General features: G+C 37.0%; 5 protein-coding genes across 6 annotated transcripts; 2 read left to right on the top strand and 3 right to left on the bottom strand.

Annotated features, from left to right (window-relative positions):
• The first annotated feature begins 5,494 nt into the window (after positions 1-5,494).
• LOC126669383 (uncharacterized) lies at positions 5,495-6,787 on the top strand. The gene has a single exon (XM_050362836.1). It carries the CDS (start codon positions 5,495-5,497, stop codon positions 6,785-6,787), a length of 1,293 nt encoding a protein of 430 aa, XP_050218793.1.
• A 545-nt stretch (positions 6,788-7,332) lies between these two features.
• Positions 7,333-9,765, bottom strand: LOC126676964 (THO complex subunit 3-like). Of its 2 annotated transcripts, none has more exons than XM_050371351.2 (11): positions 9,576-9,765; positions 9,413-9,508; positions 9,171-9,300; positions 8,972-9,063; positions 8,788-8,856; positions 8,459-8,516; positions 8,244-8,343; positions 8,062-8,148; positions 7,849-7,927; positions 7,597-7,729; positions 7,333-7,517 (listed from the first exon to the last, which is right to left on the bottom strand). In XM_050371351.2, the coding sequence occupies exons 1-11, from the start codon at positions 9,639-9,641 to the stop codon at positions 7,483-7,485; spliced, it is 945 nt and encodes a 314-aa protein (XP_050227308.1). In that variant the 5' UTR covers positions 9,642-9,765; the 3' UTR covers positions 7,333-7,482. The 2 variants fall into 2 exon arrangements, with proteins under 2 accessions (XP_050227308.1, XP_055962289.1); XM_056106314.1 differs by having other exon boundaries at positions 9,413-9,482; positions 9,576-9,651.
• Positions 9,766-22,478: 12,713 nt separating this feature from the next.
• On the bottom strand, positions 22,479-26,225 carry LOC126669364 (uncharacterized). The gene is made up of 4 exons (XM_050362820.1): positions 25,558-26,225; positions 25,036-25,275; positions 24,609-24,819; positions 22,479-24,470 (listed from the first exon to the last, which is right to left on the bottom strand). Exons 1-4 carry the CDS (start codon positions 26,223-26,225, stop codon positions 22,479-22,481), a joined length of 3,111 nt encoding a protein of 1,036 aa, XP_050218777.1.
• An 8,924-nt stretch (positions 26,226-35,149) lies between these two features.
• On the bottom strand, positions 35,150-38,935 carry LOC126666319 (THO complex subunit 3). The gene is made up of 11 exons (XM_050359336.2): positions 38,784-38,935; positions 38,618-38,713; positions 38,227-38,356; positions 37,274-37,365; positions 37,036-37,104; positions 36,730-36,787; positions 36,514-36,613; positions 36,121-36,207; positions 35,662-35,740; positions 35,421-35,553; positions 35,150-35,329 (listed from the first exon to the last, which is right to left on the bottom strand). Exons 1-11 carry the CDS (start codon positions 38,847-38,849, stop codon positions 35,295-35,297), a joined length of 945 nt encoding a protein of 314 aa, XP_050215293.1. The 5' UTR covers positions 38,850-38,935; the 3' UTR covers positions 35,150-35,294.
• Positions 38,936-64,019: 25,084 nt separating this feature from the next.
• LOC126669356 (zinc finger BED domain-containing protein RICESLEEPER 2-like) lies at positions 64,020-65,468 on the top strand. The gene is made up of 2 exons (XM_056104440.1): positions 64,020-65,318; positions 65,397-65,468. Exons 1-2 carry the CDS (start codon positions 64,020-64,022, stop codon positions 65,466-65,468), a joined length of 1,371 nt encoding a protein of 456 aa, XP_055960415.1.
• Positions 65,469-72,089: the final 6,621 nt, after the last annotated feature.

Genomic DNA, 72,089 nt, shown 5'->3' with positions numbered 1-72,089 from the left:
TCGGTGGCCCCTCCATCAATCCACTGGGAGCAGTCACCTTGGAAGTAATAATCGGCCCAGAAAGAGGAATCAACAAGAAAGTCATGTCACTATTCAACATAGTAGACATGGAATTAACATACAACGCCATCCTAGGAAGACCTTTCCTCCATGATTCGGCGGCGGTGACTAGCACAAGAGCATTGGCAATGAAAATACCAACCGAGAAAGGAGTAGTGACGCTGAGAGGAGACCAGGGAATAGCCAAGAAATGCTATGACGAGTCCGTAGTGGATCTTCAAGAGAACAAGACCGAGAAGAAGGAAGAATAGGAAAGGAAAATGACCCATCGCCGGTAACGATTTTATGTCTTACCCGATGGCGTCAAATCTATCTTTAATGTTTTGTATGCAGTCTTTTTATCAATAAAAGTTCAATTTCCCTACTATATGATTAGCCAGACGAATCAATAAAGAAATAAAAATCAAGAACAGTCACGAATGATTAAATCAAAGATGAAAAAATGAGTTAAAGATCAAACTCAGAAAAGGCAAAATCACCAAACAAGGCGAATCAACACAAAAGGCTGATAGCCAAGAAAAATGAGTTAAAATTAACTCAAGAAAGGCAAAATCACCAAACAAGGCGAATCGCCACAAAAGGCGGGTAGCCAAGAAAAATGAGTTTAAAATAACTCAGAAAAGGCAAATCGCCAAAAAGGAGTTTAGATTAACTCAAAATAAAAACAAAAAAATAAAGAGTTTAGATTAACTCGAAATAAAAACAAAAATAAAGAGTTTAGATTAAATCTATAAAATCAAAAACGCCGAGAGGCAAGACAAGTACATAAATCAAAAACTGATATAAAGCAAGAGCACACTTGTAAAGAAGCACGAAGAAAATATATTCATAGATCGCGAATTACAAAAGAACAAAATTCGTACATTATGAAATACAATCAAAAGAAAAACTACTTGACACGGTCCTTAGATATCTTGTCAAGAAGGTCACGAGCGATGTCCTGGGGATCCAACCCATTAACTCCAGAAAGATTGATATTAGGGTTCTGCTCCAGAAGTTTCCTCCCAATCGCAAGGCGATACTCGCTAATCAAAGCAGAATAAAAAGCCTTCGTATCAAGTAAACGGATGTGAAGATTTTCAACCTCTGATCTTAGTTTATCCCTCTCCCCACCAACAAGGGTATTGATTCGAATAAGCTCCTCAATCTCTTGAGTCAAGTCATTGGTTTTCTTCTCGATCACTTTGACTTGGCGATCGTTAATCGCATCTTGCGCCTTAAACTGCGCCAAAAGGGAATCATGCTCTTCCAAAGATGCCTTCAACTTTGCCCTCTCAGACTCGGAAGTCGCCAAAAGAGAAGATAGACGCTCGACCTCCTCCTCAGCACACTGACGGCGGTCATTCAATACCAAAACAGATTGAAGAGCCTACAACACCAAAAATAGATCAGTAAGGAAATAACAAAATCAACAAACATTATATCCAAGAAAGAAAACACTCACAGAGAAACCATGAAAACAAACCAGATCGGAGAGCTCCTGCCCCGGCCTAAAACAAAACCATGTGACATCATCAGGAATCGCCAAAGTTCGGATATATTCCGCCAACACTCTAGGATTCAGCAAACTAGCAGGATCATGACCTTCGACCCATTGCACCAAATTTGGGGCAGAAGAAGAGCTTCCAGGAAGACTCTCTCTCGATGGAGAATCATCGCCAACTCGACGTCTCTTTCTAGACGGAGAATCCATGTTTCGACCCAAGGAAATCTCTTCCGAATCAACAACAACCAGCCCACCTGAATTCACATCCCCAACTCCCCCCGAGACAGTAAATGATGCTAGAGGGGGAGGTAGGGATGGGACCGCCTCATCACATACCGGATCAACCAAGTCATCATCATCTACAACAATAGCCCCATCGCCCGCAGGCAACGCTATCTCGGCAGGAACAATAGGAGCCTCAGCAGGGATTATATCCACATCGACACCGCCAGGAATAATGTTGGCAATGTGAGCTTCAGGACCGCCCATCGGAACGTCCAAATCTACTTGAAATCCGGAAAGGAAATCGTCAGAAGAAGAAGACATCCTACAAAAGAAACATCAAAAGAACTTAAGCAAATTAATATACCTTGAAGAAAGGAGTAGCAAAGATCCGCCAGGCCTCTAGGAGGATCCTCCAAAGAAAACCATCGATGCCGAAGATGACTATTAACCAAGACATCTAAGACAGGACGCTGAAGAGCACCATAGAATGATATATCGAAAGCAAGTGTTGACTCAGATAAACTTAAAGGAGACGGACAACTCCGGACTTGATGAGAAGAAAAATCGTCCGAAAAATGAAGAAAAGCAAAGTTATGATAAACAATAAAGAAACGTCTTCGCCAGCGACTGGTTAGGCAAGGAAGATAAATACGAGATCGCCCTTCTCTACCAAGGGCGAAAACGAAACAACCACCGCATTTCCTAAAGTCTACGAAATAATACAACACGTTAAGAGAAGGGGCATAACCCCGAAGCCTACACGCCTCCGAAAAGGCGAGCACTACTTTAATCGTACCGGGATAAAGTTGTCCCAGAGCAACCTTTAAATCCCTGCACACTTCTACTAAAAACGAATCTAAGGGAAACCTAAGACCAGCAGCAAACTGCTCTTCAAAAAGAACCGCCCTACAAGATGAACCCGGAGAATCAGAGGCAGCCATATCGGCACCAGGTAATATTACCCTATAATCAGAAGGAAAGCTATACTTAAAATAGATATCTAAGACTTCACTCCTACGAAGCTTTGATCTGGTAAAAGCCATAGTAGCGCATGCATCTTCCACTCGACTAAGAGGCATCCTAGAACAGGAAATCACAAATATAAATACAAAATGAAGATCAAACAGGAAATATATTGAAGAACACATTGAAGAACACCAAGAACAGAAAAGGAGTTTCCAGAACAACGATCATGAAAAACATATACAAGCAGAAAAGCCACCTCAACATCCAAATAACGAAAAGGAACATACCTGAAAATCTGGAGAAAATAAGTTACGAAGAACAAAATCATCAGACAAAAAACGAAGAGGAAATAGTTGCAGAAATAAGAATAAATTCGAAAAACAAGTGAGAGGGAAATGAAGAAATGCAAAGAGATTAAATATGAATAGTTTTGAATAATCATTAATCACTAAATGTTGACACGTGGCAACAAAGAATCTTACTAGAGAAGAAACGTCACCCACAAACATATGAAACGACTCGCCCGGAATACAAAACGACTCGCCCGTAATATAAAAAGACTCAGCTCCTAAAGAGCTAAAATCTACTAAGGCATGAATACCAATTACTTCAGCTCACTTGCGGAGGGGGGGGGGGGGGGGGGCTAATGATGGATACCGAATCCTACAGTAAATAGAATGGAGCCGAGTCACAGAAGATTTGCTCTCAGGTGATACCGGACTCCCCCTGAAGGTCTGAAGATATGAAGGAGACGCCGAATCCCCTGAGATTCGGTGATATGCCAACTGATACCGAATCCATTGAGATTCGGTGATATGCCAATAAAGACCGAATCCCACATGATCCGCCCAAAGCGCGTTAGGTCCGGGATTCGGGTAATCGACCAAGAATGGAAGTATTGTCCTATTCGGACACAAACACCATATATGGAAGGATAAGCTCTACCTTAGGAAGATAAGACTATTTAGGAAGACGTTCCTAAATAGGACTCTTATCAGATTAAGGTAGATCTCGACAAATCAGGAGAATCCCTACTATGTTGCCGAATCCCTACAAAGTAGGATTCACTTGCCTACTATGACTCTACAAGGTATATTCGACTACTATAAAAGGACCACGAGGTATGCCTAGAATCACAATTACATTCAGATACACAAAACGCTGCTCAAAACTCTAAACTGACTTTAGCATCGGAGAGTTAATCGGACAACCACCGTCCGGTTAGCTTCTATCTTGTTTTACAGGTCTTACTCACCGGCTCAGAAGGCAGACTCCATCACTTATTACTTATTATTTATTTTAATTTTAATTTATTTATTAAAAATAAATGGGGTTAATAGATGCCGGGATATCCAAGTTTTTGCTATATTTCACTTTGATTACTGAATTTTGATTTTTTATTTTATTTTGGTCACTAAACTTTATTTTTTTTCAATTTAGTCACTAAACGCTTCAATTTTATTACCAAACTTTTGATTTTTTTCAATTTCATTATTAAATTTTATTTTATTTTCAATTTGGTCTCGAAAATCAATTGCCACATTGTTGAAACAATATTAAAGTTTAGTTATAAAAAAAATCAAAAATTAAACTGAAATATAGCGATAATTTGAATATGTCCAATGTGTATTATCCAAATAAATGATTTTTAAATTGAACTGCTCATTGAAAATTAATAAATTGGTAAATATTTACTGTTAATAATCTATAATCTATACTATATATAAAAGCACCGATGGGGGGGACAGCCAAATTTACTGAATAGTCCTTTTCAGTTTATTAATAAATAAAGGTTTAATAGTCATTAACTAATTAGTTATTTAATTAATCACTATTATAATTAAAGTCCTAATTAGAATAGGTAGCTAAATTATCTCCACTTTAGTTTTTAGTATGTAAAAAATAACTAAATTATCTCCAAATTAGGTAGCTAAATTATTTCCTCTATTTTTAAAGCAACTAGTTTCGCATTACGTGCTATGCACGTGTCTCGTAACGTAACTCGTTAATGAACATATTAGTAAATTTATTATGATTATATCAATTTTTTATTTATAATTAATATTATATTAGTTAAGAATTTATGTAAAAGTAAATATAATATCGGTTTTTAAATTTTTTTGCATACTGAATTTATTCTTCTTTTGATTTTATAATAACCATAATTAAATAATTAACTTAATTTTATTAATAATATCTTTAAAAATAATAAGATAAATATTTAAATAATAATATATTGACCAAATACAATATTTTAATTTTGTAGTTCAATCAAATTAAAAGATAGGTATTTCTACTAATTTGGAGACAATTTAGTTACTAAAAACTAAATTGAAGATAATTTAACTACCTATTCTAATTAGGACTTTAATTACAATAGTGATTAATTAAATAACTAATTAGTTAATGACTATAAAACCTTTATTTAATAGTAAACTGAAAAGGATTATTCAGTATTGCTTGTGCCCCCTCAATCCGTACTTTTATATATAGTATAGATACGGTTGCTTCTTTTTAATGAATCAAATAAAGAAATTCCCCAACAATAAAGAATTTTCTAAACTTAATAAAGTAAAATAAAATTTAAAGAGAACATTTTTTAATGTACAACTTTGCCTATCCTATTTTCATACGGAGTTGGGTTGATGTAGAGTACTTTTCCATTTAGGAATTGGAGTGGAGATGCCATATAAATATTGTCTATTCCCTGCTCTAGGTCTCAAATATCTTTCTCTCTAATAACCAAAACAAACCGAGATGAAGCAACGAAGCCCTGGGCGAATGGGTAGCTGCAGAAGTCATCGGAAAGGCGTCTGGCTGATTGATGAAGACGGCGACCGGATTTTCAAAACCAAACCCAAATCACTTGACGATTGTTTGCTTCAAATATCTAATCAAAACGCCAAATCCGGCAAAGAAGAACCCTTGTTCTCTATTTTTGAAGCACTCACTACGGCGGTTCAGACCGATTTTGCCAAGAAAAACTCGGCCACATTATTATACCATTGCCTTTTATTTATCAAGAAGGGGAAAAAGGGTTCCGTAAATGAATCCGTATTGGCTGCGAAAATCATTGCTTTATTGGCTGTCATTGTCGAAGATGAAGACAATGCTCATGAGATTTTTCAAGATTCAGTTTCGGTACTCCCTCAATTTCTTGATAATTTTGATGTTGTTTCAGAGATTTTGAATTGTTTAGCTGTTACCGCTGTTTTCGGAAGTTATGATACTAATGAGACACAGCAAGTTATGCAAATCATATGGAAATTTGTTCAAGTTAAGAAACATTCAGCTGCTGCAATCTCTGCTTGGTGTTTTCTTCTTTCCACTATAGAAATTTGGGATATTCATCATAAAGATTGGCAATCTGCTATTCCTTTCTTGTCGAATCTACTTGAGGATGATGATGATGAATCTGTTTATGCAGCTGCTGCTGAAGCATTGGCTTTGATATTCGAGATCAATTGTCTCGAGAAATTCGCGGTTGAAGCCAAGGACAAGGATCCTGATACCATCAAACAAATTCTGATGAGTAAAAAGGCAAGTCGCTGGGAGGTGGTAGTAAACGAAGAGGGCGAAACAGAAGAAGAAGAAAGCAATGAAGGAATGGAAGTTCTGGAGTACTTTGAGAGCGGTGAATTCTCAAAAACGCATACGAAAATTGGTAAAGATAAGATATTAATCTCAACTTGGTGTCGGAAAATACAGCTGAATTTCATCAGAGGGGTTCTCGGAGAAGACGGGTTTGTTAAGCATATGAGACAGAATGTGAATGTGCAAGCAATCTTTGAGTTCACACCAAAAGTTAAGGCGAAAAATGCAATAGCATCACCCGAAAGAGAAGAGGTTACCATGAGCATATTTCTTCCGAAAGTCGAAAGGAAGGAGGAGGATGCTTTTGGATTACCGTTTGTGACAAGGGAACAAAAAATTTGGAAGCGAGTGAATAGCAAAGCACCGTCTTTCTTGAACAAGGCTAAGACTTGCTTGATGAACAAGAGGAGAATGGTATCTGAAGGCCACAAATATCAGTTTTTCAATGATGATTGATTTATGATGCTACACCAGTCTACAGTTTATGATGTTTTTCTTAGGATTTCTTTTTTATATTCAATGTTTTTTTAGGATTTTGTTTTTATATTCAATGTTTTTGTTATCTTTTGTTTGGATATGAATTGTCTTTGATTTTATATCTTTTAACTACAAGATTTTGTTATAATGCCTCAGTGACTAGTATATTAAACTAACCTCGTTTCACATTCACTGTTTAGTTGTTCAATTGCTAGTTCTTCGTAGTAGATTCATATGATGATTTGCACCAACTATTCCTCCACTTCATTCTTTGTTTTCTTGTAATGATATCTTCAATTTTAATTTTTTGCACCAAAGATTTATGCCATTAGTTTTGCTGATGTGATGAGATATGGTGTTAAGTTGATTAAAAAAATATCTTTATTATCCATATAGATTCAGCTCATTGTCAAATCATCTAAATTAACAGAAATAAAGGCAAACTATCTGCAGAGTTGTTTGGTGAAAAAAAAAAAGACAGATGATGGTCATACAAATCTATATTCACAACGAATGGGAGAAAATAATGCTAAAAAATGCACATATTGCCAACAAGATCAAATATAACAAATGCATAATTGATGTTGAACAAATAATGTAAGGCCAACTACACGGAATGAGACTCTAATACTAATGTTACAGCCAAAATGCCTCTCTGAGTCGTCTGCTATCATCTAGGAACTTTGAAAACCATATATTCTAAAATTACCTGCAAAAAAGGGCGGAATACTGACATTATAAGGAATCTATTAAATTGCGGAAGATACGGTAAGAGATTGCTGGGGTACCTTCATCAACAAGATATCTGTTCCTGTCATCCCCAGAATATGCAAGTAAATTGTACTTAGGATTCCATTCCACGCTGTTCATTGCAGCTCGACAGGGGATCTCATACACTGAGCGGCCAGTCTGAACATTGGACTGTCTCATAGAGCATAAAGATCATTAGTGACTCTAGATTATGTATAAACAGTCAGGAAACAAAAAACGCGTCCTTAAACAAAACTATAAGTCTGAAAAGTGAAATTCCGTGCACATACTATATCGATGAACATTTCTCGACTGGCAGAAGCAATATAATCTCCTGTGTAGTTGAAGCTGACAGTCCTGACAGGCAATCTTAAAGAATATAGAAAAGTATTGTGATGTTGTCAGTTGATCAGAGTCATCGAGTTAAGGAAAATATAGAGGCATCCAAGTTGAATGAATCATTAAAGACATTCATTAACAGCTCAAAAATTGTAGAAACTCACCCAAGTTTTGTAAATGTTCGCATGCAAAGCATCTCTGAAATATCCCAAAGGCTAACTACGGAATCAGCACTTCCAACAGCAAAATATCTGTCATCAAAAGAAATGGTTTAGTGGTTCCTTCATATGATCACAAGCTATATAAGTGTTAACTGCCTACAGAATTTAAATGCTTTGCAGCTGACCTTCCTTTTGGATCTACTGCAATGCAATGACAACCAGCCGTATGAGCCATGACTCTGTCAATTGGTTGAAGCGATGGGTATGCTAGCACCTCAACGGTACCTGAGCAGAGGGAACGTACATGACAGATTTATAAATGAAAACAAACGGTGTTACTAAATGCGATATGTTACAGAAACAAAAGGAAAACAGTTATCTATGCACAACGCTATTCTACCATTCCCGCATGTCAAGAGGATTATGTCTCCTGTCAAAGTCCAAGCAAATTCATTTACCTGCAAAAGAAAGCACCGATAACAAAATGTCTGAACAACAAAAACAAAGCAAACAATCATAGACCACAAGTGCTAATTTGGTTTATATGTCAAGTCCACATTTTCTAAAGAATGGTTTCTAAAGATCAAGGTAGAAGTTAGATAAAAGCCAAAAGCATTTCATATGTACTACAAGCATTTTTATCCACGGCACATATTGGTCAAAGCCTCATAGTCTCTTATATACAACGCAATGAGAAACACAAGCTGTTACGTCGAATTCATGACTTACCTCATAACTAAATTTGCGCCTATGCATTGGCTTAAATTTGCGAACATCCAGTATCGTTAGCTCATCATCCTACAACAAATTAAACGACAGCTTACAACCAAAGGATCCCACAGAAAAAGTGTAATAACATATCAATATGTGATTGAGAAGGAGCAAACAGAATTGTTGGTAATATTGAGCATACCCTGTTCCCAACAGCTAGGTGAGTTCCATCAGGCCTGTAGGTGATGTTTATATTCTCCCCACTAAGCTCTGTCTGCAGACAACATTTTCCACCTCCAGAAAACAAAAGCACACTAATTTATCCTGTTTTTCTTTCTGTTCCGAAACTTGAAACAGAATATAATCCTAGATTTTTAAATTTAGGTTTGATAAGGACTCACTACGAGCATCCCAAAGACGAACAGTGTGGTCAGTTGATGCAGTTGCTAGGAGATCAGCATGTAAAGGATCCCAACAAAGCTGGTCCACATTATCAGTATGACCCTTCAATTCGATGTGTTTCATTTTAGCCTGAGATACACATTTCCTTGGTAATGAGCCATACAACTTCCCAAACACAAATTATTAAGGCAAAATTTAACAATACAAGTAAACCAACCAAAAAACAAAGGGAAGCACATACATGAGCGTGCGGCTCGATGTGCCAAACACGAGCAGTCAGATCAGTAGAAGCAGTTGCAAGCTTTGTGCCACTGCAATTCCAAGCCACCGAATGCACCTGTTATTAACATAATTAACAAATGCAAAAGGGTTTAGAGTAATGATTCAATGGAATTCAAACAAACCTTCTTTTTGTGGCCTTGGTACTCTCTGCTATGAACATTTTTAAATGCGATTTTTGGTTCATCCATGGTGGTTGGGTTTTAGCCGTGCAGAATGGAGGATGAAGCAATGGCGGTAAGTTTTTGCACTTCGCCACTCAAAAGGGCCTTTATTTTAAGTTGGGAAAAGGGCAAATATCCCCTATGGTTATTTAAAGCGTGCCTTTTTTTTCAAGTTATATTTGCAAATAGGTTGGGAAAAAAAATATTTGCAAATAGGCCTAATTACTTAAAAACCACTCACCTTTTAACTTTTTTTCATTTATATCATAATTTAGAAAAAATTTCAATTGTACCCTATTTTTGATTTTTATGTTTCGTTTGTACCCCAAAAATAAATTTTTTGATAATTTAATTAATTTAAAGATGAAAATATTAAAAACAAGATATATAAATGATTCACATTAACGTTTAATTAGAATATAAATTAAAAATGAAGGCTTTAAACTCTTTTTAAAAAAAAATAGGTCAATTCAACTCATTAGGGTAGAGATGAAACATAAAAATTAAAAATAAGGTACAATTGAAATTTTTTCTAAATCATGGTATAAATGAAAAAAAAGTTATAAAGTGGGTGATTTTTAAGTAATTAGGCCTTGCAAATATAGAGCAACATATGATATCTTTAAAAGAAATTGATTATATTTATTTATTTTCCCGATGGAATTGATTTTATTTGGCCTTATATTCTTAATAGATCTCTCTGAGTTGACGTGTCACCACTAATTTTTCTATTTTTTCATCTATGTGTTTTTGAAGATTACTATTCATCTGAACTATCTCATTTCTTAGCAAGATTTTGTTTTTGGTTTTTTTTAATCATTTATGTATTTATTTTTTATATAAATTGTGCCATATTTTTATATAAGCTATTTGTTATTCTACTTTACTAAGCATAAATTTTATATAGCTTAATATATTTTTAATTACTAACTCCGTGCAATGGTTCTTTCAAAAAAAACTTCATATAATAGCAAATGTTAACGGTTAGACGCGTTTTCTTTATCATTTTCTTCTTGTTATATAAACGATGACCACATCAAGAATATTGCATAATCAATAACTGAAATTTTATAAGATTTGAGTATATTGATCCTAGTTTGATACATATTAAACTATAATGTGACACAAATTATAATAATGATTCGATTATATACACCACCATACCAATTATATAAATAAAAAAGTTTAGATAAATTAAATAAATTAAATTTATAAATTTATTTCAAAAGCAATAATTTATTAGATGTACATTAAAAAAATGAGAAGAGTTATGTTTGTAAATTAAATTTGATTTATTTTTAATTTGAATTTCTTGTTTGTTGATCTTGTGTTGCTTATTGGATGCTTTTTCGTTGCTCGTTGGTTGCAGTTAGGGGTGTAAACGAATTTGGCTACTCGTGAGTTACTCGAGATCGACTCGAAAAAAGCTCGAGATCGGCTCGAAAAATTTGAGTCGAGCTCGATCTCGAGCTCGAGTACCAATTACTAAGACTCGTGAGGCTCGTGAGTCTAAACGGGCCTAAACGAGTTTGTTATAAAATAATAATAATAATTTTATTATCATTATATTAAATTTTTACACCTCTAAATTTAGATATGCATCATAAAAATTGGTTAAATTGCATAATATATAGTGAAAAATAATTAAAATACATCAAATCTGATTTTTTTAATTATTTTTTTACTTTTTATTAAATTCAACTCGAACTCGAGCTCGAGCTCGAGTAGGTCGAATGTTGTTCGAGCTCGAGCTCGAGCTTCAAAATTAAAGCCCAGTCGAGCTCGAGCTCGAGCTCGAGCATATAAAACACTCTCGAGCTCGAGCTCGACCTTGGCCTAACTCGGGCTCGGCTCGGCCCGTTTACACCCCTAGTTGCAGTTTGGTTGCTTATTGGTTACTTTTAATTGCTGGTTGGTCGCTTATGTATGATATATTATTTACTATATTTTATTGGTTGCTATTCCCAACTAATATCATAATATTTGAATGATAAATGATCCTTCTAACTTCTCTACACCTAATATACTAATTTAAAATTAAACAAGGCAGATAATTATATAATATCAATTTAAAAGTCATGTATGCGCTCACCATTCTCTTAAGAAAAATTATACAACACGACCGTTGCGCCATGTCATTCATGCAACAAACCTATAGTGTGTTAGTCATATGGAATATTGAATGATAAAAAAAATAATTAAAAAATTCCCTATCGAAATGCTTATTGGTTTGTTGTAAAAAATGACGTGGCGCAACAGTTGAGTGAGATAAACACTCATCTTTTAGTTATTATTAATGGAGTCTGTCTTCTGATCCGGTGGATTAACCTGCAAAACAGGTTAGAAGCTAACCGGACGTTGGTTGTCCGATTAACTCTCCGATGCTAAAATCAGTATTGAGCTTTGAGTAGCGTTTTGAGTATATGAATGTAATTATGTCTTTAGGCATACCTCAAACTCTTTATATAGTAGTTGAATGTATACCCTATGGATTTAGAATACGAAAATGAATCCTATTTAGTAGGGTTTGACCCTGATTAGGAGTGTGATTCCTTATTCAGACATGAGTCCTATTTAGGAACGTCTTCCTAAATAGTCTCGTCTTTCTAAGTTAGAAGTTATCTTCCTAAGTTGGAGTTTGTCGAGAAAAGCACGTCAGAAAGTCGTTTTGAGATTTAGCAAGTCGGTTTGACGTATGAGTTAAAGTGGACCTTTAACCCACTAAATGATGACACGTGTCAAAGCCTAGTGGATTTAAGATTCCACTTAAGTTAAGTCATCATCTCATTACATTAAGATAGAAATAAAGAAAATTAAGAAAAAAAAGGGAAACCCTCATCCTCTCCCTCTCTTAGCCGAACTCAACATCAACCTCACACATAGGGATTGATCACCTCTTCTTTTTGGAGGCAAAACTTTCACAAGATCAAGGTAAACATCTTAGGCTCATCAATTTGAAGTTTTCTTGGATGATTATTGAGTTATGTGGATATGAATTATTAGGTTTTAAGTTTGATTTTTATCATTTGTGTAGCTATGGTGTAATTGATGATTGTAATGGATTGAGGGGTGAGTTGTGAGTGTTGTTTGGTGTTAATTTGATGTGTAGGTTGTCCCTAGCTCCGGTGAGGTTTCGCCCGGCTGGAATCTTGCTCTGGCAAGCAAGATATTCTGCCATAAATGCCAGAATTGCTGCAACGGTGGAGCAAAATTCTGCACTGAAGCAGAATTTTGCCATCGGCAAAATACTGCCGTGAGCATAGCTCAGCTCTGCTCACGGCTGGACTGCAATGGCAGTCCATAGGGGCTGCTTTGACAGCCCCTCATCATAGAGGAAGACGATGACTCGATCACGAATAATTATTTTGACGGTTTGACGATTGGATTTAGGATTGAATGCGATAGTGTGACGTTTTGCGATAGAATGCTACATTCATTAAACGCAAATTGATTATGAGTTAAAAAGTGAACTTGGAGTATAGGATCAATGAGATTAAGAAACAATGAATGAATATATAGCGTTAGTTTATTTGATATGGAAAATCAAATAACAATAAGAATGGAATATGCGTTAGAAAGTTCGATGAACTGAAAAAAAGCGTGTTAAAACGCTAAAAGCGAGATTAATTACTAAGTCAATTATTTGACAAGCAAATCAAATAAATGTGTTGCAATTTAGGTTTGTGTGATAAACCTAAAAGCGTTTAAGCGATAAATAGTATATCGACGAATTTATATGGCACGTATCGCTTTTACACGCGAAAATTGGATGAGTCGCGTATACGTTTAATTCTCGAGTCTAAAGTGTATAGTTTAAATTAGATCCTTACTCGAGGTTTATTATTACGTGTTATACATCCATAAAGGCAGCCTAATATCGGGCAAGAAGTTCAGGGAACTTGACGGGTATCGAGACCTAAGGTTTTGGAAAATAGCAAGCAGTGAGTTTATTGTGAATGTTTACATTTGCAGTATTTAAAGTGAATGTCTTTTACGCAAATTGTTTATACAATTGCATAACATCATTTTAAATAAAATGCCTTGTTTGAAATGCATACATCATGGGTTTGAAACCTGTATGAATCCGATGAAACAAGCTTTCCTATTGAGCGACAATAGAAATTGTGTGATCACCAATTAAGTTCAGAGGTTCTACAAGCGTCAGAAAACAACAAAGGTCTTCTCGAGAACACGACAGACAGGTTTGAACTCGGTGGATGTATCTCGGAACCTATGTTCAGGGAGTTAAACTCGATAGAATTATCCCGGTACTCGCCTCATTTATTGGATATAAGATAGTACTAGTTAACTGGTTTAATTACCCCGGGATTGTACTATACAGTTATAGTTAAACTCGGTAGAATTATCCCTGGACTAAAACCACAAGGAATAAGTATTAGAAACATGTTCAAGACAGCAGTGGTTATGGGTTATGACAATACAAGCTAAGTTTAAAGGTTTTCAATCGGAATGTTATACGTGGATGCATATAAATGATTGATTATAGCATTATTTGAATGTTTTATGCAATATTCATTTATAAACTTATAAACTCACTTAGTTTTAACTGACCCCGTTAATATAATCAATTTTCAGGTAAATAGTCTTTTTGGGAAGTAACGAACTTATACCCTTGTTCTAAAGTCCGTGTTTTGGGAAGTATGTACAGAGGAAATTCCTGTCAGTAGTGCTGCAGTTAGTTAAAGTCCTAGTCTGTATATATACCTCGTGTTAAACGGTTTTAAAAAGTTATGGTTCTACTCTGATATAATTAGAACTGTATGGTTTTGAAAAACTACGCTTAAACCGTTTTTGCTACGAAACAGGGCTATGCTAGATATGAGATATTGCGACGTAAGACCCTGATTTTTGTAAATCGTTTTCAGAGCTTAAGTGAAAGTTTGTAATGGCAACGCTTTAAATAGTTTGTTACGAAAGTGTTTTTATATTTATGTGCGTAATTTATAGTGATTGCTTGCAAATTTTTTATTGCATTTTTAGGTTTGTTATGGGTTTCGGAACTAACATTTCCATTCCCTAGCGACGGTCTTGGCCCGAGAGTTCGGGTCGCGACTATGGAAAGTTTTGGGCGTGGGAAATGAAACCATGCAACATGTGTAACGGTTAAAGCATGAAGATTTATTAGATAACGTGGAAAACTAAGAGACAAGAGGTCATAAGATTCATCCTAAGGTTTGAGAGGCAACCTCTAGATAGCACATTGACAGTAGAAGCCCTGAACAAAATTTCAAAAACACCGCCCAACGATATTAAACGCTAAAAAACATTTATATTCTCTTATTTTCACACTTTTAAACACATTTACGAGTTTGAATTCATCAATCTACTTTCAATTTTCAATTCTCAATTTTTTTTGCCTAATTTGGAGTAGTTGTTAGGCTTTTTTAATGTCATAAAAAAATTCACCAATTTTACACATTTTGTCATTTTAACACACCGTTTAAACATTACCATTTTCATACACCAACTACCAGTTTTTTTTCAAATTAATAAACTGAGTGAAAATCTCTGAGTTGACAATCAGATAGTGACATGTCAGAACGAACCAGGTAGTGACACGTTAGTGAATTTCACCGGATATTTAAACGGCGTATCAATTTGAAAAAAGTTGGCTATTGGTGTATGAAAATGACGGGTTTTATACAGCGTAACTAAAATGACAAGCATGTAAAGTTGATGAATTTTTATAACATTATCCCTAAGATTTAAATCGTTAAAAAACAGTCACTAAGTTATGAATTATTTAATGATATGTCACTCGAGGCAAAACGCACTAAACTTTTTGTGTTTAATCCTATGTGGAATGTCATTATTACAAAAAGGTGTACAATTCAATATTCTTTTTTTAATAAAAGGGTATAACACGATACCCGTTTTGTAATTTATGATAAAATTAATGACATTCTTTTAAGACGGTTAGTGACTATTTTTAACAATTTGAATTTTAATGCTTTTTCTGTAATCTTGAAATATCTCGGTGACCCAAAGAGTTTAATATTCTAATTTATAATTTATTTATAGAATAATTTGACATATTTAGTTATTTAAATGAAAAAAATTTACTAATGAGACTAAAAATTTACTAATGAGACAAATTTACTAAAAAAATTTCCATATTAGCTGCGAAAATCATTACTTTATTGGCTGTGATTGTTGAAGATGCCTCAAGTTCTTGAAACTAATTTGAATAATTTTGATGTTAATTGAAAGATTTTGAATTGTTCAGCTGTTACCGCTGTTTTCGGTAGTTATGATACTAATGAGACGCAACGAGTTATGCAAATCATATGAAAATTTCTTGAAGCAAATAAACATTCCGCAAGTGATTTGGCTGCTTCAATCTGTGCTTGGTTGTTTCTTCTTTCCACTATAGAAATTTGGGATATTCATCATAAATATTGGCAATCTACTGTTCCTTTCTTGATGAATCTACTTGAGGATGATGATGTATCTGTTTATGCAACTGTTGTTGAAGCATTGTCTTTGATATTCGAGATCAATTGTCTTGAGAAATTCGCAGCTGAAGCCAAGGACAAAGATCTTGATACCATCAAACAAATTCTGATGAGTAGAAACGCAAGTAGCTTGGAGGTTCTAATAAACGAAGAGGGCAAAACAAAAAAAGAAAACAATGAAGGAATGGAAGTTTTGGAGTACTTTGAGAGCGGTGTATTCTCAAAACGCATGTGAAAATTGGTAAAGATAAGATATTAATCTCGACTTGGTGTCGGAAAATATAGCTGGATTTCATCAAAGGTGTTCTTGGAGAAGACAGGTTTGTTAAACATATGAGACAGAATGTGAATATGCAAGCGATCTTTCAGTTCACACCAAAAGTGAAGGCTAAAAATGCGATATTATCACCGGAAATAGAAGAGGTTAGCATGAGCATCTTTCTTCCTAAAGTTGAAAGGAAGGATGATGATGCTTTTGGATTACCCTTTATGAGCAAGGAGCAGAAAATTTGGACGAAAGTGAATGGAAAAGGTCATTCTTTCTTGAACAAGGCTAAGCTTGCTTGATGAACAAGAGGAGAATGGTATCTCAAGGCCATAAATATCAGTTTTTAATGATGATTGATTTATGATGCTACACTAGTTTAGCAGTTTAATGATGTTTTTTTAGGATTTTGTTTTTTAATTCAATGTTTTTATTTGGGTATTGGGTTGTTTTGGATTTTATTTAACTATTTTTTATGGAAATAATATATTGAAATGCACATATCGCCAACAAGATCAAATGTAACAAATAGTAGAACAAATAATGTAATGCCAACTACACAGAATGAGACTGTAATACTAATGTTATAGCCAAAATGCCTCTCTGAGCCGTCTGTTATCATCTTCTTCAATTTTATGAAAATTTTCTTGTCATTTTCTTGGCGACCAGAAAATTTTCCGGTCATCATTCGATCAGAGAAGATGACCGAAAAAATTTCCGTCGGTGGTCGGGTGGCGGTGGTTGGGTCGTTGGTAGATGGGTTGATCGAATGGTTTGCGTTAGACTGATTTTGGTTGTATTATGTTTTTCATTTTTAAATTAATTTTAGGTGTATTTTGGATGTTTTAATTTTTTAGGATTTCTTGATGACGTGTCAGCTGATGTGGAGCCGTCATATTTGTTTTTTTTAAGAATATCAGTTGACCAAAAAAGACAGCGCCATGGGTATTTTCGTTCTCAAGGGGTTTAGCGATCGCCGCCATAAAAATCAGGGGGTTTACTGATTGTTTTTAAACATTAAGGGGTTTGTTTGTAAGGTAACCCAAAAGTCAGGGGTCGTGGCGGATTATTAGCTTAATTAGCCTATCCAATCCTCGATGTTTAACAGCTAGGGGCGGGCTAAAAAACCAGTTAACGCGATTAGCCAAACCAAAACCGCAAAACCGAACTAGAAAATGTGGGTAACCGGTCTAAGAATTTAGGTTTAGGTTTTATTTTTTATTTTTTATAGTTAATGATTTAGGTTTAGATTTTAGAATTTTAAAAACCACGGTTAACCGGTGAACCGATTTATACATAATGTGTATTTTAAAATATTTATATATACATATACATACGTTTTTTTTTATGAATACATACATACATTTTATAATTCAAATAAAATATATTTTATAATCTACACACTTAATTGAACTGCCATATGCATTATGCAACTTACTTGTAGAGACTAATCATATTTTTTCAACATTTTTATGAGAAGCGGGCCAATTCTTTAACGAATGATGTGCATAGTTCTTCCAAACATACTGTTCGCCTGGAAATATTCCGGACTCGAATCTTTGAATTTATAATCGGGATCGGTTTGAGGTTTGATACTTTAACGAACCTATGCAGATATTCACAGGGCTTGTTTGGTTAAAAACACTTAACCACGTGATCTAAAAGATAATAATCTGGGAGTCACGGACTCAGGCGAGATTAATACCGAAAACTACTCCTAAATTAAAACAATCCGGAGATTGCGGGATAAAAAGCACTGGGCTTGGTTTTTGATTGATTGATTTGTTGATACAAAAATAATGAAGCTCTGAGCTATTTATAGCTCCTCATAACCAAGACTCCTAATTCAATTAGGACTAAAATTCTAAAAAATAAAACACTCCTAATGAGTTACAAATTCCTAATAAGAAGAAAAAGCAATAATTAAAAGACTTTTCGTTGGGCCCGAATCCCTTGTAAGCCCACATGAAGCTCCTATCCAATAATTATTTGGGCCGGTGTAAACAATGCCCCCAACAAGCTTGAAACATTTATTTTTGGGCTTGTTCTTTACTTAACCTTCCCTTTGATACTTCCAGGCCCATCCCTGAGGCCCAAATCATTGCAGAGAAATTCTAAAGGGGTGCGCATCTATTGACCCTTCGGTACCCCCTTCATGCCACGTTGTCTCCAGCTGTCATCCACGATGTCACATCTTGGCCCCACGACCTTTCGGCTTCCTCAGATTTTGTCATTTAACAAAAATACCGTCTCATTTCATCACTCACCTACTCTCTCTGCATTCATCAAGCTTTCTCTCTCCTCAGCCACCTCGAGTAATTCACCAAGTCTCTTCTGGTAAGTTTTCGCCCTAGCTTCTTTCGTCTCTGATTCGCCTCTTTTAATCATTCGCCCAATCTAAGAAGTTTTCATTTACAGTTATCATGGCTGCCCCCAACGATACCATCGCCTCCCAAGTGACCGATAAGATTACTGAGATCCGTGCTGCAGCTCCAAATACCGACTTTCAGGTAATAATAAAAACTAATGACAATCAAGAATGCGTCGGTCCAATTCTTGTCTCGCTCAGCCATCTGTGCGACATTGCTACCCCGTTCCATGAAGAAGTACCACCTCGCTTTTCACTCCCCCATCAATCGTCTATCTGGGTAAACACCATGTTCCGAAACTGGCCGACCGAACACAAGGGATACCAAGAATGGGTCACCAGACTAAAACCCCACTTCGGCCAACTATGGAAGGACATAGGTCTTTACGACATGATCAACCTCTGCAAAGCAAGCAGGCCGATAGCGAAGCACTACATTATGGGTGCCTCTCTCTTTTGGTCGACCGCCGTTCATTGCTTCTGTTTCAAGTTCGGCATGATGACAGTCACTCTATTGGACATGGCGGCCATTCTCAACGTTCCAATCATCGGCGAGCGTATATCGCCCAATCTTGACGCTGAGCTGCCCCCATTCAAACTGACAAAGGCTCAACGAAGCTACGGCCCCTTCATAAAACTGTTCATGGGCGAAGAACATTACAAGCCCGAGGTGAAGGAACACATTGCCTTCCTCGCCTTCTTCATAGCCAAGTTCGTCCTCTGTACCTCCTCCTTCAGAGTGACCACAGACTGCTTCACCCTGGCCGCTGCTCTTGCTGAAGGGCGAAAATGCAACATTGGGGAGTTCATGCTTGCCCATCTGTACCGAAGCCTGAATGAAATCGCCCCTCACGGCGAAAAGAGAACCTTTCAATGCCCAAGTGGGCCCCTGTGGGTGTTGCAATTGTGGCTGGCCCTATACTTCCCTGAGCTCTTCGAAGTCGGCCCTCAGATCAAAGCCGAACTTTGCGGCTACCAATTAATCGCCGCTGGTACTCGCCTGCCTCACGTGTTGGACGTGTTGGAAGTTTTTACCAACTCTGTCAGGGCTTCGGCGTTGTTCTGCCCACTCCTCAACTTGAAGTATCTCCCTTCATGGTTCTTCGTCGCCTGGGATTGTGAAGATACAGATGAAGCTAAGGCCGATCCATGGGTGAAACTAGGGGGACAATACTGGGGCAGTTCTCTAAAGTCACGAAACTTTATCGCCGGTTTGGAATATAATCGTAGCAGCATTGAAGCCTATTGCCCCAATTATGTCGCCCGCCAATTCGGCTACTGTCAAGGAATTCCCTGTCCTTTGTTGATCTCCGTCAACAACCGCGGGACCTATAAACCATCAATCGAAGATTACCCTGACCTTCAGTTTATTCTTCGCCTTAACCGTGCTTATCTTCCCCCAATTTCTGAAATTTCTCGCCCTTCTCTTTCCCCTTCCTGTACCTTAGAATATGAAAGCTGGTGGGCTTCAGTTATCGAGTCTTTCTTCGACCTCTCGCCCAAAGAAATACTAAGTCTTCATAATTTTCAATTACCTCCTTTATCTCGAAACCCTACTCATGCCGATCTGTTTCTTTTGCAGGCACCAAAACGCCCCCAATTCGAAGGTAATCTCTTTCACCTCTATGAAATAGCTAAATTCGAACGCTTTTACAAATTTAAATACGACCCCCTAGATCGCCCTGGTATGAACCTTAGGATGCAGCGCCATAGGCGAATGACTAGGCAGAAATATGATGAAAAAATGAAAAAGGTCTGGAAAGAACATTATGAAGTCAAATATCCCTATGATTTTTACCTTGCCCATATTCGCCCAAAATTTAAATATAAGAGCCCACCAGTACCTAAAGTTAACATGTCTACACCCAACCCTATAAAACTTCCAAAGAAAAGGGTAAAAAAACGAAAACCCGAAATAACAAGTGGAGGTGTAACATATACCGGCATCAGATGCCCATCTGATGCTGAGGCGATAAATGAACTTGTCCGAACTGGTTATGATAGAATACCAGGTAAACAGGTCTTTTTATTCGAATTCCCCTATCGGTTTCGGCCATTATTTGCGTTCTAATTTAATTTTCTTTCAGTTGGCGTGCCTCGATGGAACAAAGGGGACGTCTTTGACACTGATGGCGAGGGGGAAGTTGAAGCGAAGAAGGCGAGACAAAAACGCCCGGCGAAAAAGCCATCCAAGAAAGAGCCGAAGGCAAAGAGGGCGAAGAAAGACACAACGGGGTCTCGTATGTTTGACCCTGTTCCTAAGGAAGCCCCGTCTCAACCCAGCGCCCACTCTTCTTCCAGGGGCGACACAGAGACGGCCGATGATCAGACCGGAGATGAAGGTCGTTCAATTCAACGGTCTATATCCCAAAAGGCCCCTTCAGACGCCACCCCTTCTGAGACAACCCCTACAGTATCTCAGATGCTGGCTTTCTCACCGCGGCCGACGCTGCTATCGCCGCTGAGTTCGTCTCTGGCCAATTTACCGGCGCGCCTTGATGCCCAAAAGACCAAGGTAGCCCTTATCGATTACTTGTCTTTATGATAGTAAATCCGCAGCTGATATTTTATTGTGGCAAAACTTGGCAGATCCCTGATGACACACCCGCTGATCAGGACGATGTGGCAGCTAAGGCAGCGGCGTTCCTGGATTCTGATAGTGACGAAGAGGATTCGCCCCTCCCAGAAAGTGAGATGCGCGAAGTGACCAGCAGTTCCACCGAGAACTGGGGCGATCATCTGGACGTCATTGCAGAACTGAAGTCCCAAGGCACCACTCTTTTCAAATCGCCCAAGGATCTCGAGCGGCTTCAAAAGTCGGCAACTGCCTTGGCCGATGCTCCTTCAGAAGTTCTCAGTGAGAAAGCTCGAGGTGCAATGGTCAAGCTCTCTGCGTCGCTCCCAGCTTTCCGGGCGATCTATGCTGAATCGACCACTATACAATCCAACTATGATGAGCTGATCGCCCAGGAGAATGCTGCCAAGGAAAAGCTGGAAGGGTTGAAGGTGAACGTGAAATCGGCTGTCTCAACCCTTAAATCTCGCCGCGATAACGCCAAGGATTTGAAGGCCAAAGTCGCCGCCTTAAAGCTGGAGCTGGAAAACGAGGAGAAAGCCATTGCCGAGCTCGAAGTGTTGATGGACAAGGACCTTCTTGAAGGTGTTGGTGTAAAGAAGAATCGAAGCGAGCTGAAGCAGGGCCTTGCCAACCTGAAGCCTAAGGTAGCTGAAGCTCGTACCCAATTCAACACCCTTCGCAGCGAGCTGGGCGACATATTCAGCCATTTTTGAAGTTTTATAAGTTCGGAACAATTTATATCGTTTATTTCTGTAATAGTTTTGAATTTTAATACTATTTGATCGGCCTTGTGGCCGTATCTTGTTACAATTTGACAATGTTCCGGTTTGGTATTTTAATCGGCCAGGTAGCCGAAAGTTTCACTTTCTGTTTGCATTTTAATCGGCCTGTGGGCCGTATCTTGCTTTTGCTGCAATTTCAAAGTTTATTCGGCCACAGAGCCGAAAGTTTTACCCTATATTCGCATCTTGTTTGATTATTTTCATTTTATCGGCATATAGTTGGTCCGATTCGAAATAATGTTTATAAAAAATAATTACATGTTGAGAAAAACGGAGAACCCGTTGAAAAAACTCAATCAGTGCGAATACGCCGAATTCCTAAGTGGTATGATCAAATAATCGGCGATTAATAATAATTGTAACATTTCGGGATGCTTGCAAGTTTACAAACAGCACTACTCTTCGTCGGCTCCAAATAACCGACGGTCTACGCCCTCCCAACAGCTAGGAACGTATTTTTTTAGGAACTGACCGTTGATCGCCCTGTCGTGTTCTTCCCCATCAATGTCTGCCAACAAATAAGCACCGCCTGTTAACTTGTTGACCACGACAAAGGGTCCTTCCCAGTTCGGGCTCCATTTGCCAAGCCGAGTGTCTTTGTGGCCGATAGGCAAGACTGCTTTCCATACTATATCGCCTATGGTAAAAACTTTCCGTTTTACCCGCTTGTTGTAAGCTCTCTCGACCCTTCTTTTCTGGGCTTCTAAGTGATCCAACGCCGTCAGACGTTCTTCGTCAAGGTCCAGAGAGTCTATCACCATTTTGTCAAAGTAGTCTTCCTTGGATAACTCGCATTGGTATCTGCGGCGAGTAGACGTGACGGTCAGCTCCATTGGCAACATCGCATCGTAACCATAGACTAATCTGAACGGCGAAGTCCCAGTAGCCGACTTCTGACTGGTTCTGTTCGCCCAAACAGCTTCTGATAAAAGCACATGCCATTGCCTTGGGTTTTCTTCGATCATCTTTTGAACAATGAGCTTGATGGCTTTGTTCGTGGCTTCGGCTTGTCCGTTGGCCTGGGCATAGTATGGTGTTGAGTGCAACATCTTTATCTTCATTTGGGAGGCCCACCAACTTATATCGCTTCCTGTGAACATCGTCCCTTGATCTGTGGTTATGGACTCGGGCAAGCCGTGTCGGTGGACGATGTATTCTTTGAAGAACTTGATCACCGCTTCTTGTGTCGGTGACTTCAAAGGTTTAGCTTCGACCCACTTGGTGAAGTAGCAAGTGGCGATAATCACAAAGGCATGACCATCAGATGAGCCGGGGTATACTTTTCCTATCAAGTCGACCGCCCATCCTCTGAATGGCCAAGGTTTGATGATGGAGTGCAGGTCTTCGGCCGGGACGTGTTGTATTGGGCCGAATTTCTGACAGGCTTCGCAACCTTTAGCATATCTTATGCAGTCTTGTTCCATTTTCGGCCAATAAAAGCCGTATTTATGGATAAGCCACCTCATTCTGGGGCCCGCCTGGTGGGCGCCTGCTATACCTTCGTGTACCTCGGCCATAGCAAGCATCGCCTCTTTTGGACCGATGCATCTGAAGAGTAGCCCTTCAAAGCCCTTCTTATATAATTCGCCGGCTAAGACCACGTAACTAAGGGCTAAAGTCCTCAACCTCCTATTCGTGGCGTCTGGTTTTTCGAACCACTTCAGGAGCTCGTCCCTCCAATCTTGGGTGACGTCCAGCTGGTAAACCGAGAATTGTCTTTCGTCGATTGTGATGCCCCCGGTGTGGAGGTTCGGTGTTTCCCTCTCTATAGCGTCGAACTCTTGGTTTACCTTGTAACCACTACCGTGCTGAGCTAGGTCGTTTGCAACGCCGTTATCGGCCCTCTCTGTGTATTCTATCCTTGTATCCTGAAAGCCTTCGATCAGGTGTTTCGCCTTGTTGCAATACCTCACCAACAGCTCGGACTCGCATTTGAATTCTCCTGTCACTTGTTTAATGACTAGCAAAGAATCTCCTTTTACACTAATCGCCTTCGCCCCTAGCTCGGCTAAGATCTCGAAACCGAATATGAGGGCCTCATATTCCGCTTGATTGTTGGTACATTCAAATTGGAGTCTGAATGACAACTGGTAGGATGCCCCCAAGGGCGTAACGATGTGTACTCCCGCGCCTGCCCCCTGGCTTGTCCTGGATCCGTCGAACCACATCTTCCACACGGCGATGTCGAAGGTCGTGATGTCTACTCGACCAGGTGTCTCTTCCATGAGGGTAATGCCAGGGTGATCGGCCAAGAAGTCTGCCAACACTTGTCCTTTTACTGCTCTTTGAGGAACGTACACCAGTGTAAACTCGGACATTGCAATCGCCCATTTTCCAATCCGATTCCTTTGGTATGGCTTTGATAAGATATACTTGATGATATCGGTCTGGGATAATACATACACAACGACCGGCAACATATAGTATCGCAACTTGCAGCATGTGAAGTACAGGCATAGACACATTTTTTCTATGTCGGTATAGCGAATCTCTGTGTCCGTCAATCCTCGGCTTAAGTAGTAGACTGCTCTTTCGACCCCATCGTCCTCTTGGGCGAGCATACATCCTAGGGACTCGTGTGCAGCCGATAGGTATAGCAACAATGGCTTGTTCGGCTTTGGAGGGGTCATAACGGGAGGTTTTGCCAAGTAACCTTTCAAATCGTCGAAAACCCGCTGTTGCTCGTCCGTCCATATCCACTCGTCGGTCTCTTTTCCTCTTAGCAAAACACTCCAGCTGCGAAGTCGGCCCGCTGTGTTTGCTATGAATCTTCTTAGGAAATTGATTTGACCGATGAGTCTCTGGAGCTGCTTCTTGGTTTTGGGTGGTTCAGCATTGATAATCGCCTTGGCTTTGTTCTTGTCTATTTCTACTCCCCGCTGGTGAACCAAGAAACCCAAGAAGTTTCCAGCCGAAACGCCGAACGCGCATTTCAGAGGATTCATTTTTAACCCATTACGTCGTATACGCTCGAAACCTTTCCGGAGATCGGCCAAATGAACTTCGCCGGTATTTGACTTGATTACGACATCGTCGATATAGACCTCAAGGCATTCAAGGCCTCTGAACATCTTGTTCATCGCCCTCTGATATGTTGCCCCTGCGTTTTTTAAACCAAAAGGCATCACGACCCATTCGTAGGCTCCGATCGGCCCGGGGCATCTAAAAGCCGTTTTGGAGATATCTTCCTTGCTGAGTGGAGTCGCCAAAAGATGTTCGCGTGAAAATATTTCCAAGCTCGAATCTTTGAATTTATAGATGGGTACTGTGTGGATCGATGCTTTAACCGGTTCGGTCCGAAAAGTTGAACAGGGTTTGATTTATCTAAATTAAAACATTAATCTGGAGGTTAAGAAACCCATGCGAGATTAATATTTGAACTACTCCTACTCCTAAATTAACCAACCGCGGGGGTTGGGGATAGAAAAGCGCAGGGCTTTGAAGTTTGTGTTTGATTGATAATTTGAGTTGTACCCGGAGTGTGCATCGAGGAAACTGAGTATCGTGTGTCCTGCTGCCCTGTCTATCAGCATATCGGCCACAGGCATCGGGTACTCGTCCTTAGGTGTAGCAAGGTTGAGGTTCCGAAAGTCTACGCATACTCGTAGCTTCCCGTTTTTCTTCATCACTGGCACGATATTAGAGAGCCATTCGGTGTATTGGGCTTCCCGAATGAACTTGGCATCTTCCAGCCGCTTAATCTCATCTTGTATGAGAGTATCCACTTCCCTGGACATTCGCCGGGGAGGTTGCCGAAATGGCCGAAACCCACTCTTTAATGGAAGCTTATGTTCGGCGATAGCAGGATCAAGGCCCGGCATTTCCTCGTACGACCAGGCAAAACAGTCGCGGAACTCAATGAGTAAGGCGATCAGTTGCTCTCTGAATCCCTCGTCCAATCCTGCGTTGATATATATAGGCTTAGGCGATTTCTCTGTCCCTAGATTGATTTCAAGGAGGTCGTCCTGTACTTGGGCAGGGTCGTCTTCTAACTTCCCGGTTGCCAATCGTATGTCCCCGATCCGCAGCGATCCTGTTGGATCTTGCTCCTGGTCCTCATAGATGCATTCAGCCGATGTAATATCATACAGCGAGGTTAACTGTCTAATTTTCTCCCTCAATTCTTTATGCCGTGCTATCATTTTGAATCTTTGAGGATGGTGGATCGGCCTTTGCCCCCGAGGGTCACGGATACCGGCCGATCCGAGTTAACAAGTAAGCGAGGAACGCTCGTCTCTCCTTTCGAACTAAGGGATTGTATGTTGCGCACCTCTTCATCGTATAAACGTGCTTCGAGTACGTTATGGTCCTCGCCGAAGGGGTTGGGGTCACCCTGCACAACTTCGGCCTCGCCGTCATTTCGCCATATGAAGAGCATTTGATGCATAGTTGACGGTATACACATGTTGGAGTGTATCCAATCACGGCCGAGCAAAACGTTGTAGTTGCTCCGGGCGTTGACCACGAAAAACCCTTCTTCGGTTTCTACTCGCCCTACCTTAATTCTGAGAGTAATGTACCCCTCGGCCGGCGTCTCGCCCCCTGCGAAGTCAGTCATGTAAACATCGGTCGGGTCAAGCTGATCCCGCGTTATGCCCAATTTTTTGAGCATTTTCGCCGGTAGTATGTTGACGCCCGCCCCGTTATCGATGAGGACTCTGTTAATCGATACCCCATTCAAATCGGCCTTGATATATAACGGCCGAATATGCCTAGTCATCCTTGTTGGAGGTTTGCTGAGAGACACTACCGCGGTATTGTCGGCGCTATCTCCTTCCGGTACGATTACATCGCCTTCCAACGTTGCCTTTTGCCCCGGTTTACTTCTGTAGGAGTTGGGGAGCGTGACCACTTTTACTCCGTATTCGTCCCTTACCACCGGGACCCAGGCTTTCAACATGCCTTTCTTGTGCGAAACGACGACCTCGCGGTCTTTGGGCAATCTTGCTTTAAGCTGGCCATCGTGGTGCGACACCAGTACGTCCTTGTAGGACGATCGGCCGCTGGAATCTTCGTCATCCTTGTGAACTACTGCCGCAGCAGACACATCGGCCGCTTGTTTTTCGCTCTTCGGCATCCATACCTTCCTTGTCTTGGCATTTCGCCTATCAGGTGACTTGGCGTCCGCATCGGCCTGGTTCCTTGCCCCCAGTCTCTCAGTTATTGGCCTGCCTCCGTGCTGCTCTCTGGGAGCTGACTCTGCCCCGTGATTCGCCCGCGACTCTTGTCGCAGCCTTTGCATTCGCCTCTTCTGGGTTTTCGTCATACGAGGGGTCTCCTCCGTTGGCCGAAATATCCTCTTGAATACACTAGTGGCAGGCTTCCGTTGTGGCTCATGCCTCTGCCATTGTTCCGTGGGCGATTTCGGTTTAAAGGTCTTGGGATGCTTCCTCGTGTTATCGCTTCCCCTGACCTTGAAACACGTACTGCATGATGGGCACGTCATATCTGCAGTAGGCGAGTTATACCGCTTCCTCTTCTGTTGTTGAGGTGGCCTCTTTTCTCCTCGCCACTCAGAACCGTCTGTCTCTACCCTCGGCTTGGGTCTTCTTGGATTCCACTTACTCCGTATCTGCCCTTGCTCTAGGTAGCTATCGAAGTGAGGCCGAACGGTGTTAATGGATACGCATTTTACATCGGCCTCTTTCTTCGTTGGGAAGAGAAGTTTCCCTTCGTTAATTGCCTTCTGGATCACATTTCTGAAATTTACGCAATTGTTCGTACTGTGCCTCCAGGAATTGTGGTACTTGCAGTAATCTTTACCGACCAGCTCCTCCGTCGGTGGAATCGTATGACCTTCGCTTAGGGCGATCTGCCCGTCCTTCAACAGGGCATCGAATATGTCGTCGGCCTTAGTCAGGTCGAATGAATACTCTTTTTGTACCACCGCGGTCTTATTCCTTTTAACAAAGCCAGGCTTTCGCAAGGCCGAACATTCCAGGGGTTTTGTTCCCAAAAATTCGGCCATGTTGACTTCATCCTCGGAACCACTATCCTCGCTATCGGACACCAAGGCCACGTCAAGCTGGTCTTTGTAATAGGTCCCTTTAGATGCGCCTCTCCTCTGTTCTTTTTCCTGGAGGAGTCTTTCGTAGCTCGTCACCCTGTTCGTTAGCTCGAACAAGTCACGAAACCTGTGGCCCTCGAAGTGTTCCCTCATGGCGAAACTCATCCCTCTTACCACCATAGGTACGCAATCGGCCTCTGACATTTTGGTGGAGCACCTAGTCCTGAGATTTCTAAATCGGCCGATGTACTTCTCTGCCGACTCACTCGGTAGCTGTGAGATTCGGGCGAGGTCAGCTAGGGTGACATCAGGTGGTGCTCTGTAAAACTCTTCATGGAAGAGGATTTCGAGATCCTTCCATGTGTCCACCGAATTGGGTGACAATCTAGAGTACCACGTGAACGCCATTTTCGTCAAAGAACTGGCGAAAAGCCGAAGCTTCCAGAAATCGTGAGCGGCTGCTTCGCCGCATTGGGCTGAAAACCTGGCGACATGTTCAACCGTCGATTGGCCCTTCTCCTCGCCCGAAAACAAGCTGAACTCTGGCACTTTATACCCCCTTGGGAAAGGATATAACTTGTCGATCCAGTCTGGATACGGTTTCATGTACGATGGGCGAGGCATAGGTCGAAGGTCCACCCCGAGCCTTTCTAGCATGTCCACGAGTTGCCCTTGATTGTATATACTTGGATCGCCTCCCTCGGAGTACGATCGCTCGCCCGTGTTGGGCTCCTGGGTGTTGGCTCCAGTAGCTTCCCCCTGTGGTCTAGCCTCGCCTTGTGGGTTGGACGAGCTTGCTCCCGGATGATCGGCCCTTCCTGAGAACTCGGCCTCGTTCCTTGTTAAGAGCTTAACGGAACCATATGTATACCCCATCTTGTTGGGTTGTTGTTCGGCCGAACCACCTGGTTGACCAAAACGGCTCGGTGTTTGGTTCTGTTCGGCCCTTCTGTGCCCTTGATCGGCCGCGGATTGCCCAGAGAATAATCGCCCTAGGTTCTCCATTGCCTTGTTGAGGCCATCTAAGTTCCCTTGGATCTGCCTCTGGACCGACGTTTGGTCGGCCATGATGTTCCTCATTACTTCGGACATCTGATGCATAGCACCGTCGAACATTTGCTTGTTCTCTTGTGCTATTTCGCCCCTCATGGCCGAGAAGTCGGCCTGTGATAAAGAAGGGCGAGAAGGAGGAAGCTGGCGTGAGTAGTCCATCATGTCATCGGTCGCGTCGTCGACCTTGTCCTTAGGTAGGCTCCCCTCGGCGTCCGTTGTATTCGGCGCCTTGCTTGATTGGTTCACCTGTTTGTCCTTGGCCATGGTTTCTGCTTTATCCGAATCTGATTCGTCTACTATGTCACCTTCCTTCCGTTGTTGTCGGCGTATAGACCGAGCGTGCCTGGAATCGTCTTTAAAGTCCGTTTTTGTGCTAACCATAAACTGGTCCCCAGTGGAGTCGCCAAAAGATGTTCGCCTGGAAATATTCCGGACTCGAATCTTTGAATTTATAATCGGGATCGGTTTGAGGTTTGATACTTTAACGAACCTATGCAGATATTCACAGGGCTTGTTTGGTTAAAAACACTTAACCACGTGATCTAAAAGATAATAATCTGGGAGTCACGGACTCAGGCGAGATTAATACCGAAAACTACTCCTAAATTAAAACAATCCGGAGATTGCGGGATAAAAAGCACTGGGCTTGGTTTTTGATTGATTGATTTGTTGATACAAAAATAATGAAGCTCTGAGCTATTTATAGCTCCTCATAACCAAGACTCCTAATTCAATTAGGACTAAAATTCTAAAAGATAAAACACTCCTAATGAGTTACAAATTCCTAATAAGAAGAAAAAGCAATAATTAAAAGACTTTTCGTTGGGCCCGAATCCCTTGTAAGCCCACATGAAGCTCCTATCCAATAATTATTTGGGCCGGTGTAAACACATACAAACTAACATTGTCGTTGTCTGATCGAACTCAACTGGGTTTGAAAAGACATACGTCTGGTATGTTCGTCTTTTCGATCCCAACTGGGTTCGAACATATGAATATAGATAATTGTAAAATTATAACCGGCGGAGGCGGAAAACGTGGTAAAGACGGCGGAGAAAAGGAGAAGAGATGAAGAGGAAAGACACAAAATAGAACAAAAAGTAAAAAAAAGTCTCTAAAATTTTATTTAAATAATAAAATAATATTGAACATTAAAAATATAAATGACATGGACATTCCACGTAGGCAGGAGTAACGACACAGAGAGTTTCATTAACACTGTTAGTCGGAAGGGCTTGGATGAGCTGATTTTTAAATGCCAGGGGCTTAATTGAGATTGAAAATTCATAGAGGACCTACTTGCTCCTGCCCTAAAATATAGGTGTCACGACCAGTTTCATTAACACTGTTAGACGTGGATCCATATAAATGATTGATTATAGCATTGTTTGAATGTTTTATGCAATAATCATTTGTAAACTTATAAACTCACTTAGTTTTAACTGACCCTGTTAATATAACCATTTTTCAGGTAAATAGTCTTTTTGGAAAGTAACAAATTTCTATCCTTGTTCCGAAGTCTGTGTTTTGGGAAGTATGTACAAAGGAAATTCCTGTTAGTAGTGCTGCAGTTAGCTAAGGTAAACGGTTTTAAAAAACCATGGTTTTACTCTGATATAATCAGAACTGTATGGTTTTGAAAAACTGCGCTTAAACCGTTTTTTCTAAGAAACAAGGCTATGCTAGATATGAGATATTGCGACGTAAGACCCTGATTTCTGTAAATCTTTTTCAGAGTTTAAGTGAAAGTTTGTGATTACAACGCTTTAAATAGTTTGTTACGAAAGCATTTATATATTTATGTGTGTAGTTTATAGTGATTGCTTGCGTAATTTTTTTATTGCATTTAGTCTTGTTACGGGTTTCGAAACTACCATTCTCATTTTCTAGCGCCAGTCTTGGCCCGAAATTTTGGGTCGCGACTATGGGAAGTTTTAGGCGTGGGAAATGAAACCATGCAACATGTGTAACAGTTAAAGCATGAAGATTTACTACATAACGTGGAAAACTAAGAGACAAAAGGTCGGGAGCTTCATCCTAAGATTTGAGAGGCAACCTCTAAATAGCACATTAACAATAGAAGCCCTGAACAAAATTCCAAAAACACCCCCAATGATATTAAACGCTCAAAAACATTTATATTCTCCTATTTTCACATTTTTAAACACATTTACGAGTTTGAATTCAACAATTTACTTTCAATTTTCAATTTTCAATTTTCAATTTTTTTGCCATAATTTGGAGTAGTTGTTAGGGTTAATGTCATAAAAGTTCACCAACTTTACACGTTTTGTCATTTTAATCACACCATATAAAAATCATCATTTTCATACACCAACTACCATTTTTTTTCAAATTGATAAACCGAGTGAAAATCGCTGAGTTGACAACCAAATAGTGACATGTCAGCACAAACCAGATAGTAACACGTTAGTGAATTTCGCCGGATATCTAAACGGCATATCAATTTAAAAAAATTTGGCTATTAGTGTATGAAAATGACGGGTTTTAAGCAGCGTGACTAAAATGACAAACATGTAAAGTTGTTAAATTTATATAACATTATCTCTAAAATTTAAATCGTTAAAAAACAGTCACTAAGTTATCAAATTATTTAATGATGTTAATCGAGGCAAAACACACTAAATTTTTTGTGTTTTATCCTCTGTGGAATGCCATAATTACAAAAAGGTTCATAATTCAGTATTCTTTTTTAATAACAGGATATAACGTAGTATCCGTTTTGTAATTAACGATAAAATTAATGACATTCTTTTAAGACGGTTAGTGATTATTTTTTAACAATTTGAATCTTAATGCCTTTTCTGTAATCTTGGAATATCTCTATGACCCAAAGTGTTTAATATTCTAGTTTATAATTTATTTACAGAATAGTTTGACATATTTAGTTATTTAAATGAAAAAAATGTACTCTGAGTTTAAACTGTTTATTTAAATAAGAAACAATTAATCAAATATTTTTTCAATTTCAAATAATTACTCCCTCCGGTCCATAATATTTGTCGCATTTGACCATTTCACATAGATTAAGAAAATAATAAATATGTCTTGATTTGTGTATAGTTTTACTAAATTATCCATATTAATTACCACTTGTTTTATGTTTGACTAGTTTTTTTAATCTTACAAAGTATTTATTACTAGGGATAATTTTGGAAAAATAGCAATAAATGCTTTTTTGAAACTCTAATGTGACAAATATTATGGACCAAAAACAATTCTCAAATGCGACAAATATTATGGACCGGAGGGAGTATTTACAAAGCAAATTGAGAAAATTACACATTAATTAAGAAAGCGGTATATGTTTTCCCAATTACCAACACTTCCTAATCTTTTCTCTTATACCAAGTTACTTTTACATAAATTAGCTGACGTGTTAAAGTTATTTCATTTTCTACCCATTTGCTTTTATATCTCTCAAAGACTTTCCGGCGAACCAATTGTTGCTAATATCCAGCTCATACATAAACTTCAGTTCTTGACCTTAAACAGCACCATACCATCTCTATAGTGTACGCTATCGCTCTCCTCTATCGCCAAACTTATATCTGTAGTAAAGAACCCAGCTTGGCCGGCAAAGAGAAGGGGGAAAGGAGTTGATGGCGCGGCGGAGAGTGGAGTACGAGAAGCGGTGAGGTGGTTTGGTGCCTGATGGGACGTTGCGGTTGCTGGTGATTTTACGGAAGCAGACGCAAAAACAAGGAGGAAGGAAAAGACGGATTTGCTGCAATTTTTGCAACGATTTGTTGTTAAAATGTTTAGATTTTTGCTGCATTTTTTGGATTTTGTTTATGGTGTCGGCTGATGGATTATTATGGGTAAAGGTTAAAGCTTGTGGGTCTACAGTGACTCGCTCTTCTTTGTCATTACATTTCTTTTGCCTCAAGGATTGTGTTTTTTCAATCTATCGGTTTATTGCGTTGATCTAGTAAGTTGGTTGTTTCTTCTATTTTTTCTGGAATCCACTTTAGTTCCTTATGGCACTTAGAAACAATGGCTGGGCTTATCAGAGTTGATGAAGTTAACGCTAGAATATGCATGCACAAATGTTAGATCTATTGCATGGTTGCATTTCTTATGGCACAATGAAGTTTAAATAATTGAGCAATTAAAAAGTGTGTGATTCCATGTATTGATTATTGGGATAACATTATACATTTAGTAGATGTTAAATCATGGGCATGCATATAATGTGAATACAGAAGTTAAGTCTATATTGGCTGTTTGGCTTGCTTGAGATTGAATTTAATTGAATAAAATGTTGGTCCTCGAGAGCATTTTTTGTAAAGTATGGCATTTGCAGAGGCAGTTACATAGTAGATACATAGATGATACATGTTTAAATTTTTTGGATTATTTTAACGAAATAAATTTAAAACTGACCGATACATTATCGATAAATCGTAATACATTACCGATATATTATAAATACACCATCGATACATCATGGATATAGAGCAGACAAATTAATAATAAAATTTTAATACATTACCGATGTATCATCTATATCTTCAATACACTGAAAATACATGGCCGATACATCGTAAATACATTATAAATATAAACAATAAATTGAGCTGAAAGCAAAACCTCATACAACATGAAAAAAAAGGACGGAGCAAACTTTCAAATACTTAATAGGAAGACACGTTTTAGATACATATAACGAATACATATTAGAAGCAATTTTTATATATAATTTATATAATTTTTATATGTTGGATACATCAACGATACATTGTATATACACCACTAATACATTGTAGATAAATCGCCAATGCATTATAAATACATATCATCGTAGATACATATTTTTATCCTTTTTTTATTATTTTAACGAAATAATTTTTTTGAATACACCATTGATTATAATTTTTAAAATCCATCTCCAACTCAGAATGATTATTTTGAACAAAATAAATTTCAAAATGAATGATACATTATAGATACATTGTAATACATCGCTGATATGTATTAAAAAAATTATTGTTTATGAATATATTACATTGTTATTGTTTCAGTTTGTTCATGTATATATCACATATATACATATTGGACACATCATAGATACGCCAATGATATATCGTAAATACATGTTCTTATCTTTTTTTAATTATTTTAACGAAATAAATATTATTATACATCATTGATTATAATAATTTCTAGAATCGGTCTCCAACTCACAATTTTCAATAAAATAAATATTAAATGTATCATCTATATTTTGCAATACACTATAGATATATGGCCAATACATCATAAATATATGGATGTAAATAATATATTGAGCTAAAAAGTGAAAACTCGTGCAACATGAAAAAAAAATCGGGACAAGCATCAAATATTTAATAGAAAGATACGTTTTTCAAATACATATGTCGAATACATATTAGAAACAATATATATATATATATATATATATATATATATATATATATATATATATATATATATATATATATATATATATATATATAATATACTATTTTGTAATATAATTTGTGCGTTTTTAAAACATGTGATACATATAATTTTTAATTTAAAATATATTATATGTAGCTGTGATACAGTCCAGATACATAACAGATACATATATGATACATGTTGATATTAAATTGACATGATGACACGTGCTGACATGTGACAGCCACGTGTGTCAGACGCGTTTCTGACGCGCGTCAGACGCATTTCAGACGCGCGTCAGACGCGTTTTTGACCAAAAAATCACACGTTTTTGACCTTTTCTTTTGGCTTTGAGTGTGACACGTGTCTCCTATTTAGTGGTTTGGTTAGAATATGTAAACTTTTACCTTTTTTTGGTATCAATGTAAATTATTAGATTGGTGTGTATTTTGGTTATTTTCTATTTAAATATGTATATTTTTGTGGTTTTCTCAAGCAAATTTTGCATGTGAATATTTTTATTTTGAATATGATATAATATTAATTTTGCAATACGCTTAATATATAATTAATTATATATATTTTTAAAATAATTATATTATGGTAAAAAAAATTAAATAAAAATATATAAATATTTTGACAGATTATTCAAGGCCAACCCCGCAAAAGGAGACCTGATTTCTAATGTTACAACAACAATGCCTCTGCGGTCATCTATTACAATTCAGGAACTCTCAAATCCATATATCCGAAAAATACCTGCACCAAAAAGCAGAATATAAACAATATATGGAAACCATAAGATGTTCTTATTTTGCTTAGAAAGTACAGTGAAAGATTGCGATACTACCTTCGTCAACTAGATATTTATTCTTGTCATCCCCAGCATATGCAAGTAAATTGTACTTGGGATTCCACTCCACGCTGTTCATTGCAGCTCTACAAGGAATTTGATGCACTGAGCGGCCACTCTGAACATTGGACTGTCTCACACAGCATAACAATGATCATCAGAAACTACATTAGAGGCAAAAAATCTGTCGAGAAACAAATACTCAAAAACTGAAAAGATAAGTCTTATGAGCATATACAATATCGATGAACATGTCTTCACTGGCAGAAGCAATATAATCTCCTGTGTAGTTGAAACCGATTGTCCTGACAGGCCATCTGAGAGAACAAGCAAAAACAAGTCAGCTATGAGGTGAAGAAAATAAATGGGTATCCAATCAGAAGAAATCATCAGATTGCGATTTACAACATAAAATATTCATCAACTGCTAGGTCTTGTTATCCGCAAAAATGGATATGGATATTATTATTTTTATAGAACATTTTAAATTGCAATTCAAATGAAAGGAAATGTCTATAATTTTAATGAAAATAATATATATTCATATTATGTCTAGAAAAATGAGTAAAGTTTATTTAATTATCTTCAAAAATTAAAATAAAAAGAAAACCTTTAGATAGGATTCAGTTTGTATTTGGAATTGGATCCCAATTCCTTATAAATGCAAACATGTTACTAGAGAAATGCATAAACTTACTCAAGTTTTGTAAATGTTCGCACGCAAAGCATCTCCGAGATATCCCAAAGGCTGACTAAAGAATCAGCACTTCCAACAGCAAAATATCTGTCATGGGAATAGATTAGCTAACAGTCCCATAATAAAATCACAAGCTATGTAAGCTTTGATAACACTATGCAGCAGCAGCTGTTATATGTTAATTGCCTACAATAATTTGCTATGTGGCACGGAAACTTATTGAGTCCAACGTTTCGGCGTTCAATTTTTGTTTTCAGAAATGCTTCTGAAACTCAAAAGTTTATATTTATAATCTATTCTTGTAAAAGTATTATTTCAGCGTTTCTTGTTTAAACATTTCCTATTTCTACGATTCCATACAACATAGGCAATTTGAAAAGTTTTGCGGCTTACCTTCCTTTAGGATCTATAGCAATGCAATAACAACCGGCCGTATGAGCCATGACTGTATCAAGTGGTTGAAGAGATGGGTATGCTAGCACTTCAACAGTGCCTGACCAGAAGGAATGTACATGACAGATTTAAAATTAAAGATATGGTATTGCTAATGCAAAACATCATAGTATAGAGAAAAGGAAAAACAGTTTTCCATATGCAACACTATTCTACCATTCCCAGTGGTCAAGAGAAACATGTCTCCTGTCATATTCCATGCAATCTCATTTACCTGCACAAGAAAGCACCCAGTAAAAAGTCTAAGGTAAAATGAAGTCAGCACACATTACATACAAGTCCTATTTTGGTTTATATATCAAGTCCATGTCTTTTTAAGAATGGTCTCTATGATGACGTTACATAAAAGCCAAAAGCATTTTATGTGTACTACAAAAAAAATTGTCTGTGGCCCACACTAATCAAAGCCTCATACACAATCTGATGAGAAAAGAAAGCTGTTGGTTTGAATTCTCGACTTACCTCATAATTGAACTTGCGCTTATGTATTGGCTTAAATTTGCGAACATCCAGTATGGTTAGTTCGTCATCCTACATTAAATTAAAGAACAGATATAGCTTAGAATGCTGCAAAGATTGCTTACAACCAAACAATCCCATAGAAAATTTGTGATTGCACATATTCATAACTAAATATTGTAAACAAATTTCATTATGATAGATAGAGAGAAAAGAAAACTTTTCTAAATAAGGAGCATACCCTGTTCCCAATAGCTACGTGAGTGCCATCAGGTCTGTATGTGATGTTTATATTCTCCCCGCTAAGCTCTGTCTGCTGGGAACATTTTCCACCTGCAGAAAACAAAAGCAAGCTAACTTTAATTTTTTTATGACAGTAGTGTACAAAGATATAAAGACAGAAGGAGTCCAAAGAATGTTAAGCCTTAAAGTCTAAGAGCTATGGTGATACTACTTGCAGTTATCATACATTTTGGTTCTTAATCTTGTACATCAAGATGCATAGAATATTGGTAATGTCCAACTATTTCAATAGGATACACAAGTATTGTGGGTCTAAATAATGATCTAATTGGTAACAACAAGTTTCTCATATATTATGTAGAGTTAGAGTCCCGTGAAGATTTAGAATTACTACAACAACATAAATGCTTGCAATAATACTTTTAATGTAGTCAGCAAAAAAAACTAAGACAATTTTTAAATTTTGAGTATCTTGTTAATTGTTTGATGCACACAGGGGAGCTTATGCATGATGCTCAAGTATCTTTAAGTATTTTAATAGCAAACTTCAAATTTCCTCAAGATCATTTACTTCAAACCATAATGAAGATGCCATCAACTAACACCGGTGTTTTAGAAAAAGTGTCCACAAAACTCAGAGCAATGTCACCTTCTAGCTGTCACAGTGCTAAATGTGCCTTGAAATAGCCCAACTATGTTATTCCTTGTTTTAATTTGCTTCTCGTGAATTCCTGTTTGCATAACTTCATGGTCGTAGAAATCCAACCTATCTAGCATCTAAGTAGTTATCAAAACCAGTCCTACGCCAAAGTTTTATAGTGTTCTATACCATAAACGGAAGGTTTTATAGTGTTGATTAGGTTTTATAGTGTTGCTAAACTAAAAACACAAAACAAAAATTGAAACTTAGATTTCACTAAGAGATGATGATTGAAGATAAGATGTACTTACTACGAGCATCCCAGAGACGAACAGTCTTGTCACCTGATGCAGTTGCTATTAGATCAGCATGTTTAGGATCCCAACAAAGCTGGTCCACACTATCAGAATGACCCTTCAATTCGATGTCTTTAATTTTACCCTGAAACACATATTTCCTTGGCGATGAACAACAGAACTCCCGAGTCAAAATTAATAGTAAAAAATGTGATGACGGAATTTAAACCGATAGAGAAGCAGAAACCAGCAGTACACTCAGCAAAATGATGAAAAACAACACTGCAAAATATTTGCATTTGGAAAAGGCGAAATAGAATTTCATATTGACCTAGATAAATATATACCACAATCAATTTGAAATGATAAAGAACAATCTTTATGCAGAGATGAGATTAAAACGTACATGACCGTGAGGCTCAATGTGCCAGACACGGGCAGTTTGATCAACAGAACCGGAAGCAAGCTTGGTGCCAGTACAATTCCAAGCCACTGAATGGACCTGTTATATTTACAAAGTGAATCAAAATTGGGTAAACAAATATTATAAAATCTGTAAAGAAATGGAATACCTTCTTCTTGTGACCTTGGTACTCTCTGCTATGAAGATTCTTAAATGGTATCAGAGTTTCCTCCATTTTCACCAATCTACGCTCAAACCTTATTCTATGGCTGCCTGCCTTATTCAGTGGCTGCACAAAAAGGGCCGCCCAAATCTCCTCACTCTTTTAACCTTCTTTAACTACGCTCCATTAATGACTTAAGTAGCAATTTGCCCCCTCAACTTGTAAACAATGAGTAAATTAACACATAAATTAATTTTGTGGGCAAATTAGTCATGAACTTACATATTATGGCAATTAGCCCCATTTTGAAAAAATAGCTTAAACTTTGCTGGGGCAAATTGCCAATTGAGTGATAAATAACTTACAAATTTAGGGGGCAAATTGTCAAAATGGGGCTAATTGCCCATAATATGCAAATTCATGATTAAATTGCCCACAAGTTAATTTACAAAGTTAATTTGTGTATTAATTGCCCATTACTTATAAATTGAATGGGCAAATTGCTACTTAAGTCCTCCCTTAATCATTTAATACTATTTTTCTTTCCTTTCTATTTTCTATCTTTCCTATTTATTCTGTTTAGCTTCTTACAATTTTTAATTGAGCAAAGGGTTAACACGCCCCCTGAACTTGTGACACGGGGTCATCTAACCCAATTTATACTTTTTTTGAGCAACTAACCCCAAAACTCTTCATTTTTAAATCAAATAACCCAATAGTTTATATTTTTATATTAAAAAAATGAATTTAGTATTTAATTACATTTTTGCATCTCTCACCTCCGATTGGTATTTTACGCATTTTAAAAATACAATTATGGGGTTATTTTACCCAAAAATGAAGAGTATGTTGCTAAAAAAAGTATAAATTGGATTAGATGACCCCGTGTCACAAGTTCAAGGGGCGCGTTGACCCTTTGTTCATTTTTAATTTGTTCGCATTTAGTGTTTTTACTTTATTTTTTAAAAGCAGTAGAAAGATTTAAAAGCATGTCTAATAGTATACTCTAATTTAGAGAGCATATTATCAAAAATAAAAAGCATCTTATATATAAAGAATTTTTTTTTTAATTTTAAGTCAATGAACTCTCTAAAATAAATAAAAGGTACATTGAAAAAATACTCAACTAGAAGAAGAAGAAACTGAAAAAATACTTTAAAAAACTGAAAACTGAACAAATACTTTAACAACTGAAAAATAATAAAAGAGAGAAGAATGCATAAATGGTCTATTTTTATATGTAATTGATGGCACAAAAAAGTCACCAAAAGGAGACACTTGTCTCAAATCCGGAAAAGCTAACAGCAGATGATTGACACGTGACAAAAAGAAAAATATGAAAATCCTAACAAGCAAACGAAACCCCACGCCGGAGTATGAATTAACTCGCCCCAAATAAAGCTAAAATTTACCAAAGCATAAATACCAAAACTTTAGCTCACTTGCACGGGGGGAGGGGGGGGGGGGCTAATGATTGATACCGAATCTTATCATAATTGCAGTGGATCTGAGTCGCACGAGATGCACCCTCCAAAAGAATATCAGCTCTCACGCAAAGGGTAAGTACGAAACATCGGTAACTGAATCCATCAGATTCGCCTTGACCGAATATCCAAGGAGGAATCATCCGAATTCCCAGGATAAGCCAGAATTCCCGAACACTCGGAGAAAGCGCGTCGCCTGAGGGATTCGCCCAAAAACCAGATCTACGGGATATCTTGCCTATTTGGACACAAACTCCTACTTAGGAAGATAAGCTTATTCATAAGACTTCCACTCGAATAAAGAATCTCTTTCCTATTCAATCTCGAACCCTACTGTGAGCGGAGCGGGGTTCGGGGGCCGCTCGCCCAAGCCTTATGGCTGACTTCTCGATCTAGAAATGGTTTGAAAAATGGAATCACCACCTAGTTCAACTACGAAATGCCTTTTAACCGACTAGATAATCTTACTCGCCTCCAGTAAGATTATCGTGCATCGGACCAAATACTAGGGTTCGTGGACCTCCCCGAAACTCTTGTGCTTGACTTATCTGTTACCGGCTTTATTTACTGGACATACACTACCAGAAAACAGGTGTTTAGCGATGAATTTTTCCGTCGCTAAACATTTGAAATCCGTCCATCGGTATTTTTTGGGTCGCTAATTATAATAGCGAGTCCAAACAGCAGTTGTCGCCAAATTACCGACGAATTGTTCCATCGGTAATTTGGCGACATTCGGTCGGCAAATTGGTTGGGCCAGCCGACCAATTGCTGACCACTTAATGACGGACTAGTCCGTCGGTAAATTAGCGACGGACTTGTCCGTCGTTAAAGCCGTCGTAAATACTTGCAATTGGTGACGGAAAATTCCTTCGCCAATTGCAAGATATTGTCGTTTCCTAGGCCTTTAGTAACGGAAAAATTCGTCGCTAAAGTGATAAAAGTGGTCGCTAATTTGTCTGATTTTTTGCGATATTTTTTATACGGCGTATTTTCATATTTTTTTCAGTTATTCATTAGACCTGTTAAATAGACCATTCACACACACAAGAAACAGTAAATATATATTATCATGTAAATGTATCATAAAAGCCAAATATAAGCTGGTGGTGTCATCAGCAGGTGGGGGAGGTGGGAACTGCGGGCGTAAATCAGGTGGGAGTGCTTTCATCAGCCACACAAGCTAAGTACGGATCCGCTCGTCGACACCCGCCTCTACAGTACAGATTCGCTGCTCGACCCGCTGCTCCAAACCCGCCTCCACAGTGATCATCCGCTGCGCGACCCGCTCGTCAATCTCTCTCGCAATACGCTGCTCGATCTCCTCACTGATAACCGCCGGTTGCTGAAGTGTCTGGGATGATCTGCGATGCAATCGGCTGCTCTGGCCGACGTAGGATGCGGAAGCCGAACCAATATCGTAAACTCGCTGCTTCTTGATTGCCTTCAGAGACAAAAACAACTCGTGCTCGTCGATCGACTCAGGAGTCGACGTACTCCCCTCCCCAGCTGCCTGAGACTGGGTCGTTGCATCAAGCTCTTTCTGGAAACGGTCCTGAGAAAAAAAAGGCAAATTCATAGTTTAGTTAAACTCTGTAAAAATTGTTGACGCACCGGGAGGCGCGGGTCCGGATCATATATTTCAATTCAAAATCGAAATTCCAACAATCCGGATCCTAAAGTTGATCATATCAACAACAAATGGACCGTCATATCATTTAGTAATTAAAGCACGCATCTAGGAATCATAAGAAGAATACCTATGTCGATTCTCCAACGATTCTTGTAGTCCCGAAAGTACGGTGACCTTAAGCTCGTCCACACGACTATGCGTCCGATTGAATCCTCGCCTTGAAGTAATCTGCAAGAGTTCCTCTTGTCGAGCAGCCCTAAGCTCAAACTCTCGCCGCGATCACTACCTTGCTCGGATGTATGAAAAACGTCGCCAAGTTTTTCCCGTGATTGATGACTTCTTGAACTCCTTCAAGTGGTTTCTCTCTCTACAACTTTGTAATGAGATGTGTGTTGTGTGGTGTGTGAAATGAGCAAGGACATGCTCTATTTATAGGCTAGAGCATGTCTTAAGAATGCAACACCTTGCATGTTAGGTGTCACACACCAAGTAAAGGTGTTGCCACCACATGACACCTTTCATGTGGTGACATCACATAGGTGACATCATATAGGTGATGCCATCATATGACATCACATATATGACATAAGATTATCTCATTACATCATCACCATGACATCATCATTCCATTAGCTTATGATTAATGATTTAAGTATCATTAATTACACTAATTAATTACTTAAGCCTTATAATCATAAAACTTGGTTAAAATATAATTAGGTTCATACTAATTTATAACTCTTATAAATTAGTCCCTAATTAACTTGGATATAGTACAATTAGGTTCCTACTAATTTATAACTCTTACAAATTAGTCCCTAATTTGTACTTGTTTTTCATCTTAGATTAATTTCCGAGATATGCTAGTATCCATATGAAATTGATCTTTAGTAAACTCAATCGGTTGCACACTCTATTGTGTGTGACTAACTAGGTTCACATCTATATAGCAACGAGAGACATAAGAAACGCCTTTCTTATATTAAATAATTAAATCCTATTTAATTATTAATTCTCGTAGATCGAGAGTGACGTCTAGCAACATATCACGACCTCCAGGTTACACCGTAATGCATCCGCGTCCAAATTTTAAAAGGTATCCGATTGACCCGAAACTTTTACCACATATACTATAAAACATTTTGCGGACCTTGGCGAAATAATTTCCCCTTTCGAAACTTAACTGATTAAATTACTACTTTAGTCCATGAACTCTAGTTTGAGACTTTTTTTGACATTTTTCCTTTTAATTTAAATTCCAACTTTAGAATTGGAATATGATATTAAATTTCGCATAATTACTTTCCCAAGACCGACCTACTAAAGACTTATTTACTTTCATTTCTTGAAAATTATTTCCGATATCGCCACCCTGGCGAATCAGAACTGGACACATGGTCCAATTAAATACTTAAATATTTTGGGGTATTACATTCTTCCCCCTTATAAAAATTCGTCCTCGAATTTTCACATTCTTTTCTTACTTTAATACCCCTTACATCTAGAATTTTTATTTATTGTATGGATACCGTATTCATCTTATGACACTGGTCAGCACATGGAATCGTCATTCCAATTTGTCTACTTCTTGCACTTTGATGTCAGTTATCACTGACAACCTTACTTTTGATCTCTTCTCTTTATTTTATAACACAATCTTTGCGTTTGCCCTTTATCTGACATTCAATACTATGAACTCTTAGTTTAATACTGATATCTAACGATAGTTCACTCTAGCGATACTTTATCACTAAGGACGATAATCCTCGACAGTCGATATCTCCTTTTTATGACGACATTAGTCGTATTCATCTGTACTAACGATTCTTTGTTCTTGATTCTTTACTTTTGTTCAATACATCTAATCTTATCATCATTCCTTGTTGAGTAATGTGAATACTCAATTAGCTCATGCTTCTTTACTTACGTAGTTTCTTTTATATTGTTGTTCCTGTCATCACATTGTTATTCATCGTAGTGCTAGGAACTTATTCCCTTATCCGTTATCCTCTTTTGTATTACTGTTACTTCTCTTATCGTCGCTTATCTTGGTTATCCATGAGGTGAATCCTCATGATGTATCCGTATATCTTTGTTTATTTTCCTTGTAAAGCTTATTTACTCTTATTCTTGTGTCAATATATCTCGTATGTTTATTGACCTACTTCCCTTTTTTTGTACCATGACGCACTATTCTTAAAATTCCTTATCCCTTCTTACTTTACTTCGATCTATTTCATCAATCTGGTTTTTAACCAGATAGGATTTTCATATTGGTCGCTGACTTCTTATAAGACAGCGCGTGACCAATACTCAGGTAAGCTTTCTTTGCTTATAATTCTTAATTGGGGATCTTAATCTTCTTCCAATTATATATTTACATCAGAATGTCTTCTGATGACATCATTGCTCCCTCCATGCTTGATCTTTTTATTCATCATCCTTTCTCATTTCATCTATACTTTTCTTTTCTCTGTCGTCTTCTTAACATTGTTCATCTATCGATCTTCAAAGATGCTTTTAGCATTTATCAACATAATCTAATTCTTTCTTATCTATATCTTCCTTCTAATTCTCAATCTTAGTTTGGCTCATAGTTTCCAAATCATTTCTCTTTACTATCATGTAGCGTTAAGCTTATTTCTCATTACTACCCATGATCTTACTATTCCACTTATTATTCATACTTTTGTCCATATCGTAGATGTACTCCTTCGTAATTTTTCTCTGACTTTTTGTCCTTAGTTAACCAATTGGATTAATAGTCTAAATGCTATGATCCTATGATAACTTGTTGCGTTCCTTGTTCACGCTTTTATCGTGTTTCTTGATTATCTTCTATTGCATCCTTTGCCTTCCTCCTCATCGTATCTCATATATCGCTTATTACTTGGTTTTAATATCCACAACATCGATCATTAATAGAGAGTCGTGGCCTTTTTCCTCTAAATTTCCCGATGTAGTACGTTTTCAATTGTAACTTATCGTCTTATCGTATTTGTACTGTCATCATGGCCGTCTGTAAAGCCGATCTTATACTGGTATCATCTCTTTCGTATCTCGTATTTCTGATATTTCTTTTTTCGACACTCTAAACGTCGATCACCAATTAAATAATGGGTTGCAGTTTCTTTTGCCTGAATTATCGCGTCGTGCGCTCTCGATTACTTACATATTGTACTATTATACTTTTACTGGCATCTTAACTGTCAGTGGGTCCGATCCTATTTCTCTGTCATCTTTACCCTTCTTTGTTTCTATGTGTTCATGACTATATAAAATTTGATTCATTTGCTCCTCTCGTCATCTTTCTACGTGACTTTCTCTTTTCCTTTTCCTCGATCACTCTTATCGAGTTCCTTGCGTCTTACGCATGTTATCCGTACTTTTCTTAACTCTGATTAATTTAACTGATTTCTTATTATCCATAATCTACTTTTACATCCTTATACTTTATCATACACATCATGTACCTTTGGAATTCCCTCGACCATAGGCGGAAAGTCAGTGGAATACAGTCCCACTAGTAGCGTTCCTTGTGATAAGGAGCGCATTTGCCTCCTAACCTGATTCAGAGCCACTTGTGCCTGACCGTTGGCTATCTCTATCCTCCCTCAGATTGCGATATTTCCGTACACTAAATCAAAAATGCTTACTCCGGTACTCCTCGACATCGGACTCGTTTGATAACTCTTCTTCCCCGAAGTCCTCTTCCTGAGGATCTTCTTCTGGGAATATATCAAACAAGTTTGATCGTGTTTAACACATCTTAATCCTTTAAGGATCATAATCAATCTTCTATATCGATCACATTATACACGCTGCTCTTTATTTGATCAAAAAAATTCGGCATTTTGTTATTCTCTGGAAGCAGTTCTTATATTAAACGGCAGGTGTCATCAATCAAAGATATAGACTACTGATGTCGACACTTAATATCCAACATTTCCATAGATGCGGACAAGGGCAAGTGTCTGCTATTTCCGGGCCATATTTCTTTTTCTGCAGCGCTCATCATATCAAAAAACTTTCGAGCTTCTTCATTCGGGGCCTCTTCCTCAAAACTTCAGGACCAACATCATCAATAACCATTCTCTGTCCGGAGTTTAAATCTCCCCCTCCCTCATTATAGTAATCATATTTATTAGTCGGCTGTTGAACAACAGGAGGGAAATTCACCTCACCATGGTGAATCCAGACAAATTCTACATCTCGAAAATTCGTATTTCTACATTTTGTCCTAGAGCATGGGCATTTTATCTCTTCTCCACTCATACACTCGGGATGTTGTACATCAAAATTCACAAACTATTCAAGCTTACGGAAAAAATATGGCGGTAGGAAGCCTCTATCATGTCTCGTATACATCCAACTGCAGTTTGGATTCATTTCTGGAGGACGTACAATTAGGTGGTTCATATAAGCTCAACGTAGCAAAGTCAATGTAATTGACTGCTAAAAGGGTAGGGTTTTATCCCATTCGCAAAACTGGCGCCCTATGATTCTTTGATGTAAATAAACAAAATTAAAACTTGAGAATGAATGGTTAAAACTTCCTTTTGGAAAACCAAGTGATTAAAACTTTTGCATGTATGAAAAGACTTCAAATTATTGAATAAAATCTTCCAAGGATCAATAACAACTCCAAACTAACAAAGGTTAGCTAAGGATCAAGAAATTTAGGTTTGAGTTGAGAGAATTCTGGTTTAAGTTTGAGAAATTCGAGTGAAAATGAATTTGAAAACGATTTTTCTGTTTACATACTGCACACAGTCAACGAGCGCCCAAAACTCTCAACGATCTTTGAAAATTTTAAAAGCTCAACAATTGTTCAATCAACCTAACGATCATTGAACAGGCAAAAACAGCAAAACGACAAACTAACGCTTATGCAATGCACCCGATCCAAAACTAAAACTCAAACCACAAATACAAAGCCGTATATCACATAACAAAGCCAACCATAGGATATTAAACTTTGTAGGTCACCAACCTTTTCTCAAATTACAAAAAGGTCACAAAACAAATTTTTCTTGCAAAATAATAACTAAAATATACCTTTTACTACAAAAGGGTTTCACGCAAAAACGCAACATTTTTGCTTACGTGGAAAGCCAAAATGTAATAACCCCAAAATTTTGAAATAAGAAAACAATCTCACAAGTTCTAAAATTTCGTAATTTAGATCAAGTAGGTCGGAAAATGGACAACGACATGAGAATTATTAAAGATATGTCGAGAAATAATAATAACTCAAAATGAGAATTATTATTATAAATAATAAATAAGGACTAATCGGAAAAGGATTTCTAAAAGTTAAGTACGACAGTTAATTAGAAATTTGAGTTTAAGTGAGATTAACCATTTTGAGCTAAGGAAAGCATTTAGCCACTTTGAGCCAAAATGGACTTTTGTCCAAAACTCATCAAAAAGAGCATTTCTCTTTATTTTCTTAAGCAAAGGAAAATGACTCTCTTTTCTCTCCTTTAACTTATGAAAACCGTACCCTCTCCCATGGACACAAGATCATGATTTTTCCACCAAAACTCATGATCTTGGATGCAAATGACTCCTAAAGCTAAGGTAAGGTAAGTAATTTGTGAAGTCCATGGTTGATTGTTGATGATTTGATGAAAGAAATTCTAGGGTTCTTAGTCATGATTTGGGGTTTTGTGAATTTATTATGTAGTGTGCTATTAAGCTTGGAATGAAGGTTTTGATGGTTCTTCTTGCATGCTTAGTGCATCGGCCATGGAACGTCCTTGAGGTAAGGAAATATTCTGAAATTGGTCAAGTGTTTGATGTTATAATTAAGTGAGATATGACTTATGCATTTGGAAACAACTCATGAGGATAAGGTGTTTGATGAATAAACTAAGAAAACTATAGAAATGTGTTGTGTTGATTGCAAATTTGAAATGCAAATGGTAAAGGGCATTCGACCCTAAGCTTTGTTGAGGAAGATGAAGTTTAAGTGTTGAATTTATGCTTGATTCATGATTGATAGGGCTGAATTAGAGTTCATTAGAGTTAAGTTTGATTGAATGAAAGTTTAACATAGTTGCTGGAAAAGTTACGCTACAAAACAGGAATATTGCGAGGGCAATATCTCGAGCTATACAGCTCCGAATTAAGTTCCGTTTGTTCATACGGAAACCTAAAGGTGTTATTTGCAAACATTTTTAGGTTTCTGCCAATTCAGCCTCTAAGTGGTCCAAACGAAGCAGAACATTAGGTTATGCGTAACAGTTCTGCGATTGTGGATAGCCCAAGTTGTTAACTTACGGGTTAGGTTCCGACACCTTTGGGTGCTAGAATTAGTCCGAGACCTAAACGAAAGTTGAAGATGATATTCTGAACTTTAAGCATGTGGGTTTCGTTTGTAGGTCGGACTATTATACAGTTAGCAAACGTAGTTGATTACGGGTTCGATAGTACGACAAATTACTTATTAGTTATCTCTCGAGCAATATCTATATGATTTGTCCTAGGTTCGACAAGGCAACCTATGAAGGAACAAGGAGCTCGGGGAGCTTATGCTATAAATCAAAGATTATGGATAAGAAAGCTGTGAGTTTATAAATATTTACATTTGACATATTAAATGTGCATTACTTTTAAATGCAAACTATTTATGTAAACTGCATAATCATTACTCAATGTCAAAATGTTTATGTAAAATGTATACATCATTGGTTTAAAACCAATATAAATCCGATGAAACAAGCTTTCCTATTGAGCGGCAATAGGAACTATGTGATCACTAGTTAAGCTTAACGAGTTTGAAGTACTTCATCTGTGCAAGAGTTTGACGTTGTGTGGTATGAACTGAGTTTGATATTGTGCGGTGTGATCTAGCATGAGATAACCCGTTGAATTACCTCGAGACTCATGGCTAGAATACTTCTCGATTGAATTATCTCGAGTTTTTTTGTTTTGTGTTTGTGTTTTGTGGGATATAAGGAAATGTGCTATATGGTCAGAAAACTCGGTTGAATTATCCTAAGACTGAACCATAAGTATTATGATAAGGGTAATAAATATTTGTGCAAGATCAAGTTGGAATCATCAGGATTCAACTTAACGATTAAGGTTTCATCTGGAGACTTGTATTTGGATTCATGTGTAAAACTGTTTGTGCATTGTTTTGTTTTGTATATTGATTTGTAAATTATGAACTCACTCAGTGTCGACTGATTCCCAAAGTATTTCATTTCAGGTGAAATTATCTGAAGTGACAGACTTCCATTCTTGTTCCATAAGTCTTTAAGTACATTAAAAAGGAGTCAATAAGTAGTGCTGCAAGTAGTCAAGTCCTAGTATAGATGGCATGGATAGTCTATCAAAAGGTTTTGAGGATATTGCGTAAAATCTGACATATGGTATATGTACTTTCATAGTTTATGAAAACTATGTTTTAACCGTTTGATTTTTTTACCAATTACCTTTGAACGGAATTGGTTATGATTATGATTTGTATAAGTTGAAACAGGGCATTGCTGGATATGAGATATCGCTTTATAAGACCCTGATTTCCAAAAAGTTTATTTTGTATCAGTTTTGAAAAGATGTTAGTATACGTCAAACCTTGAGCGGTTTTATGAAAATGGTTTTGTGATTGATTATGAATTGTTTTGCGAAAAATTTATACGTATTTTTAAAGGCTTGCTACAGGTTTCAGAACTACCATTCCCATTTCCTAGCGCCGGCCACGGCCCGAGATTTTGGATAGTGACACAAAATTACAAAAAAGAATATAGTTTAGTGACCTTTTAGTAATAAAAGGTATAACCCAATGAGTTTTTTGTAATTCGCAAAAAGTTTAGTTTTCTTTTCGTAACAACAGAGACATTTTTATAACAAAAGGTATTATACAATGTCCATTTTGTAAGAAAAAAATTGTTTGTGACCTTTTTGTAATTTGAGAAAAGTTTAGTGATCTACAAGTTTAATATCCGATAACCATAACATGCCACATGCCCAATAATTAACATGTAATCCAACGGAAACAAACCAGAAACTATCCGAAACCTCGACAAAATTTGCCTAAAACACACTGGATATTACAAATGAGTACTCAACAATCAATTTTGCCTGACTTAATAAAATAGATGGTGATTTCAAACTCTACACTTGAGGTCTTGGAGGTTGAGGAATCGACACCTTCACTAGATATCTCATTCCACTTTTCATAAATCATTTATCGTGAGACACACCTTGACAGTACTTAACAATCAATTCAGCCTGACTCAGTAATGATGATCTTACATGCCCTCCCAGCATTTTGACTTACCCAATAACCTAAGTCGGTCTATTTATTACTGGATCTGATCTATCAAGTTGCATGGATATCATCCATGCCATTTAGCGTCTTGAGTCCCTCATTACCAAACTGGTATGGATGAGAATCGAATGGATTTGATTCATCAAGTTGGATAAAAGATCGTCATGCCTCCGTGCATCTTGACTCGCATGACAATTGTTGGCTAAAGGTTACCCCTAATTTTGATGATACATAAACTTCGATAAAGTAATCTTAATGTGTGCTGTTCAGTAAATCACAGGCATAATGAAGCTAATATTGAACGAGTAAGCTAATTCAAGTAAGCAGACAGAAAATGGATTCAGGAAGTCCCAAGATTGGACTTCAGCTTGTAGGATCTGATGTAAAGGTTTGTGGGCTTAATTGAATTCCAAATATCAAAGCTCAAACCAAAATGCATTCTTCTAGATGTTTTATCTGCACAAAATTTGTTTTAAAATGATGACTCATCAAGTCACATGTGCACACAACAAGATCTCACAATTTTGCAAAGAAAAACATTCTCTGATTTTCTAACTGTTTTTGCTCATTGTGCATTTCTCTCTCTGCTTCTGGAAGGTTTCCTTTGTTTTCCTCTAGCATAACAATATTTCAAAAAGAATCTTTGGCGAAATATCTAGAGGGAATTTTAGAGAATTCTTTTCTCTATAAATAATACATCATCTTCTTCATTTCAAGTAAGAGATTTCAAAGCAAAAATCTTCTTCATAGCAGCAAACTTTTTTCATGCATTTATAGGTCATTTTCAAATGGTTATTATTGAGCTTAAATATTTGGTGTTTCATTAAACTCACTTTACCTATTAGCTTAATATGTATTTTTGGAGTTTATCTTTTGCACCTGAAAAGAACTTCTGTTTTCAAGGTTTTGTAAACGCCTAGGTGATAAGTTTACTGGCTGTAAGTTTCTGGTTCTTGGTAAAACCAGGGTTGGGAAATCATACTAGAACGTGTAGTTTTTAGTGCTGTGTTTCAAGGCTTTTGTTTCTTGCCCGGAAAAGAAACTGGTTAGTGAAAATCCCAGGTGGAGATACCTTGGGTAGTGGATGTATGCAGTTACAGAACCACTATAAAAACTCAGTGTTATTTACGTTATGCTTGTTATATTGATTTCCAGTTTAGCTTATAAAATTCTCAAATCAGCCTTTTTATTTTTCATAAGCTAATTTTCATTTATTAAGGAAAAGTTTTTAAGTTCTCAATCCCCCACCCCCTCTTGAGAAGCTATCTGGACCAACACTTGGTATCAGAGCAGGCTCTGCTTGCTTCTTGCTATTTTAGCATTCTCATAGTTGATTTATGGCTACTCATGGTGGATCTTATCTCAGTGCTTCTGGACTACCAGAAGAAAACTCCATTATTAGAACTCCTTTGTTCAATAGGTCTAACTATGACTACTAGAAAAACAGAATGAAAAGCTTCATTCAGTCTCAGGATATTGAATGCTGGAAGAGTATTATAAATGGGGTTATTCCTCCAACCAGGTTCAATGCTGATGGAATAGAGGTTAGAAAAGATGAAACTGAGTTCAATGAAGCTGATTGGAGAGTGGTACAGACTAATGCTAAAGCAATCACTATGATTCACTGTGCTCTGGATGTTAGTGAATATAATCGTGTCAGAAACTGTGTCACTGCTAAGCAAGTCTGGGAAAAGCTTCAAGTTACCTATGAAGGAACTAATCAAGTAAGGGAAACCAAGATTAATCTGCTTCTGCGAGATTATGAGCTATTTCAGATGAGATCTGATGAAGGCATATCAGAGCTTAGCTCCAGATTCTCTAACATTATCAATGGACTCAAAAGTTTGGGAGAAAACTTCACAGATGAACAGCTCGTGAAAAAGACTCTGAGATCCCTATCAGAGAAATGGGAAAGCAAAACTACTACTATCGTTGAAGCTAAAAAAACTAAAGAACTACAGTTTTGATGAACTCGTGGGTTCTCTCATGACATATGAAATGGTGAAATATAAAGGAAAGGAGATAGCACAGGAAAGAAGAAAGAAATCAGATTTGGCTCTAAAAGTTGATTGTGAGAGTGATGATCAAATCAGCTTAGATGAAGAAATAGCCTTGATGACTAAGAGGTTCACTAAGATGTATCGAAAGGGAGATAAACGATACAGAAACAATATGAAGAAGTTCATCAAAGGAAAAGTTGATCTTGGAAGGCTCAGATGTGTTGTTCTTTGGCTGTAATTGACCAGGACATTTCAAGACTGATTGTCCAAAATTAAAAAGAACAACAAAATCTGATAAACCCAAGAAAGGATTAGCAGCATGGAGTGATTTTGATGACTCAAATACTGGACATGAGGATAAACCAGAGGAAAAAGCAAATCTATGTCTAATGGAAATTGAGACTGGAGATAACAGTGGTCAAGCTAATATTAATGGCTATGAAGCTGATTCATCGGACAATGAGGTAGAAAGTCTGAAACACTAACTTATGATGAATTACTTCACAACTGTAATGATATTTTTATTGCTTATAAAATTATCTCAAAGAAATCTGTACAACTAAAAGCAAAAACCAAAAATGTCATTTCTGACACTAAAATGTAAATCTCTCAGGCTGATGAGATTGGAAAGGAAAAAAAATGCAAAAGGATTTTGAACTAATGAATGAAAAGCTTCAAAGAGCTGAAATTGGAGTTTCATTCCTGAAAAAGGAATTAGAAACATCAAACAACCTTAGAATCAATCTTTTGCAACAGAATGATGATATGCGAAAGAAGATTGATCTTGTCATTAAAGATCTCACAAAATTCACTAAGGGAAATGAAAATCTAAACATGCTTTTTGGAAATCAGCGCCCATATAGTGATATTTGTGGTATTGGTTTTGAAGGATTTTTCTAAACCTAAGAAACTAGAAGCATTTTTTAAATATGATTTCACTAAATTCAAAACCATAACCAAAAGAGCTTTCACCCCTTTTATGTCACATGCTACCTGTTTTTACTGAAATATCAAAGGACATGTTTTAAAATTCTGTAAGGCTAAAATGGAACCTCTCAAACTAAACTCATCTGGGTTTGTCAAAGGAACAAAAACTGAAAGTGCTACTGACCCAAAATGACCCAAATCATTTTGGGTACCTAAACATGTTTAGTTATAACAGGTTTGTCTAAAGAGCAAGGATGATAAAAAATGGCATATGGATAGTGCTTGCTCAAGGCATATGACAGGTGACAAATCCATGTTCACTAGTATCAAGCTAAAGGATCGAGGAACAGTTAGTTTTGGAGATGATAGTAAAGCTAAAATCATTGGCATTGGGGCTATTAAAAAAATCCATCTATTGAAGGTGTCTCTTTAGTTGATGGATTAAAGTACAATCTCCCAAGTGTAAGTAAGTTTTGTGATAAGCAGAACAAAGTTATCTTTCAGCCAACTCACTATGAGGTACAAGATTTTCATGATAATAAAACTCTCTTTATTGGTAAAAGATTTGAAAATGTGTTATCTTGTTGTTTTGATATTATGCCTCTATGATATTTGTCTTGCATCTCTTGAGGATGAAAGTTGGCTGTGGCATAAAAGACTAGGTCATGCTAGCATGCATCTCATATCTAAACTGTCTGAAAAGGATTTAGTGTGTGGTCTGCCTAAGCTAAATTTTGAGAAAATGATGTATGGCATGCTTATATGAAAGGAAAACATGATAGGTCTTCTTTTAAATCATATGGTCTTATTGCTACTTCGAAATGTCTAGAGCTCCTTCATCTTTATTTATTTGGTCCAATAACCCCTTCTAGCTTAGGAGGAAAATCCTATGCTCTAGTTGTTATTGATGATTACTCCAAGTACACATGGACAATATTCCTTGCTCACAAAGATGAAGTATTTGAAAAATTTGAAATTCTGTGCAAGAATCAAAAAGGACTCAAAATCATTTCCATTAGAAGTGATCATGGAAGAGAATTTGAGAACAAGTCTTTTGAAGACTTCTGCAACTCTCAAGGGATTTCTAATACCTTTTCAGCCCCTAGAACTCCTCAACAAAATGGAGTTGTGTGAAAGAAAGAATAGATCCCTGCAAGAAATGGCTAGAACAATGCTCAGTGAAGCTAATCTGCCAAAATACTTCTGCGCAGAAGTTGTCAGTACTGCAAGCTATATTCAAAACAGAGCTCTGGTGAGGTCCACTCTAAAAAAGACTCCATATGATCTTTGGAGAGAAAGGAAACCAAATGTAAGTTATTTCAAAATCTTTGGTTGCAAATGCTATGTTCACAATAACAACAAAACACACTTAGCAAAATTTGATGCTAAATCAGATGAAGCTGTTTTCATGGGTTATTCTGAACATAGTAAGGCATATAGAGTTTTTACTAAATGGTCTCTCCTTATAGAAGAATCTGTGCATGTTGTTATTAAAGAATTTAACAATGCTCTATCTAGTAGAGATATGTCTGGAGATGATCCTTCTACAGCTAGTAACTCTATGCCAAAAGAAGGAAAACAGCGACATGAGTCAAATGATCAAACATCATCTCTGGAATCAAATGAGCTTGACAGAGTGGAAGATCAGCTTCAAGAACCACCTGTTCAAGCTGATCAGTATACAAAAAGTATTCATGGAAGTAATATCTTACCAAGAGAATGGAGATATCATAAGTATCATTCTCATGAGAATCTTCTTACCATGCCATCAAACAAAATGATGACTAGAAGTGAACTCAAAAAGATAATGGCAAGCATCACACATATTGCCTTTGTATCAAAGATTGAACGTAAGGGTGTTGATGAGGCTCTAACAGATGAAAACTGGTTGATTGCCATGCAAGAGGAATTAAATCAATTTGAAAGAAATGAAGTATGGAATTTGGTTCTAAGGCCGAAGAACAAAACAATCATTTGAACAAAGTGGGTATTCAGAAACAAGCTAGATGACCAAGGAAATGTTGTGATAAACAAAGCAAGGCTTGTGGCTAAAGGTTACAATCAGGCTAATGGAATTTACTATGATGAAACCTTTGCTCCTATGGACTATGATGAAACCTTTGCTCTTGTGGCAAGACTTGAATCTATAAGAATGCTTTGTGCCTATGCAAGCTACATAAACTTCAAATTACAACAAATGGAAGTAAAGAGTGCTTTTCTGAATTGTTTTCTGAATGAAGAAGTATTTGTGGAACAACCTCAAGGATTTGAAGACTTTGAACATCCTAATCATGTGTTCAAGCTAAAAAAAGCCTCTATATGGGCTAAAGCAAGCTTCAAGAGCTTGGTATGATAGATTGAGCAATTTCATGCTAAAAAATGGGTTCACTAGAGGAAGAGTGGACAAAACTCTGTTTATTAAGAAACAACTCAGAGATATTCTTATTGTACAAATCTATGTTGATGACATTGTTTTTGGTTCTACCAAAAATAGCTTGTGCAAGGAATTTTCTGATATGATGCAAAATGATTTTGAAATGAGCATGATGGGTGAACTAAACTTCTTTTTGGGTTTTCAAATCAAGCAATGCAAAGATCGAATCTTCATTACTCAGTCAAAGTATGTAAAAGAATTGATCAAAAAGTTTAGAATGACTGAAGCTAAACACACAAAAATCCCAATGAGTGCAACTTTCAAAGTTGAGAAAGATGAGAAAGGTAAATCTATTGATTGCAAGCTATATAGAGGTATGATTGGATCATTACCCTATCTTACAGCTAGTCGTCCTGATATTCATTTCAGTGTATGTGTTTGTGCTAGATTTCAAGATGATCCTAAAGAATCTCATATTATTGCTGTCATAAGAATTCTTAGATATCTTCTTGGTACTCAAGAATTAGGTCTTTGATATCCAAGAGACATCTCATCTTATCTTGTTGGATATAGTGATGCTGATTTTGCAGGTAGTAGGACTGATAGGAAAAGTATTTCAGGAGCATGCCAATTATTGGGTCATGCCTTAATATCTTGGTTCAGCAAAAAAGCAAACCTCAGTAGCTCTCTCAACTGCTGAGGCATAATATATTGCTGCAGGAAGTTATGTTGCTCAAATTATTTGGATGAAGCAGGAATTAGAAGATTACAATCTAAGGTACACTAAGATTCCTATTATCTGTGACAACACTAGTGCTATTAATTTGACCAAAAATCCTATCATGCATTCCAGAACCAGGCATATAGAAATCAAGGATCATTTTATAAGAGATCATGTTCAAGCTAATGATATTGAGCTATTTTTTATTCCTACTGAAAAACAGCTTGCAGACATTTTTACAAAACCCTTAAATGAAGAAACTTTTTGCAGGATCAGGAGAGAATTCGGTCTCATGCTTTTAGAAGATGCACCATAACTCTTTCGTTTGATTTTTCTTTTAAATTGCTTTCCCCTGATTTTTTATGCTAAGTTATTTTTTCTTCATGATTTTATCTTCTCTTAAGTAGTTTATTTTTCTCTTAGATTTGGATATTTGTATCTTGCATCTGGAATATTTTGTGTAAATGCTTCTTGTTAAATATTTGTTCTTATCTTAAAAGAAGCAAAATTTGAATTCTTAAATTTCAGTTTTTTTTATCTTGCCAAGATTATGTTGTCAGCTGTGTTAAATCTGAAAATAATATTCAAATTCAAATGTTAAGCATTTAAGATTAAGTAATTAATGATTTTACATATTTCTTATCTATATTTTTCACTTTAACCTCAACGGTTTACTTAGCCTCTTCACATATCTCTACCACGTGTATGAATCTTACCCTTCTTGTGACCATCCTTGTTACACATATCTTTCCACTAAAAGATCAGCATCTTTTGAAATTCAAAAGGAACGACATTTTGTTCCTTCTTTATAAATTAGACTAAGCTATTTTTATGTTTAGTAAAACCCTAAGAACCTTTCATTCTCTGCTATTTTGTCTCTCTCTCCTCGAACATCTTTCTCTCTTCTCTTCAATGGTGGTTAAAGGCAAAAAGAGGGGTCTCACTACTGAATAAGATGGGTCTACATGAAAGACCCTCACAGGAAAGAAAGCTAAGGTGGAGAAAAGCCCTGTGATTTCAAAAGGGAAAGCAGAAAAAGTTGAGGGAGAAATTCCAAATGCTGTTATAAGACCGAAGTTCATCGATTGGGGTTATTTTGGGAAAAAGGAGCAACTTTTCAGAGAATGGTTTGAGGCTCAAGGTTGGATGATTTTTCTGAAGATTAAAGAAGTCATGTATGTATTTCTTGTCAAGCAATTTTTCAAGACCTTGGTAGTAAAGGATAATGAGAGTTTTTAGGTTAGTTTTCAAGAAAAAACTCACGTGATAACTCTAGATTTGCTGTCTGATCCATTTGGAATACCAAATAGAGGTTCTAAAATAGCAAATAGGTCTCAAATTAAGAAGATCACATATTTCAATAAAGAAACGTTCAAGAAGGAGATTTGTGAAGGAAAGAGAGTTGGATTGCTGGATATTTCTTCAGCCTCACTCAACACTCACTATCGCGTATTACACAAATTTCTCACGACTTTTATTGCTCCTTAGTCAGGCTCTCTTGATTATGTTAGCAGTGTAAAATAATGTGTGATGTGGCATATAATTAAGAAGAGGAAGTTTAACTTATGCTATTTAATTCTAAGTTTTCTGTCTGGGATAACAAAATCTAAAGGTTTACCATTTGTTATGTTGTTAGTTGTGGTATTTGAACAATTGGGGTTGGATGTGTCTAAGGAATTAGCTTCTGCACTAATGGAAACATACAAGATTGGACAGGGTTTTATCTCCAAAACCAAAAAGTTCAAAGATGCTAAGGAGTTTGAAGCTACTCAGCTTGTTGATGATGATGAGTTAGCTGAGTCAGAAGAAGAAAGTATAGAAGAAGAGTCAAAAGAAGGAGTCCATAGAATAAACTGATAAGGATAAAAAATCAGAGGCAGAAGAGACCTCTGACTCTGAATCAACTTCTGTTGAGGAAGAGTTCAAGTCTGCAAAAGGAAAAGAATTAGCTTCTGAATGTGAAAAATCAAAGGATTCTAATGATCCTATCAAGATTGATGCAGAGAAACTTGTTAAGGAAATGGAGCTGAGGAAGACGCAAGGAGTATTAATCAAGACATAAAAGGTTGAGAAGATTACCAAGAAAAGTGTAGGAAGGAAGCCTCTAGCCAAAAGAAGAATCTTTACCAAAGGAGGAACTCCAAAAGTTACTGCAAACAAGCCTAAGGATCCCACTCCTCCAAATGATATTTCTGGGTATGATGATAAAGTGGTAGAAGATCATATGGTAGATGATAAAGTGGTAGATTAGGTTTCTCACAAGGAGGTATCTGATGGAGATAATAAAGTTGTTGAAATGAGGAGTTCAAGGATCTCTCATAAAAAAAAAGATGTCTTCTAGGGATCAAGCTAATCAGATATCCCAGATTCTGGTAGATATACTCTGTATAGTTGCTGATGGAGAAGCTATTAAAGGTTAAAACCGATCCCACTCAAGCTGATATTCGTGCCTTGGTAGACACTAAGTTTGAGCTTTTGGATAAGCTGCTAAGGATGAGCATTGAGTCATGGCTCACAGGACTAAAGAGGGGAATCACAGATCTGTTTATTCCAGTCACAACCATTGCTGCCCCATCATTATTGAAGGTAAATAATAAAGAGGAGAAAGAGCCACTATCAAAGAAAGAGAAAGGTTCTGGAGCTGATCCTGAACCTACAGAGCCTTTGATACTTAGTTGATCAAACTCTCCCAAAACTGATCAGTCCAACACACCCATTTCTATTTCTAAAAGGACCACCCGATCAAGCATTAAAACTCACCTGGAGAAATAGGTTCTAAGGCTTCAACTCGTGAGGAATAAGTGCTTTTTCTAGTTTTCAAAGCATTAGGATATTTATGTTGCTTGTGGTTTAGCTGCTTTTCATTTAATGGTTTCTTTGTTTTCTGTTTTTAAATGCTAATTGAACTTGTCTTGCTTACTCTCCCATTGCTCTTTTTGGATGTTTGACAAAAAGGGGGACTAATATTGCTGTTTTTTTGTCACTTATTATGAATGCCATTTGCTGCAGAATTCTCTACGCTATCTTTTTATTATGGCTTTTTTGCTTACTAATTGATTATAGTTCAAACTGATTTACTTTCCTTATCTTCAAGATAAACTAATCTTAGTTTTTTGTAAACTCTTATGAAAAAAATATAAAAAATGCTTGAAAATTAGTTTGGCACAAATTCAGTGGGAGCTAATTTGAGTTAAAAATCAAATATTTTCATTTGTTGGCATTCTGCACTTCATGCATTCTTCATTAAACTTTGATAAAGTAATCTTAATGTGTACTGTTCAGTAAGTCACATGCATAATGAAGCTAACGAGTAAGCTAATTCAAGTCAGTAGACGGAAACAAATTCAGGAAGTCTCAAGATGGGCCTTCAGCTTGTAGGTCATGATGTAAAGGTTTGTGGGATTAATTGAATTCCAAATATCAAAGCTCAAACCAAAATGCATTCTTCTAGATGTTTTCTCTACACAAAATTTGTTTTGAAATGATGATTCATAAAGTCACATGTGCACACAAGATCTCACCATTTTGCAAAGAAAAACATTCTCTGATTTTCTAACTGTTTTTGCTCATTGTGCATTTCTCTTTCTGCTTCTGGAAGGTTTCCTTTGTTGTCCTCTAGCATAACAATATTTCAAAAAGAATCTTTGGCAAAATATCTAGAGGAAATTTTAGAGAATTCTTTTCTCTATAAATAATACATCATCTTCTTCATTTCAAGTAAGAGATTTCAGAGTAAAAATATTATTCATAGCAGCAAACTTTTTTCATGCATTTATAGGTCATTTTTCAAATGGTTATTACTCAGCTTAAATATTTGGTATTTCATTAAACTCACTTTACCTATTAGTTTGATATGTATTTTTGGAGTTTATCTTTTGCACCTGAAAAGAACTTCTGTTTTCAAGGTTTTGTAAACGCCTAGGTGATAAGTTTACTGGTTGTAAGTTTCTGGTTCTTGGTAAAACCAGGGTTGGGAAATCATACTAGAACGTGTAGTTTTTAGTGCTGTATTTCAAGGCTTTTGTTTTTTGCCCGGAAGAGAAACTGGTTAGTGGAAACCCTAGGTGGAGAAACCTTGGGTAGTGGATGTATGCAGTTGCAAAACCACTATAAAAACTCAGTTTTATTTAATTTATGCTTGTTATATTGATTTCCAGTTTAACTTATAAAATTCTCAAATCAGCCTTTTAATTTTTCATAAGCTGATTTTCATTTATTAAGGAAATTAAGTTCTCAATCCCCCCCCCCCACGCCCTCTCGAGAAGCCATTTGGACCGAGACTATATCGGTGCAAAAATAATCTGACACTCGAATCAGAAGTATGTCACACAGATATGTCCAGTACCATACTAATTCGGGGATTTGGGAGTACGGGCGGGATTAGTGTCAAACTAATAGTATTAATTCGGAGGTTAAGAAGGTCAAGCAGAATTAATGTCAAAACTACTCAAATGTTAAGGTTTAATCCAGAAATTAAGATAAAAAAGGTTAAACTTTGATTATTTCTTTTTATGAATTGAGTTGTTTTTATTAATGAAAATAACTCAGCTATTTATAGAGAAAAAACCCCTAAAAATATAAAACCCTATTATAATTGGACTAAAACTCCTTAATAATAATAAATAACAATAAAATGATAAATTAATAATGGTTTTTGGGCTCAAAAACCGAGTCAGCCCATTTGATCTCCTTTTGAACTAGTGTAAGCATTAGGTTATTATGTTTATTATTAAGTAAGGATAGTGCAGTCTCTTTCCCCTTTAGTTTTACCCGTATATTTTTTTTTGTCGGAAGATATAAAATCCTTCATTAATGGAAAATGACTTATAAAAGTCTCGAGTCTAGCCACATCAATTGTGCTAGCGGATTGTTACATAAAATAATCTAATGGCTTTTGAGCTACTACCCAAAAAACTCACATTAAATCTAATAATAGATCTAGCCAAATATAAGCATAAAAAACAAATCTAATAAATTATAACCAAAAAATAATAGATCTAAAGTCTAAAAACTAAAATTAGTTGCAAGAAATTAAATTTGTAGATTTAATCTTCCACCTCTCCAAAATATATGGGATGTCGAAGAAGACGGACAAGCCGAAGATGCGACGGAGGTACGACAAATGTATGCTAGAAAGAAGCCGGAGTACGCCGGAATGCCGCTGGAAAAGCCGAATCCGCTAGAGACACTTGTACAACTCCTCATTCAAAGAATATAAACCAGCATAAGGTAGATAAACCCATTAAAAGGAGATGAAACTTAAAAAAAAAAACAAGGAACTAGTGATATATGGAAGGCCATTTATTTAATTCAATGAGAGCAAATATGGAAAATTTTGAGAATTAGGGAGGTGATTTTGAAAAAACAATGGCCATAACCACCTCCCTTAATGATGCGGCGAAAATGAGGAATAGAAATTAGGGCTTTAGGGTTTTCTTACGTCTACCCATATATATATATATATATATATATATATATATATAGCACATCTTGTATTGTATTAGGTAGGGCCGAACAAAAACCAAACCTGACCAAAAAACCGGACCGAACCGAAGTTCAAAGTGTGGGGCGGTTATTCGGTTGAAATGGTTTGGTTTTAAATATTAAAAAGTATGGAGTTTGGAGTTTGGTTTGGATTTGATGGTTTGGGAACCGAATCGACTAAAAAACCGATGTAACCGAAGTTACAAAACGGTGTTGTTTTGGTAGGCACGTGTGGAGGCTCTAAACCTAGGTGCATCCGACGCCGTTTTGTAAGGCTTTATAAACCCCTTAACTTTTTTTTAACCTAATTTCCTAACCCTAAACACTCGTCTCTCTTCCAGAATTTTCTTCACTCCTCTCTCTGACCCTCTCTCTCATTAAAAACCTCTACCCTCTCTCTAAAACTGCAACTGTTCTTCGCTCAAACCCTAATTTATCTACTCTTTCTTTCTGATTCACTATAGATTATACTATAACTAAGCCCTAAATAATTTTTCTTACTCAGTTTAGCGCTCTGAATATGAATCGATAGAGATCCAACCTGCCGTTTGATGTTAATCATGCGATTAATCGCTCAACTTCTTTTGTAATTCGTGAGTTTGGTTCTTTTACTCTATTTTCCATCTTTTATGAGTTCTGTGGTTGTATTATTTTTGTTTGCTGTTGGTTTTTTTGCCTTGCATGTGTTCTCTGTGTTTGAAAATGGAGGCTTATGGAAGAGGTGGAAGCCTGATTTGATTTCTGAAAAGGTAAGAATAAAGGGTTCTTCGATCTATTTATTGTTTATGTGTTCTGATTTCTATCCTTTCGTTTCGTATTCTTATTTTTCCTTCTATGTTTTATGGTTTTTTGTTTATCGTTTTCATGATTTACATTCGCAAATGGAGGCTTGGTGGAAGCCCTAAACTGGATCTCTATCATTCCAGATGAATATTGTGTCCTTCATTTCTGTGTTCTGATTCTTTGTTTCCTTATTTACTTTATGTGTTTGATGGTTTGTTGGTTCTGCTTTTCATGCTTGGTGTGTTGGACTGGAAGCCCTAAACAAGATCTTTAAGATTCATAATCATTTAAACAAGGTAATTATGGATCTCTAAAATTCATGTGTTTTATTGATGGTCTTTGTGACTGAGTCTGTGATTTTGTGAGTTTGTGACTCTGTTTGTGATTTTGTGAGTTTGTGACTCTGTTTGTATGTTTTTTTTGTCCTGTATCATTTGGTTGGAGAAGATTCACAGTCTCTGTGAATTATTGGTGGAAGCTCAAAGGACCCTTTTGTTGATCTATTCATTTATTTTGATCTGAGAATCACTAATCTGCTTTCAATTTTTGAAGTTTGTTGCATCCTTTCCCTTGGTAAGTTCCTTTTCCTTGTGTTTGTAATATGGGTTTAGTTTATTAGTTGACTGAGTAGCATTTGATTCTGTTTTGTTGTGTCTTACACTTTGCAGATGTCTGACTCTGGAAAACTTGGTGCTGCTGCTATTGGTGCTGATAATCCACTCTTTGGCCTGCTTGATCCATTGCCCTTCCCTAGTGTGCAGCAACATGTTGTTGTTGATGATGATGAGGGCTCACCTCAGCCCAGTCTGCAGCAGGAGAAGGATGCAGCTGTGACTGGCAATAAGCCAGTGGATAAGAAAGCAGATAATGGTAAGATCAAAGGTATGGGAGCATTATGAGCGTATTGTTGATGAATCAACTGGAAAATTGCTTATGGCTAAGTGTTTATACTGTGTTAGAGTATATCATTCTGACACTAAACTTAATGGCACTTCAACATTTAGAGCACATAATGTTGCATGTCTTAAAAATCCACATAGTAAAGAAACTAGGCAAGCTTTGCTTACTTTGCAACCTGTGATTAAATGTAAGGAGGGGGATGAGGGAAAGGGGCAGTTGGGAACATGGAAATTTTCACAAGCAGATGTTAGGAATGCACTTGCTTATATGATTATAATTGATGAACTTCCATTTAGATTTGTAGAAGGAAAGGGTTTTAGAAAATTGATGAATGTGGCTTGCCCTAGAATTAACATCCCCTCTAGATGGACTGTTAACAGAGATTATTACCAAATGTATCTAGATGAGAGGTTAAAGCTAATTTTTTTTTTTAAAATCAAAGCCAAGGGTATGCATAACCACTGATACTTGGACCAGTATTCAAAGAGTCAATTATATGTGTGTAACCTGTCATTGGATTGATAATGAGTGGAAGCTACATAAGAGAATTTTTTCCCTTGTTCCTGTTTGTGGTCACAAAGGTGATTATATTATCAAAACTTTATAAAATTGTTTGCTTGCTTGGAGTTTAAATAATATTTTCACTGTGACTATGGATAATGCTGGAAATAACAATACTGCAATTGCTGCATTTAAGAAAAAAATTATTTCATGGGGCACTAATATTTCTAAGTGTCAGTATTTGCATATGAGGTGTATTGCTCATGTAATTAATTTGGTAGTTTATGATGGATTGAAAGAAATGAATTCATCTGTAAAAAAGATTAGGTACTGCATAAGATATATAAGAAACAATCGATCTAGGCTTAAACAATTTAAAGATCTTGCTTTAGAGGCCAAACTTGGAACCAAAAAATCTCTTTGTCTTGATGTTGCTACCAGATGGAATTCCACCTATCTTATATTGGATACTGCTTGTTTATTCAAGTCTGTGTTTAATTCTTATGAGGAAGTAAATGATAATTTTAGGAATGACATGGTGGATAACATTCCTAACATTCTTGATTGGCAAACTGCAAAGAAGTTTGCCACTTACTTATCTTATTTTTACATCACTACTCTGCGGATATCTGGATGCTTATATGTTACCTCTAACATGCATTATTTGGAGATTTGTGATCTGTCTATTATGTTGGATGAAATGATGGCTAGTGAGGATGGTAAGAAAATGAGAGAAAAGTTTAACAAGTACTGGGGTGATCCTTTAAGAATGAACAAATTGATTTTCTACTCTCATATTTTTGATCCTACTTCTAAACTCAATGATCTTTTGTTTTCTATATGCAATCTATTTGGTAAGGAGCATGGTTCTGTGTTGTTTGATAGTGTTAAGTTTGAGCTGAATATGTTGTTTGATGAGTACCAAAGTGCATATTTGAGTGGGTTATCTGGAAGTGGAAGTGGAAGTTTTCAGTTCAGCTCCAGTCAACCTGAGGGGCTTGTTTCTAATCATGTGTCAATCCTATCTGTGCCTCCTGCTGCTAAGAGGCATACATCATTGATGAAAGCCAAATTTGCTGAGCACAATAAAGAGCAAGCAGAAACTGGGCCAATGAAATCTGAGCTGGAAACATATTTGAGTGAGGCATGTGTTGAGAATGATGATGCTTTTGATATATTAAAATGGTGGAAGCTCAATTGTTCAAGATTTCCAATCCTTTCAAGGATGGCTCGTGATATCCTTGCAGTCCCAATTTCTACAGTTGCTTCTGAATCTGCCTTCAGTACCTCATGCAGAGTGCTTGATTGTTTTAGGAGTTCTTTAACTCCAAAAATTGTGGAAGCTTTGGAGTGCACTCAGGATTGGCTCAGAGCAGAAACCAGCCCTCTTGTGGTTGAGGAATGTCTTGATGAGCTAGAACCTTTTGAGCAAGGTTATGCCCTCTACTCTGTTCTTTAATTTTTAATATTTTCAGTTGTTTAGTTTGTGTTTGTGTGGTTGCTAATCTGTATTTATTTTTTGATCCAGACTTGCCAAATTGAGGGAGTCTCTTGGACTCTTCATGAATTCCATTTTGGTTTTGATGGTGGAAGCAAATGACCATTTGTACCTGTGCTGTTTTGTCCCTTTTGAAGTATCTTTGTCCCTTTTTGTAATACCCCAAAATGTTTAATTATCCAATTGGACCACATGTCCAGTTTAGATTAGGCAGAGTGGCGAAATCGGAAAGATTTCTGATAAAGTCAAGAAAAATAAGTTTTAAGTAGGTCGGTTTTGAGAAATTAATTATAAGAAAATTAAGGTTATATTCCAATTCTAAAGTTAGAATTGGAATTAAAAGGAAAAATGTCAAGAAAAGTCCAAAATAGGGTACAGGGACCAAAGTGGTAATTTAACCACTTAGTGACGGAAATAGAAATATTGAATTTTGGCGGGAAAGTGTTAATATCGAGTTTTGTATTATTTATCGGATATAAATAATACGTATAAGTCATAATAAAAGAATTTGTCGATTTAGCTATGGACTAAATCGTACGAAAGAAAAGTTTAAAGGATAAATGATAATAAACAAAAAGAACAGGAATTAAAGTGGACTTTTTGCCATGTTATATAAGAAGATGAAGATTGAATTGAGGAAACAGAAGAAGGATCGAGAGAAGGGAAAGTAATCGCCGATTACGTCGTTTCGCCGCCGTTTCTCCGTTCGACGTCCGATTCAAGCGATTTTCGCGTCAATCTCTTCGAAATCAAAAACTCTATCGATCTCAAGCTTTGTTTCAAGGTAAGATTTCAAGAATTGGTGTCAAAATTGCAATATATGGGCTGTTTTGGGTAAAGGATGTGAATTTGACGTTTTTGGCTCGGTTTGAGCGTTTTGGTAAAAACGAAATGACGGGTTTGGTGAGAAATGAGATAATTGACGTATGGAGTAGGTCGGGGTGCGGCGAAATGGCCCGAAAACGGCGTTTCCGGACCGAGCATAGCGAGCAGCTATGCGCCCGCATAGCCTCAGCTATGCGAGCGCATAGCTATGCTATGCGCCCGCATAGCCAGCCTATGCGAGCGCATATTCAAGTTATGCGCCCGCACAGTGGGTCCATGGGGACCAAATTGGGCTTTTGGCCCTAATTGAGCGGGATTTCAATATTTTTGATATTAGACCCTAAAAACGATTAAGGACCAAATTGGGCTTTTAGCCCTAATTAAGCTGCGATAATGGAAAACACTAAGGATAGTATACGTTTCTCGAATACGAGAAACAGGGTTTGATATATCGTGAATACGATAAAGGAATATCGAGATCACGAATAACACTAAGAATGAAACTAAACCCTAAAACTCAAACATATTATACGTATAGGAATACGAGATTCACGTCTAATCATTAAACGTTAATTATTTATCAGACGTGTCAGCGAGTAGAGAGGTCAGTAGACGTGGGATAGCGAGGGCATATCATTTCATCGACCACATTATTGATTGGATTGCGGTCACTGTGAGTTGCACTTTACTTTCGTGTATTATATACTAAAGTTATTTTATATAGATATATATATATATATATTGTTTACACGCATCGCATTATATATAATTGAATGAAATGTTATATACTTTATTAATTTCTATATACGAGAACTAGTATGCGATCCGAAGAAACTAGCTACCTATTGGGTGTCAATAGGCTGTGTGATCACCAGTACTGAGTCAGTCTAGTGTGTTTGTATTTGAGAAATGATTGGATACGTATGATATGATATGAATTTGATACGAGAGTGAACTCGGCTACGGTGTAGTCTGAAAGTCCCCGTATCTAGTGGGCTGGGCCCACCAGTGAGTTGGACTCACAGCTTGAGATTTACGATTGGGTTGAATGATATATGGTTATTCGAGAAATGTGTCCCATGCTGGGATATTAGTTTCGTACGGATCAAATACATGTTTATATGTTTTATATTATTGTGTTTCTTGAGATGCGATGCTATGTTTCTATATTAATACCGTTAGTAAAATGCAACCTCACTCAGTATTTTCCCAAATACTGACCCCTCACCTTTGATGTCTTTCAGGTACTTAGTATGTGGACCTAGCTAGAGGCCAATTTTGAAGTCCAGAAGTCAGTTGTGTATGTTCAGTATCTGACTTCTGTGAATGCTGCAGTAGTGGTCCCGTGTGACAGAGTCGTAGCCTAGACAGCAGTACATTTTGATTGTACATATTACTTGTTGTCTTGTTTATACGTTTTGATAGGCTACATATAATATGTTTGTTCACGGAACCAGATGCCGGTGATATGCTTGAGACACTAACTGATGTATGTAGTACCGCGAGGCCAGTTCGTACAGGGTACGGTAACTAGAGCCCGTGAGGTTTTTGAACAGTTAGTGTAAATGTTTGTGTATACATGTTATGTATACTTGCTTCTGTTGCTTTATGTTATTTGTTTATTATTTGCGAAAAATTAATAGTGACTTAAGGCTTGCTACGGGTTCCGGAGCTACCACTCCCGTTCCCTAGCGCCGGTTGCGGCTCAATATTTTGGGTCGTGACAATGTTGGTATCAGAGCAGTTTGGTCCAGTTACCACTGCTATATTTGTCTGATTGTTTGTTTGATTGAAAGTATTCTGTCAGTAAGTAAACCTAGGAACTACTGCAGCAAGAGAGACATACCTTAGTTGTTTGCATTTGTTTGATATGTGCATTATTAGTAAGTTGCATAACGCGCGCGAACCAAGATGGTTAAATGAATAAATGAATAATATCTGCGTATGCGAACAGCTAAGGTGACTAAGTGTTTATTACTCGTATAAGGAGTATTCAGTGATTACGTATTTGCGAATTACATATAATTGATGGAATGTTAAAATGTTGTGATGTTTTATAAGTTAATATTGAAGTTAAGCGAGGAAAAAGAGGCTCAGATGGTCGGTGACATTAGGAGTTGTTTCTTCTCAGCATGTCTGGGCAAAATGGGGCTCAGCTACATGCTGCAAAGGAACAGGAGGAAGCGCCTCCCATATATATATCAGAATGGATTTCACAACGAAATAGGCAAACCACCTGAAGTCCACCAGAATGGATTGCACTCAGATGCTAGAAGATCACCTGAGATATATCAAAATGGTTTCATGTCAGTATCAGAAATTGATAGTTCTTCTAGGGTTAGAGGTAGAACTCACTCGCTTGAAATGGAGCACAGTGAGTAAAGTGAGGAAGATCCCGAGGAAGATCCAGAGGAGGATCTAGAGGAAGAATAAGAAGAAGTTCCTCAAGAGGAGAACTTTGAAGAAGAGGAGTTATCAGACGAGTCAGACGTCGAGGAGTATCGGAGTGAATATTTCTAGTCCAAGGTGCGGAGATACCGCAATTTGAGAAAGGATACAGAGATATGGTTTTAAATCAGATTAGGAAGCAAATGCGCTGCTTTTCTAGAAGAATATTACCAGTGGGTCTGTATTTCTCTGACTTTCTGCACATGGACGAAAGAGTTCCATACCTTAATGAAGATGATAGGACGATAAACCGTAGATACATTAGGGGTTTGGGACTTGAGTTTGATGAGCTATATGAGTATGTTCACAGGTACTTTGAACTTGTGCTCTATCCAGACTATAGTAGTCGATCCTTTGGTATTAGGACTAACCCCTACTTTGTGTATAGAGGCAGAGGCAACACCAGTAGAAAAGTTAAGGGTCGACACACTGGAATAGTTATTAGGAAACCTATTCCACATCAGGCACCCTTAGGTATAAATGATTAATATGCTTTGAGTATTTGTGTTTATGTGTTGCATTGTTGTGTATATGTTTACTGCATGCATGATAGAGCATAACGAGTAGAATGTACCTATAGGATAATACCTCAGATAGGTAAGGCTTATAGGAAGCGATATTGACAAACACGCGCTTAAGAAATGAATATATAAACATAACTTACAAAAACAATAATATAATAAACGATAAATAATACATTTATCGCGAACGTAATTTATGTGTTACGTTTTAGAAGTCGTGAAAGAAAAGATGATATACTGGAAAGGAGATTTGATATGAAAGAATTGATACCTACACTCATAAGTGATGTGTACCAATACCTATACTTGTACCTGGTATGATACAAGTATAGTAAAGAGGTGAAAATAGTAATTACGGCTATAAGAAGTTTCAAAATGAATTGGGTTATCGGAAATATGGAGAAAGAAGTGATGTGACAGAAGAATAGTCAGGAAATGACAGAAGGTGACAGTAATAGTAAAAAATCATAATATACCCAATAATAATAAAGAAAAGCCGTTAAAAGTGTCGCAGGGTGTACAGTCTAGAGTAAACTTACGTTCTACGAAAAGTATGAAAGATTTTTAAGATTTTTCAAAGTACAATTGTGCTCAGTCATCGCATATGACATCACATAATCACGATAGAAGTGCATAAAAGAATGATTTTCAAAGCATAGACCATGCATCATATTTTCGCAATGATGAAGAAAATGAGATTTTGAGCAACTCTTTGGTGATGAGAGGTGTCATCACTCTGAGCTACAATTGTATTATCGATTTCAAACGATTTTAGAAAAATGATTTAAAGTGCTAGCTAGCCAAAGAATGTTTTGAAATCATTTGTTGAGTAAGTGAACTCAGATGTGAAACTCTGCGACGAATAATAAAAGATTCTTAATAAGTAAGAATAAGACTTGTAAAACAAACCCCAATAACAGAATAAAGCCATGTTAGCGATTAATTGCAACTAACCTAATGAAGATAAAGGAGGAACGAATAAGGGGTTATCGCCGGAGAGCATACGCGGTCTAGATGCGATGCGCTGGCAATGTCCGAGGATACAATATCTATCCTCATTTTAGAACAAATGATGAAATGACAGAGAGTCATATTAGACGAAAGAAAAGTAAAGGATACGAAAGGACGAAGAATATAATAATTATCTTTATGTCGAGATAAGTAATATAACGATCAAGAGTCATATCGGAGGAAAGAGAGTAAGAGTATAAAGGACAATGAGGACGATAATATGTAGAATGAATATCAAGTAATATTCTAAGGATATGTAACCTTATGACTGTCAACTTTAGGAGATATAAGACACAGAAACGGAAAGAAGAGGAATTAAGTTATGAAAACCCAATGTAAAGATAGAGGTAACTTATACAAACATATATACATCGGTAAATGTAAAGATGACGAGAAATATGAAGGAGGTATAGTGAGATACATATATAAATAAAAGATTTCGCGGAATGAATAGAGAAGTGAAAATTTAAGAAATACGTTAAAAAGGGTCATCAGAATAAGTACAGCAACAATAAAGCTGTCATGGACAGATGGAAGATACAGTAGATACAACAAGTAAAAGACAAGATGATACTTTATTACTATCAAATGGACAAAAAAATGAATTATGCTTAAGAGTTATAAGTTGCGGTAACAGAAAAGAGAAAAGTTAAGTTGTAAAATGATAATATAAGGGGAAAGGCACATATATAGGCATACGTGCCAGTAAATATAAGAGTGATGGATAATATGAAAGAAAGTATAATGAAGAAACTCATATACCCTCGAAATGTAGTAAGATGATTAGAGAAATGAAGAGTTCTAGAGATATGTAATAAGGATTATCAAAATAGACAGCAGTAGCATAGCAATTATAAAGAAAGGAAAGTACTAATTAATGAAAACTCTTAAAGCAACATGTGGTCAATCCATATATGACCACAAAACGCGTTTTAAAGTTTAACCCAAAATCTCTTTAACAGAAAAATAAGGCTAACGTCCAACATACGATCACATTTAAAATCAACAATCGAGGCCAAAGCCAAGATGTATTTTATAAATAAGGCAAAAGCAATTCAATGCATCATGTAAAAATAGTTGTAACTATGCCATATACTCAAAATTGTATCAGGCACAAACGCCAAGGTTTATCAAACAACATCATACCCAAGTATGAGTTTTAGAAAAACATTAACAACCTAAGATTTCCCGAGAAATCGAAAGCAATTATAATCACCCAAGTGAAGTAACCTCAACATGATAAAACACAACAAGTAAAATCCAGGTGAAATTAATTGTCAATCATAGCATCAATACTAAATAGAGACTGACAGACATAACCTATAGGATGCAGACTGAAAGTTTGAAAACAAAAGATGACGTTTTAAAAGACAAGACAAGAATCCTAATTCCGCAGTAGTTCCTATGACACGACATCAACTTATCATGCCAAACTAATAAACACATAACATGCATAAGGCCTTGAAGCTCTGATACCAAGTTTGTCACGACCCATTTTCAAGGATCGCGACCGGCGCTAGGGTATGAGTATGGTTGTACCAAAACCCGTAGCTAGCCTTGCAGATAACCAACAATTACATAAACCTGCAAGAAACCAATGCTCAGACAATAGTAAAGATCATAACTGCAGGTTATGATTACGAGACAAAACATTCATAGAAAGATAAACAAAGTAAGTACGTCAGTAAGGATGAAATTGGCGCGTCGTGACCATTCACGTAGAAAGAAGACTAGTAGCAACCTATAGCTACTAAGAATGAAATGATGAAACGAGAAAACATTAGATTGTGATTAACGACAACCAGGTAGCAATGACGCAAGGACTACAATATTAAGAATACGTCCAAGAACCATTCTATTTCGGAGAAGATAATAAATGAGACGAAGGTACCAATAGGAGAATTCTCAACGACGTAAC

The sequence above is a fragment of the Mercurialis annua genome, linkage group LG1-X (genome assembly GCF_937616625.2).
Source record: "Mercurialis annua linkage group LG1-X, ddMerAnnu1.2, whole genome shotgun sequence".
Lineage (NCBI taxonomy): Eukaryota > Viridiplantae > Streptophyta > Magnoliopsida > Malpighiales > Euphorbiaceae > Mercurialis > Mercurialis annua.
The sequence above is the reverse complement of the archived record's forward strand: the minus strand, read 5'-3'. Positions and strand labels throughout refer to the sequence as shown.

Bases quoted from the DNA above. Each gene is read 5' to 3' on its own strand.
- LOC126669383 (XM_050362836.1), top strand. From the start codon at position 5,495: ATGAAGCAACGAAGCCCTGGGCGAATGGGTAGCTGCAGAAGTCATCGG.
- LOC126676964 (XM_050371351.2), bottom strand. From the start codon at position 9,641: ATGGATGAACCAAAAATCGCATTTAAAAATGTTCATAGCAGAGAGTAC. The intron at 9,301-9,412 runs GTATGTGCTTCC...TGTGTATCTCAG, and splicing joins ACATCGAGCCGCACGCTCAT to GCTAAAATGAAACACATCGA. The intron at 9,064-9,170 runs GTGAGTCCTTAT...TGTTTTCTGGAG, and splicing joins TCGTCTTTGGGATGCTCGTA to GTGGAAAATGTTGTCTGCAG.
- LOC126669364 (XM_050362820.1), bottom strand. From the start codon at position 26,225: ATGATAGCACGGCATAAAGAATTGAGGGAGAAAATTAGACAGTTAACC. The intron at 25,276-25,557 runs GTACAACTCAAA...GACTCCACTCAG, and splicing joins TTCCTCGATGCACACTCCGG to CAAGGAAGATATCTCCAAAA. The intron at 24,820-25,035 runs GTTAAAAATGAA...CCGACTTCGCAG, and splicing joins GAGCGTATACGACGTAATGG to CTGGAGTGTTTTGCTAAGAG.
- LOC126666319 (XM_050359336.2), bottom strand. From the start codon at position 38,849: ATGGAGGAAACTCTGATACCATTTAAGAATCTTCATAGCAGAGAGTAC. The intron at 36,208-36,513 runs GTAAGCCGCAAA...TTCCCATGACAG, and splicing joins GCTATAGATCCTAAAGGAAG to ATATTTTGCTGTTGGAAGTG. The intron at 35,741-36,120 runs GTAAGTTTATGC...TTGTTCTCTCAG, and splicing joins CGAACATTTACAAAACTTGA to ATGGCCTGTCAGGACAATCG.
- LOC126669356 (XM_056104440.1), top strand. From the start codon at position 64,020: ATGGATAATGCTGGAAATAACAATACTGCAATTGCTGCATTTAAGAAA. The intron at 65,319-65,396 runs GTTCTTTAATTT...TTTTTGATCCAG, and splicing joins AAGGTTATGCCCTCTACTCT to ACTTGCCAAATTGAGGGAGT.